Here is a 72,089-nt window from a genome sequence, read left to right as displayed (position 1 = left end):
CGATCCTCCTGCCTCTGCCTCCTGAGTGCTGGGGTTGAAGGTGTGCGCCACCACGCCTGGCTTTATTTTGCTTCTTAACGTTTCCTCACACTACCTCCAAGACTTCTTGAACAGGGAAATAAGTCAGGATTTTATTTTTTTCATAAAAGGAAATGATTTCTAGACTTCTCTAAAGAGAAGTCCTCTAAACTCCTCCAAATATTTTTGGCCCAACTTAGAGCTACATTACATTGTGGGAGCATTCCGAGAGTCCATCTTGACATTGTTTGGGGGCTCATTGTGCCTTTGGAGCTTATTTCTCTGGATGATTCACCTAGAATGAACTGAACTTGTTGGAAGTCTAGAGATATATCATACCTCACCTGAATCTTCTACTGAATCGAGTCTTCACTTATTTCCTGTAATCACATCCTCTCAGTCTTTTAGACAAAGTAATTTTGAATATTATTTTTAATAGAAGAATTTAAAAAACCAAGTATGATCAGTTGGGTGAATCAAAATGCCCTGTTTCTGAATTTATGATTGAATGTCAGTAAATTATTTTCGTTTTAAGGTTCCTTTTAAAGTAAGTCTCAGAGGATAATGTAAAGTGACCAAATTTGTCCAAAATTACCAAGTCACAAACAATAGTAATTTATAGAAATAAAAACACATTGCTTTTGCTCCAAAATAAACAGATGATACTTTCTTTCTGTATAGGTGTAGATGCAGGATGGGAAATGCTCTACTGTCTTTTAACAACAACTCTAAAAATCCAGAGCCCTGCCAATGAAGACACCAAAGAAAGGCCAAGTGGTACACAGCAATGATCATTATGACAAGACACTCAGCTTTATTTCTCCTTTATAAAACAAAAACAACAGAAAATCTAAGCAGTATAAATTATTTCATATTTGAGCATATGATACACATTTTTAAGAATAAAATTAATTCTGGGGCTGGGCAAATAGATCAACAATTGAGGACTTGCTTGCTTAGGATGTTCAGCACTTTGTACTTGATTTCAGCACCCCCTTACCAAAACATTAAGAATAATAAACTGAGACATCTGATATAAGGCCAGTCCTCTTAGCCTCTAGAATTTCTCAGGCACCAGTATACACTTGGTTTCCTGAGGTATCATCTCGAATTCTTATAATATCTCACCACTCTTATTGGTCACCTAACTAGTCCATTGAAGACTTTTCTTTCATTAGTTGGCCTCTTGGACTCACTAGGATTGGCCTTCAAGGTACAGCTGGTTCAGGGCTGTACCCTGGCCTTCTGTTATTGAGATTCATATGTGCAGCCTAAATGTCATTCCCTCTTCCTCCTCCAAGAGGGAGGCAGGCCTCTCCAAGAAGATTGGAGATAGAGGGGGTGACCTTGCCTACTCCCTCCTTTCTCTCTACTTCCCCCACTTCCTCCCCTCTTTGGTGCATTGCTTGTCACCATGCTAAACAGTACTGATGTTTTCAGTGAGTTTTTCTCAGTGTGTGAATGTGCTTTGCATCTGCAGGGATGAATGTTTGGGAGCTGTTTATCTTCCATTCTTGTCTCTTTTCACCTAGATCCACTCCACCTTTGTGGGAAAGGTCTCCCAGCAGGCACTGTGCCCATGCACAGGTCCTTGACTTAGGACTTCTAACTTCCCAAAGTAGAGGAAATGGAATTGTTTTGTGATCTAATGTTCTGTCGCCCATGATTGAACAGGCTAAGGCATCAATCATCTCACTTCTTCGTGTACCCTTGGCGCTAGCCATTCGTGCAGCTGCAGCTTCTGCCCTTCAGAAATCTCATGTAGACAGTCTCAGTTTGGTGAAAGCAAATCTCCCTAGATTTGTACCACTTTATGTCTTATCTTTAGCATCCTTCAAATTCTATTCTGTACCATTGAATTCTGAAAGAAGTCCATCCTATTTTTCACAGATCTCTGAATGCCCTCAAAAAAAAAAAAGCAGGCTTAAAAAAACTCTTTAAAAATAATAAAGCAAATGAAATTTTAGCTTCTCTTAAGATTTAAGAAAATTATAGTCATTAAGATAGATGCCACAAATTGACATCTGTGGAAGGATTGCGCTCACTCCAGTACTTAGATTTTTCTTCACTGCTGAATTTAGTGACTTACACAGGGGAAATCCCACAGCCCTATTTCCCTCTCTGCTTCTCATGATGAACTGGAAGATTTCAGTGAGAAATCAGTGGGCTGCTCTCCGCCAGGGTTTTAGTTAAGGAAAACACCAAGTCACCCCCCTCCCCTCCCCTCTCCCCCACCCCTGCACCAAACCTGCTCTCATGTCCTCTGAAGGCCTTGCAGGGATTAGAATACAGAGCTGTCTTGCATATGTGCCTCACAAGACTCATTGTCATTTCTAGTCTGCTGCTTTCAAGGACTCAGGTCTGCTGGCTTGCCATATTCAAGAATAGCATAGAACAGAGCACAGCAGCACTCAGGTGAGCATCCCTTCAGAGGTGGCTGCCTTAGAGCTCTTTTCAGACATCCCCGGTCTTGTAGAGGAATGCAGTCTGTGTCCCTACAGAGCCCTCTCCTCTATTTCCTCCTTGGTAGTTTGATTCTGAGAATGACTTGAAGTCCACAGTCTAGACAAAACCCCCTGAGATTCTTGAGGAGTCATACAATTGTTATGCTGCCAGGTGAGACATTTTTTTTTTCGAGTGATTTAATGAGCAACCAGAAAATGTGTTATTTTAAAATTGCAGAGTAGGATAGCAGCCTACGTACCTGTGGTATGTTTTGCTTTCCACCTCCAAGCTTGAATGACTTCATGATGGTTTAGTGACAGATATGAACTTGATTTTAAACTTCCTAACATTGCTAAATAAAGCTTAGAGGCAACTATTGCTTAAAATAAGCCTGTTTGTTGTGTTTCAACAAACCAGACCATCCCGGAATCACTCATGCTCAGTGCCTCACTCTAAAATATGAAACAAGTCAGTACACACACATACGCACACACACACACAGACACACATACACAGACACACACATACATAGACACACATATACACACGTACACACTGTGAAAGAAAATGAGCAATAATTCACAGTAATGAATCAGAAGAACCTTCTTTAATCTGGGCCTTATTTTTTCTGAGCAAAATGTTAAGCCATTCTCATCGGCTGTAAGTCAGTGATGACAGTGGTTTTCTCTGTGTTCTCTATGTCTCTTTCCTTGGTCACTTCTGTCTATAAGTCTGTGTCCTCTGCTTGGCCCATCAGAGCCATTTACAGAGTCTCATGAAGAATGAAAAGTGTTTGCAATTCTATAACTGTAAATAGACATGATTAGAGCCTTTGAATGACCGCTCACTTTCCCTACTTTATAGGGAAAATCAGCATAACCCAAACTGAATTCTACAATACCCTTTTGATCTCTGGACTTGCAGCTTTATGCTAACAATGTCCTCACTACTCTTGATGATCAGAATGTGTGTCTGTCTCAGTTTTATAGGTAACACATCCAGTATCTTCACTCATCTGACTTCAGTATTTCACCCCCAGAGACTGTTGTCAACAAGTAGACAGAGGAAACCTATCAAATGTTTGCTGTGTCTTGTGACTCCTCTCCTGAAACCTCCATTTCACAGCAACCAGAAGCCACTAATGGGACTCTAGATCCTCGGTGATCTCACAGCCCTCCTCACTGATATTGACTTTGTGTCCTATGATACCTCTAATTACTTGCTCTGATTCACCCACATCAGCACAGGAACTGACAACTTTCCACTGTGGTTAAGGGCAGTTTGCTTGTCTTCCCAGCTGAGAGAGCATTCCTCGGGCATGAACTGCTCAGTGCCTCCACTCTTGATTCCCCTGTGTTACTACTATCACCTGCCCAATTTTATCTCATTCACGTATGATTCTGTTTACTGTACATGTTGTTTTAGTTTCAGTCAACTTATTTTTCTTTTCTTCCAAAGAACTTAGCATGATATAATTAAGTTATAGAATTAACTCAATTAATCATCTGCCCCACATGGTTAAACAATGGGGTTTGCATGGGTATGGTAGGTATTAGAATTATTTGTTGCTATATCCCATGACCCTAAAACAGTGCCAGGAAGACAATAGGGCCTAAGGTTTGTCAGATTAAAAAGTTATTCAGTACAGTAGAAAAAAGAAAGGGCAAGTAAACCTTAGACCTTGCTGAACTGAACTGAAAATCTGAAAGGTTGAACTGATAAACATCCTCAGAGCATGGACCAAAAAGTACCAAGAAATGGGAATCATGTTCTAAGATAAGCATAAGTTAGGAGTTTAACATGCAGTTATGGCGGGACCTCAGATTCAAGGCTAACATGTACAAGTAGTAACATCACACACACACACACACACACACACATACACACACACACACACCATCATCACCATCATCATCATCCTCATCATCATCACCATCAAAGATAAAGTTAGTGGGTTTGGCCTAGTGGAGAACGGCTGTCTAGTATGTGCCCATCCTGGGTTCAAAAAAGGAAAAAATGGAGGGAGAGCAGCAACATGACACAGCATGAAAAGCAAACCTGAGCAGTGCTGTGCTGTGAGACCACATGGCTTCTCAATCACCTTCACATTTGGAAGGAATTTGACAACAGAAAGAGCCAAAGAATAAGTGAACACGAACATTTGACTGTAACAATCACAAGCCAATTATTCCTGCCTAGTTCCAGATGCTATGGCAACTCCAATGTTTCTTTCCAGATAGCTTTTTGAGAAGCATTTCTGTACTAATGGTATAGGATTGAAGACAGTGGACAATGAACTTAGGAACTGTGTTTCCTTTGAGTTAGATCTAACTTTATGTTCAATATCTGAGTAAAAATGCAACCTGATCCCCCAAACTTTATTAACTCTAGTTCATTGCAAAAGGGATAACAAATTTAAAAGATGAATATAGTGGAAATATTGCATGTGATGATGAGCCGATGTTTCTACGCAAGGAACATAGTGCCTGAACAGCCTTTCAGTCAATAAAGAATAGTTACATTTGTTAGAAACCATGATATGGAATATTAGAAACCTAAAATGTATGAAGAGATCATATACAGATCCTTCCATTCTTTCTGTGGAGATACTTTTAAAAATGGTTTCTACACAGTGTTATTAGGGAAAGGCAATAGGAAACTAAGGCTAAATAAACGTGAAAATGTTTTGAACTCTGAATATTGATTAAAGGTCATTACTAATGAGGTAATGATAAGATAAATAACTATCCTTGCCTAACTTGACTGTAAAGTTATCAGTGACAACTGAAAATGTTTGAGAATTCATGAAATTCATATGGTTGCTGCTTTAGTAAATTAGATTTTAAATTCATCTCAAACAACTTACTAATAATCTGTCATAAGATGAGTTGAGTAAAGGGAAATTGAGATAGGAATGGTCTTTGAGGGCAATAAATATACCTAGTCAAAGGACTTGACACTATACTAAATAGCTTCATAATTATTTAATGCCTCAAAGTGTTTTTTAATAAAACAAATGCTTTGATTGAACTTACTGAAATTATTTATTTTGTTCATAGCATAAGGACAAAAAGATAAGGAAACAGAGCAAAGCAACAATTTTAGGCTGGCATCAGCCTCACAGGAGTGAATGCTAAGCAGAACAGGAAGTGGGTACTGTGAAGGGATTTAGTTCCCTGCTTACTCTCACAGTCCTGGAACCAAGCCCTAGAGGAAGTGTAATGTAGACCATAGAGAAATGTTTATTCACAGAATTAATGCTGAAAGAACAAAGAGTAGGCAAATTCTAACCAAAGAACCAAAGAGCGTGTCAGTGAAAAGCCCCCTACTTAACGCCCTCCCTTGTTGCAACAGATAGTTGATTATCAGACCCTAAAATTCAATGGTGCTGCTGCACGGTCTGTGCTACCTGACTATTGCAAGTTTTGTCTCTTCTTCTGATGTCTCAGATCTAGGCTTTCAATTTGGAAAAGATGTACTTATTTTTTGTTTATGTGTATGTTTTTAATTGGATATGCAGTGCCTGTGGAGGCCAGAAGAGGGCATCAAATCTTCTGGAACTTGAGTTACAAATCCATGTGAACCACGCTGTGAAGGCTGGGAATTGAACCCCAGTCAGTGCTTCTAATGGCTAAGCCATTTCTCCAGTCTGGACATCAACTGCTGTTGCTCCTCCTCCTCCCTCCTTCTCCCCTTCCGTCTCCTCCTCTTCCCCTTCCTTCTCCTCCTCCCCTTCCTCCTCCTCCTCCTCCTCTCCTTCCTCCTCCTCCTCCTTTCTTTCCTCCTCCTCCTTCTCCTCCTCCTCCTCTCCTCCTTCTTCTAATATGATCCCACCCTCCCTCCCCTAGTTCTCAGAAAGGGGAGCCCTCCTAGCCTAACATCTAACCTCAGTCTATTAAGTCTCCTCTGGACTGCCTGTATCCTCTTCCTCTGTGGCCAGGCAAGGCTTCCCTACCAGGGGAAAGTGATTAATGTGTGGGGGCCAGAGTCCATGTCATAAGTTGTTCATAGTTTCCATATTACAGGACCCACAAGGAGACTGTGCTGCCTATCTATCCTCCTCATGCATGGTCCTTGGTTGGTCCATTAGTCTCTGCAGCAACCCCCACATCCACCCAGGCTTTTAGCTCCGTCGACTCCTTGTGCAGCTCCTGACATCTCCAGGTCCTTCTGTTCCCCAACTCTTACATAAGACTCCCTGCACTCCACCCCAAAATTTAGCCGTGTGTCTCAGCATCTGCTTGGATCCTCTGCTGGGTGGAGTCTTTCAGAGGACCTCTATGGTAGACTCCCTTCCTGTTCCTTCTCTTCAACTGCCTCTAGGGTCTATTTTATTTCTCCTTCCGAATGAGAATTAAGCATTCTCTCTAGGGTCCTCCTTGTTACTGAGTTTCTTTTTAAAATGGGGCAAAAACTAACTCAAAAGAGTGAATTATGTGGAGATTTCTGTTTTCTAGAAGGACAAACACGAAGACCCACACGAACAAGCATCTCATTTGCTTACAGCAATAGCTACAAAGGGTGAAATAAAATTCCCTCAAACAACCTTACTTGTAAAGCCCTACAGAGCTACTTGAACTTGCTAAGAAATGTTCCTCCTTCGTGTGCAGGCAGAGAAGGGGCTCTGGGTGAACATTTGACATTGTGTGACAATTATTCACATAAAATCGTACCCAGCAGTGCAAGGTGCTTCACGTAGGCATATGGGAAGATGAACAGCTCGGAGAAATAAGAAGTAGTTTTACAAATCATCAGGCAAGGCTGCTGAAATGTGAAGCAGTTGTCGCCTTCAACCAGATTGGTTTAATGTAGATTCCAAGCAGCTGTACTGACCAAGCTTCACTTATTTTGATTGGCCAAATGCCTTCTTTAATCATCTGCTGCTACCAGATGTCAGAAATTCCTGCTGCTATCTCAAGTATGGGTAGCCTTTCACTTGTGGTAAATATAGAGCATGTTGACGCAGTCAGCTTATGCCCTGAACAGCTGGATGAGTACCAGGGGGCTTAGGAAAAGACTGAACGCACGTGGAGGGCTCCTGGGAGAATTGGCCACAGTTGGAAGACGCAGTGGCTGAAAGAGACTGAACAAGTGTAAAACTCGATTCTACGGAAAATCCCCCTCTAAAATAAAATCCTCCCTGCTTTCAGGTAGAGTTTGTGCTTCCAGTGTGTTATTATAGAGTGCTAACACATATCCTTTATGTCTCTGAATTCTGAGCTAACTCTACAGAAGTATTCACCAACACTTTTTCCTCCTGACACAGTTTGCCTGGATCATCTGCAACCTCAGTGTTCTCGGAGCTTCTTCAGTCTGCGGCCTTATTTTCCCACACAGCCATCAGCAAGCAGAATTCAGGGCTTATCTCTAGCGGAGTGTGCATCTGGGGGAGCCTACATGTCAAACAATCTTCCTGGGTTTAAGCTTTATGGAAGAATTACACTCATAAATGAGAACGGAACCACTAGAAAATCAGAGTTGTTGTTTAGTTTATGGCCTCTGGCACCATCCATGCATAACAAGGTAGCTGGCTGGCAGTTTTGAAAAAATAAAGATGATTTTTAAAAATAATTGAAAATTAAAAAATTTAATACTCAAATGTCTCCTATTTTGTTTTGATGACATTTCTAAAGATCAATATAATGAATACTACAGTATAAAATACAGATAATCTTGTATTAAAAATGCATTTTCAATTTCTGCAAAGGATTCATGAGAATGGCTTCCCTTGTTTGCCAAGGGATTATTTCTGCCAGTGTTTTCCGATTTTTATCACAGGGCAATGGTCACTGGCATATCATAGCTAAAATGGTGTTGGGAACATAGCACTTCTGCTGTTTATATTCCCAGCTTCACCCAGAATATAAGAAATACTTAAAATGTAAACACTTAAAAGTGAGATGACCCACTCGATAAGTGGACAAAAAATTGTTCTTTTCTGAAAAAGAAATACAAGTGGCTGACATGTACATGCAAAATTCTCAATATTTTTAAGCTTCAAAAGATTCAATCTCACCCCAGTCAGAATAGCTGCCACCAAGAAAACAAAGCTCATCAATTTCTGGTGAAGACGAGCTTTCAGAATTATGCACACTTAGTAAGAATGCAAATTAGTTCAGCATGCAAGATCTTCAAAAAAACTGAAAATAGAACTATCATAAGATCCTGTTCTGCCAGTCCCCAAGGAATCGTAGTCAGCATGCTACAGAGATACCTGCCCACCCATGCCCATTACAGAACTGCTCACAATAGACAAGCTACAGAATCAGCCCAGTCGGTCATCAGTCCACAAATGGGTAAAACAAGTAAACTGTACAAGCAAACACAACAAATGTGAAGTGATGCCATGGGTGGGGAAATGTCAAAACTGCAGGCCATCCTGTCAAACTAAGGAGAGAAGCTTCAGAAAGGCTACTAGCATTGCATACCTTCTCTTATTTGTGGCCTGTAGACTTTTAAAATGATATGAAGGTAGACGGGGCCGGGCTGTTTAGCAGCAGGAGACATTACCAAGCTGGGAAGGGGTCAAGATGGATAAGAGAGATGAACATGATCAAAAAACATGAACATGTGAATAGGTCATGATAAAATCCATTATCATTTTTCTTTTTGTTTACAAATAATACACATAAATAAAAAGGTCAGAGAAATGGGTAAGAAAATAGAAATTTATTCTAAAATGAAGTTCTTGTCATATTTTTAACCAGCAAGCACCTCCTTCAAGAAAGAAACAAGGTTACCGAGAGGAGACTTGATACCCTATGAGCATATACAGGGGGAGGTAATCCCCCTCAGGTACAGTCATAGGGGAGGGGAATAAGGGGAAAAGGGGAGGGAGGGAAGAATGGGAGGACACAAGGGATGGGATAACCATTGAGATGTAACAAGAATAAATTAATAATAAAAAATTTTAAAAAAAAGAAAAGGAAAGGAAAAAAAAAGTCTATGTGAATCAACTGAACAGGTAAGTAGCCAAGAAAGAAAAAAAAAAAAAAAAAAAAAAAAAAAAAAAAAAAAAAAAAAAAGAAACAAATTTTCTTACCTAACTTGTGAGCTGCATACTTTATTTATAATTGTTTTATATTTCAGGCTTAAAACATTTAAAAGACCCAAGTGACCATTTTAAAAATCTCATTGAAAAATTTAGCTAAAAGTGGCTCATTGTTGTGCCCAGCACTATTTCCCATTTATATCAGGAGAATGTTGAGCAACTGTCCTGGTTGGAGAGTCCGGTTCTGTTCAATGTTTTCAAACATATTCATTCATTTAGTGCTTTCAACACCACACACAGATGGCATTGTTGCTTTAGATAAAAGAAAAGGTTAGCCAGAAATTGTGTAACTTGTCCACCATCATATTTCCCTTATATAGTCAATGACACGCAGGGGACTTTCACAATGAACAAGCAGATGCTGTTTGCAGCTTTATAAATGTAAGGGACCTTCAGTCTCTTCCATTTTAGACATGTTTTTCAGGGCACACATGCATGCTCCCGCCACTTTCTAAATGTCTGAATCTTCCTAAGGAAAGAGGTTGGTTTTGTGGGAAATCATGGCTCTACATAAACTATAAGGTGGTTGTTCTTATTTTCTGAAGTGCCACAGGCATGCTTAACAGCTTCAATCTGGTAACTTGTCTCTCCAAGGAGAGCGTACTGAGGGACACATTTCTCATTGCAATGGCTAACGAAACCTATAGCAGCTACTATACTTTTGGGGGATACTGTGTCTTTAGTTTTGGATGATTCTTGATAATCTCTGATATTGATAGTTTGGGGAGTATATTTAGTATCATTGCTAAAGGTTAGGTTAGCTTAAAGTTAGAATTACTGTTCTTCCACATCTATTCTTGTATTTTTTCTTATGTGTATATGAGTGTGTTTGTGTATGTATATGCTGCAAGTGTGTAGATGACTGCATAGGCCACAGGCGCTGGAGTTAAAGGAAGTTGTGAGCCATCAGACAAAGTTTCTGGAATTGAGTATGACAATTCTGGACTCACACCAAATGCTCTTAACCACTGAGCCATCTCTCTAGTCCCTAGAATTAGTTTTTCAATGCACATTTGAGGTTTGGCAATAAGGAAATTAAAAATATGTAATATAGATGGTTCTAATGGATATAGAGTAGTTTCTGGACTTATTATTCCAAACTTACTATTATATATAGCCTGAGTTGATGATCAAGCAAGAGAAACAGGTTCTTCTCTAGAGAGAAGATCAAGAAAAACTCCACAGAGAGAGTATGCATAGAATAAACTTAAGGAATAAATTAACACTGTTTGTTATGTAGGAGGAAAAGAGGAGTGGGAAAGGCCTCCCCATGAGAGTTAAGGCAGAGGCAACTTGTGGATGCTGGGCGGGAAATTACAGGAGTGGTGAAGTCTCACAAGCGAGGTTGGCCTGATTTATAGGCAAGGGACAAACTTTGTAATCAGCAGAGAAGCATGACCCCACAGCACATTCTTACAAATTCCCCTCTGTGGAAAGTGGACAGACACTCCAGTGCTAAGTTGGAAACTGTGAGTTTTTATGGGATTGCTGGATTATCTTAGTTAAGAGGCAATAGAAAAGTTTCAATCATAAAGATGAAAGAGGAAAGAAACTTGAGATTCTTAAAATTTTCAATGGTTTTTAAATTTTTCTTTTCCACAACTGGGAGAAAGCTTTTCTGAACTACTTATCTATAAAGTATAAAGAGGTGTATTTTATTAAGTGTAATGTATAAACTAAAGCCTACATTGACTTCTATTAGGTCCAGTTGCTAACATCAGTGTTGCATATTTACAAGAAAGAGATTGAATAATAACATCTGTAGTTACAGACTCATCTGGCTTTGCTGTTCTTTATCAGCATTAAAATAAAATTAATTTCATATATTTTAATTACATATGATGACTTTTCTTTTAATATGATATTTTATTATCTCTGAGAATTTTATGCATGGATATAATATAATCTATTTAATCATATGTTACCTGTGTTCTACTCTCCCTCCCCTAAGGTCTGTCTTCCTCCTTCCTCCAGGGCTCACTCCTAATTTCCTGGCTTCCACAGAGCCTCTAGGTTAAACTCACAGGTTTAAGTACTCATGATAAACTCCACATGTAAGCAATAACAGCAGGAGCATATGCATTTGTCTTTCTGGAGCTGAGTTGCCTCACTCAGAATTTTTGTTTCCCAGTTCCACCTATTTGCCCAACAAATTTAATTTTTCTTTACAGCTGAACAGTGTACAGTGCATTCTCATTATCCATCATTCATCAGTTGATGGAAATCTAGGATCTTTCAGAGTTTGAACCATATAAGCCCAAGCCCTTCTTACTTTTATCATCTGGATTGAAAAGTCAGCAATGATTGTGACGGACCTACCTTTGTATGTCACTTTACTCATCTCTATTGTAGCTTTCAATACATTTCCTTTGTTTTTTATATTTACTGTATTAATTATGTTATGACTGGGAATTTCTTTTCTGTACCTGTGTGCTTGGTGTTTTGTAGGTCTCTTGTATCTGGATAGGCTTCTGTTTTCTTAGATTTGGGAATTTCTCTTTTACAATTTTATTAAAATATTTTTTATGCCTTACATGAAAGTATTTCCTCATAGGCCTATATTTGATAGGTTGAGCCTTTACAATGTATCTCAAAATTCTAGAATTTTTTCTTAATACATTTAAAAAGTGTATCATTGACCTTGATTGAATGATTCATTTCTTCTATACATCTTCATACCCTGACATTTTATCTTCCATATAATGATGCCATGTTGGTGCTTTCCACTGAACTTTTTATTTGACTGATTGTGCTTTTCATTTCCATAATAGTTTCCATTTTGATTTCTTAAATATTTCTATGTCTTTATTGAATTCTTCTGTATAACAATAGAATGACATACTCTATTTAGTTGTCTGTGTTTTTCTGGAAAAGATGTGAATCTTTTCTGAATTGTTGTACCATACTTATAGTGATACTTTTGAATTCTGCTTTCACATTTTCATTAAAGTCATTTGAATTGAGGAACATTACTATGGGATTGATGTCTTGTGGAGGAGAAAAGTTGTCTTGGTTTATCGTATTACTTGGGGTTTAAACCCATCTGGGTTTAGTTCATTGGTTAAGACTTGCTGCTTTTGTTCTTTTAATACATTGTTGCCTGTCATTCTTTGTTGAGTGTGTTTCCTGTATCCAGGAGAGGTGAGGCTGCAATACAGTGTGACACAGTATATTGTCAACTCTTAGATTGGTGTTAGAGGCGTCAGTCTGCCTATGTGGGTTGAATGTTCTCTGCTGCCGAATTTGTATCCAGTGGGTAACCATTTTGATATCAGTTATCTACAAAGCCGAGAATCTCTAAGTTCTGATTGGTTTAGGGCATAAAAGGACCAGCATAATAGTGTATATGCTCATATGTTAATATGAGCAGGAAGGGAAAAAGGAAAACAAGCAATCATGGTAACACTGATAACAAGTATTAGGTTCTTAGCGTCTAAGTAAAGAAGAGGCACATGCAGAACAGTGCAGAAAATTAATGCAAAAACAAACAAACAAACAAACAAAAACAAAAAAACGGGGTAGATATGTGAAGGTTCAGGCCAATAGTAGACTAAGAGATGAAAGTAAAGATATGTACTGAATACGGTAAGCCATGTCACTCCCTGGGTGCTGGGAGGTATAACAGTAAGATAGATGGATACAGGAAAAGAGAGAAAGAAAAAGAAAAGAAAGAAGATAGGTAGATGATGATGATGATGATGACAATGAAGAAGATAGATAGATAGGGATAGATGAATAGATAGATAATAGAACAAATGAGCTTGTAGTTATTTGACACAGTGTTGTCTGCTATATTGACTTAGTGTATAGTATTAATATAAAGTTGCAGGGAGCAGGATGGTGGAGCTGGTGGTGGGGAGAGCCAGGTGGCGTTTTGGAAATAACAGGTAATTAAACCTCAAGCCTGAATGCTATTTTATATCTTCAGTCTCCTTGGAAGATCCACTGGTTTTTTTTTCTTCCCAGTCCTGGTCCCAGATGTGCTCTTTGTTGATTTGATTTTAATGCTCCTGTCTCATTATTTTCTGTGAACCCCCCAGCTCCTCTTCTGTGCGGAGTTTTCTTGCCTCTGGTCTGTGGGCTCTGGCTAGCTGTAGCAAACTCTCTGCTGTTGTGATTACTGCGTTCCTATGGCAGCTGCTGGATGTGCTGGGCTAGAAGCAGTATTTAAAGCCTGTGCTTAGCTCCTACAACTTTTATTTCTCTGCTCAGGTCCTCATAGTCATATTGGAAGCAGTTGCCAGATCCCTTTACAAAAACCGTACTAACACTTTTGTAGGTTTCAGGGTAAGACTCTTAGCTTGCCAGTGTGAAATCACAGTGACCATGCTGGCTGTGTTGATTGAGTCTCGCCCTATAGACAGAAAGTCTTAGGTGTGTGCTAGATTATTCAAATAGTACTTGTACAGGTGCAAATGGTGATTAAAGTTCAACATTTCAGGAATTTCTCAGGTACACTGACTTGGAGAATAGAAAAAGCACGATTAAAACTCGTCTTCTCTGGTTCAGAGCACTAGTACGGAGTGAGGTTTACATTCCTGTGCAGTGTAACTATTTGAGAGCTTGTGCCTCTAAATCCGTCCAGTGCCTACATTTGTGGGGGAGGTTTTTTCAGTAAGTCTGTGTGTGCTTATACACAATATTAACTCTTTCAGATCACAAAGCCGGAGGAGACCAAATTTCATAAACAGAACTTAGTAGTTGGAAAAATTAATGCCTCTTCCCAAGTGAACATCTTAGTCACTTCTCAAGAGAAGACAAGAACTATTATCTTGTCACAGTCGAACATAAAACAAGGACTCTTTTCTCTGTGAGTCTTGCAGAGATAATCACTGTCAAGGGAGACACTTTATTTTTGCCTGAAAAATAGAAGCGCACGGTGAGTCATGAGTCAATAAAACATAACCATAAGCCATTTAGTGATTCAACTGTTACTTATTTCTAAAATAAGCGTCAAACAAAACGGAGCTTCAACATCTAGTCTGTTCTGAGATGCTCCAGTAAGGTTCTAGGGCAAACTTAACCTTTTGTAGTGTTTAACAGAATCTCGAACATTCGGTGTTATAAATAAAGACTCTGGAGCCAGAGGCAGGGGTGAAAGCCTGCTAGCTCTGAGAGGCAGAGAAAGGTCCCAGCTGACCTTCCTCCTCAGCTAATATCTGAAAAGGAAAGGCAAGTTTTCCTCCTCCACACTGTTTCAAAAATCTTTAAACTTCCTGTCCCTCCCTTCTACTTGCTATGCATCTCTCTATCCATCTTCCTGACTTCCTTTTACTCTCTTGTTTTTGCCCTATGTTCACTCCCTGTCAACTGCTTGCTTGTTCCGCCTCTTGACTTATGGTTGACTTTATTTAATCCTGTTTACAATACTCAAGCAGAAAGCTCTTGTATTAAAGCCATGTACTAGAGCTTTGCCACACAACAACCAAAAACAGGCTTTTCTTTACAGTAAATAACACAGTATCAGGGTTTACAGTGTTATCAAATAGTCTGCAACAACCTTTGGCTGCTAGACTAAAGTCCACAGTGACACTGTGATTCTGTTTGTTAAAATGAGGTAGCAATATCTGCCCTATGGTTCCATTTGTGAAACTTTCTAGACCTTTTTTCCCCTCCATAACTTAAAAAACTAAGCTTTAATTTAATGCTTTACTGTGTTCAGTGCCCAGTATCCATTACCCCACACATAGATCCAGAACCATCCATACATGTAGCTCCAGTTCCAGAGACTCAGACACAATCTTCTAAACTCTGCAGGTACCAGGTATGCACATAGTGCACTTGTATATATGCAGGAAAAACATTTATACACATATAACACAAAAATAAATCCAAACATATTTTTAAATTTACTCTAATTTATTCAGATTACATTCTGATTGTTATCGCCTTGATTTTATCTTCTCATTCCCACCCTCTCTCCCTCTTCTAGACTTTTCCCTTCCCCTAGACCTCTGACAACAGGAGACCTCTTCTCCCACCATATGATCATGGCCTATCTGGATAGCCTGCTTCCCCTTCCTCTGTGTGCTTCCGGGCCCCCTCCCCACCAAGGAGAAATGATCAAATCAGAGGCACCAGAGTTCATCTCAGAGGCATGCCCCACTCACCTTACAACCATAGAGAATGAGCTGTCCATTGGCTAGATCTGAACATGGGGTAGAGATTTACTGCACACATTGTCCTTAGTTGGTGCAACAGTTTGTGCAGGTCCCCCCTTGGGGTGGGGCTCCTGAACCCTCTGGGCTCTTCTATCTACCCATTCTTCGATACCACTCTAACATGGACTCCAGCAGAGATTCCCAGTATTTGTCCCATCCCCCTCTGGGTGGAGTCTTTCAGAGAATATCTATGTTGGGCTAAGTCAGTATAAATCATGTGTTTCTTTATGGGTCTGGGTTACCTCACTCAGGATGATCATTTCTAGTTCCATTTGCCTGCAAGTTTCAAGATTTCCTTGTTTTTAATAGCTGAGTGGTATTCCATTGTGTAAATGTACCACAGTTTCTTGACCCATTCTTTGGTTGAGGGACACCCAGGCTGTTTCCATATTTTTTGGCTGTTACAAACAAGGCTTCTATGAACATATTTGAGCAAATGTCCTTGTATGGTGGAGAGTCTTTCGGGTATATTCCCAAGAGTGGTATAGCTGGGTCTTGCGGTAGCACTATTCCTAATTTCTATGAAAACTCCAGATTGATTTCCAAAGTGGTTGTACAAGTTTGCACTCCCACCAACAATGGAGTAATGTTCCCTTTTCTCCACATCCTCTCCAGCAGGTGTTGGTCACTTGAGTTTTTGATCTTAGCCTTTCTGGTAGGTGTAAGATGAATCTCAGCGTCATTTTGATTTGCATTTCTCTGACAGGTAAGAATGTTGAGCATTTCTTTAGATGTTTCTCAGCCATTCAATGGTCCGTTGTTGAGAATTCTCTGTTTAGCTCATTACTCCATTTTTAATTGGCTTATTTGGTTCAGTGGTGTTTAACTTCCTGAATTCTTTATTTATATATTTTAGATATTAGCCCTTTGTCAGATGTAGGGTTGGTAAAGATATTTTCCTAGTCTGTCGGCTGTCGTTTTGTTCTGTTGTCAATGTCCTTTGCCTTACAGAAGCTTTCAGTTTCATGAAGTTCAGTTTACTAATTGTTGATCTTAGAGTCTGAACTGTTGGTGTTCTGTTCAAGTAGTTGTCTCCTGTGCCAATGAATTCAAAGCTCTTCCCTACTTTTTCTTCTAACAGATTGAGTGTGTCTTGTTTTATGTAGCGTTCTCTGTTCCCATTGGACTTGAGTTTTGTGCAGGGTGATAAATGTGGATCTATTCACATTTTTCTGCATGTAGACATCCAGTTAGACTAGCACCATTTGTTGAAGATGTTATCTTTTTCCAACTGTATCAGTTTGGCGTCTTTGTCAAAATTCAAGTGTCCATAGGTGTGTGGATTTATTTCTGCACCTTCAGTTGGGTCCCATTGATCACCCCGACTATTTCTATGCAGTACCATGACATTTTTATTACTCTTGCTCTATAGTACAGCTTGAGATCTGGGATGGAGATTCCTTGGTAATATCTTTTATTATACATGATTGTTTCAGATATTCTGTTTTGTTTTTGTTTTTCTTTTTGTTTTTTTTTGAACATTAAATTGAGAATAAAAAATAGTTCTGTATTTTTAAATTTTGTCTCAGGTAGGTTCTCAGGACAAGAGCATAAAGCAGACAAATTTCTTTTTTTCCTTTCTTTTCTTTTCCATTTATTTTCATTTCCTTCCTTCCTTCCTTCCTTCCCTCTTTCTTCTTCCTTTCTTTCCATCTGCCTGTTGGACCACCCTCCCTCTCTCTTTCCCTCGTCTCTCTCTCTCTTTCTCTCTCTCTCTCTTTCGTTCTTTCTCTTTTGCAAAAATATTACAGAAACAGTGTCTAGACAGATTGTTCTTAAATTCCTTCCCTTCCTCTTCACGCTCTTGAGCTAGGCCTCCACAGTGCACTTGCTCTCAGCACTGCTGTCTCGGTTACGACTAGAATGGCACCCCATACTTTGCTTCAGCACTCATCTACTTTTCTAGTCCAGAGTTTCAAAGTTTTCCACATTTTCCTCCAAGCTAACATTGTCAGTTTCTTTATAGCAGCAGGCTGCTCTACTACTTTCTTTTAGTGGTTACTTTTGTCTTTTTATAGTGAAATACCATGACCAAAGGGACTTATAGATGGAAGCATTCATTTTGGCTTATGGTTCCAGAAGGCAAGAGCCTACCAGGGCAGTGAGGGAAATAAAGCAACAGGCAGATATGGTGACAGAAGGAGGAAGACACTGAGTGATCATATTTTCAGTTGCAAACATGAAGCAGAGAGAGCAAACAAAGTAGGGTGAGGTTATAAACTAGGCCCTCTGCAAGAGTGACGAGTTTCTTACTTGCTAAGCCATCTCTCCAGCCCTTGGGCTAATATGTCTAGTAGAGTATATTTTAATACTGCATAATATTGAGCCTGGGCATGTTTATTATTGATAATGCTTGGGCAGCTCTATAATGAAAATGAGTACGCAGGTCAGAAAGAAACATGCAATGTATAGTTTGAAGAGTAAAAGGGAGCTAGGAAAAGTGATGTTTTAGCCAAAGCACATAGTCATATACTGGAGGAGAGGTTGCACTTGTTCAGCTGATTAGGACTATTAAGGAGAGGCTTGCTGTGCTGTGGAACAAAGGGAAGAGTGCTCGAGAAGACAGGGCAGGACCCCACCCAGCTAAGCTTCCAAAGGGTAAAAGGGAAAAAGCATAAGGAGTTTTCTGATCTTACAAAGCAACTGCAAACTAAGTGATGCTAATGTGCTTCAAGGGGTAAAGGCTCATCCCTAGATGACTGCTGAATTTGGCAAGAGGGAAATATGATGCTGGCTTTAGAAACATGAAATATGCAAGACTGAAAGAGTCGTGAGTCTTCATCTACAGTTTCAGAGACTTGTTGAGACCAGGTGGTGTGTGCCAGAGGAGTCCTTGAGCAAATGTCCCTGACCCCAAAGGAGCTTGCAGTCTAGACAAATGGGCTACCCTCTGTTACATGCTATCACTGACCCCTGCTTTGTTCTTTGTATCTTCACATGTTAAACTTATTTATCTATTCATGCACATGTGGCTTTTAAGGTGTCTTAGTTAGGTTTCTGATGCTGCAACAAAACTAACATGGCTGAAAAGCAAGGTGGAGAGGAAAGCATTTATTTGGCTTTTACTTTCAGATCATAGTCCATCACTGGAAGATGTCAGGACAGGAACTCAAGCAGGGCTGGAAGCTGGAGGCAGGAGCTAATGCAGAGGAATTGGAGGGGTGCTGCTTACTGGCCAGCTTCACATGGCTTTCTCAGCCTGTTTCTTATAGAACACAGGATTATCAGCTCAGGGATGGTAAGACCACAATGGGCTGGGCCCTCCCTCATTGAACACTATTTGAGAAAATGCTCTAAAACTGGATGTCTTGGGAGCATTTCCTCATCTGAGGCTACTTTGCCTCTGATGATTCTAGCTGTGGTAAGCTGACACACAAAACCAGCCAGACCATAAGGTTCTTAAGAACAGTCTAGAAACTTCGCTATCCATTGCACTGAGTATTTGACATCTGTAGCACATATGCCTTATACGTATTTACTACATCAACAAATATATTAACACATTTACTCCTGTGCCTTTTGAAAATACAGTAGTACCTCCACATCTATATTAAATTCAAATATTAAATTCTTAAATTCAGTAACAGAGTGAAATTCTAAGGGAAAATGTATAACAGTGCTGAAAATATATAGATTTTTTTTCTGCACAATTTTTGCCTAACATGCAGTATGGCAGCTATTTATGCTATATTATGTCTAATATGTCATGGAGTCATTGTTAAGTATGAGGATATAAGTGGGTTATAGGCAAATTATACACAAGTTTATATGGAACTCAGCATCAGGGTCTTTGGTATCCATAGGAGTTCTGGAAAAATTCCTCACAGATACTCATGACCTACTACTCTTTCTTTCTACATGTTCTTCCCCAAATCATTTTTTGTCTTGCTTGGTTTTTAAAACAATTTGAAGATATTATTGAAGTTAGAGCCAACAGAGCAAAAAACGATGATTTAAAATAAGCAAAACAGAGCTGGAGAGATGGTTCAGAAGTTTAGAGCACTCACTGCTCTTCCAGAAGACAGAAGTTGTTTCCAGCACTCACATAGTGGCTCACAACTGTCTGTCTGTAACTCCAGCTCCTGGGGACCTGATGCCCTTTTCTAGAATCTAGGATCATCAGGCATGCCTGTGGTACACAGACATAATATAGGCATGAGCAGAAGAGATTTTTCAGATCATTTGAGTAAGTATTGATAGTGCAGAAAAATTTGAAAAAATATTGTTTAATGTAGCAGGACTTAAAAGGTAGCAGACATAGCACCCATTCAGTGAGGGGAATCTTAGTACTTCTATCATCTACTACAAGGTGGGTTTTCTATGTTGCTTTTCTAATGCTGTAGTAAAACACCATGACCAATACAACTTGTAAAAGAAGGTGCTTACTGTGGTAGTCATTGTTCAAGAGAGTTAAGGTCCAAGGTCATCATGGCAAGGAACATGGTAGCAGGCAGGCACGCATAGTCCTGGAGCAGTAGCTGAGAGTTACATCTTGATCCACAAGTGCGAGGCAGAGAGAGCTGACTGGCAATAGCTTGTGCTTATGAAACCTAGGCCTGTCCTTTGTTGCACACTTTTTCCAATAGGGCCATACTTCCTAATCCTTCCCAAACACTTCTTTCATCTGGATACCAAATGTTCAACATATGAGCTTATGGGAGCCATTCTCTTTCAAACTACCATATGGTGCAAGGTCCAGGAAAAGATATTACTAAGTTTAAAGAAAGCTTTCCTCTGTGTATGGTATAGTCTTTTAGGAAGCAAATGAGATTTTTTTCAATTAAAAAAATTATTGATTGTGAATTTCACCTCATGTACCTCAATCTTCCCCATCTCCCTTTTCCATCATATATGACTCCTTCCCATGCAACCTCCCCCTTATAAGAAAAAATCTTGCCATGGAAACTGGTGTGTCACACAGTGTACCATTTTGTCGCAAATATTCATTGGAATGAATTGTTGGTCTGGTTCAAGGCCTCTGGCTTCTGCCATTCTATCAACACTGTATTCTGCCCCGGACTCTTCTTAGACATCCCCCTGTTGCTCTCTGCCACAAAGATTCTACAATTTTGGTTCTGCAGGACCAGTCCTCATACATACTCCAGCAGTTCATAGATGGGGTGGATGGATGTTGGGATGGGCCAATTCAGAGGTCAGAGCATGGGGTGGGCCTGGGTGGAAACTGGGTTGATCAGTCCACCAGCTGGAATGCCCACCACCAGGACCAAACAGCCATCCTGACTTACCTAGGAAAGGGGTGGGCCATCTCTCTTGAGTGCTGTATCAATGAGGAGTAGGGCCAGATTTCTCCCTCTCATGTCATTGGGTCTAACTCACCAGCCTGCCACAGGTGGCCTTTGTAGGGCATCTCTCCTATGCCCACAACATCAACAGAAGATAAGGGACATGGATAGCTCTCCTGTGCTCATGCCCTTGGGACTGGCTCACCTGTGCTTCTACCACCAGGGCCAGCTCTATTGTGCTATCATGTGAGACCATGTACATGTCTGAGGGACATACTGATTTGGTTGGCCTGCATGGATACCTGATGACATGGTGACATCTGGGCCCATGCATCCATGGGGATCCATGTCTGAGTCTGTTGTCCTATTGCAACTCAGGTCTGTGTTGATGTCCTAGGCTTATGCCTCCACCAAAGGCTGTGGGGATGTTCCTGGTCTGGGCTGCTGTCTAAGGTCATGTTGACATCCAAGATTTGTGCTGAGCTGGCTCTACCCCTTCGTGGCCACTACAATTAGGAGAGCTGTTCCCACTCCTCTGCTACTTAGCATGGGAGAGCTGGCTCTAGTGATGTGGGTGTTGGAGAGCTGGTCCCACCCCTACTGGCTTTGGACTCTAGAGAGCTATCCCTGTCCCTCACCAGCTACAGCAAATGAGCTTTGATGTCCAAATGAGAAAAATATAGACAAGGGTGCTGAAAATCCTGTATCATATCTCAGTTCCAGCAGAAAGGTAACCAGCAGAAATATGGAGGGTTGGGGCTGAACAGATAGCTCAGTCAGTAAAATGATTGCTTTATAAATATAAGAACCTTGAGTCTATGCCTAGAACCCCCCAAAAATACTGAATGTGGAGGCTTATCAAACCAGCACTAAGGGATGCAGAGAGGGAGGATCCCTGAGGCTTATTGGCAGGATGATCTTCAGGTTCATTGACATCCTTTATCAAATGAGGTGGATGGTGTTTCTGTGGATAACACTAGAAGTTCTCACCTGGTTGCCAAAGCATATGCATATATTTGTCTGGGTGCTCATGTACAGGTGTCCACAAACATGACCACACATGAAAACCCCTATAGAAAAAGAGTATAGAGTTTAACTCAGATCCTCTGAAAGAACATTCAGTGTTCTGGACCATTGATCCATCTCTTCAGCCTCTGTGTAGATTCTTAATTCAAATAGGAAGTGGAAGGAACCTGTTGTTGCTCTATAGTTATGACCTCAAAAGCTGAAATTTATTATATTGTAGATGCTGTTTTAAGATTCTTCTCTTTGGTTAATTTCAATCCTGAAGTAAGGAAATAGTATTTTTCTGTGACTTCTTAAGTTTGAGCATTAAAAAGCATTAAACTTTTAAGTACAAAATAAATATTTTATAAAACAGTACTTTAATTTGTATGGATATTAATTGCTTTTCTTGCCTTGGTTCTTTCTGATAGTCAAGTTTTTATATCCTTGTCTGAACAACATATGGAACCATAAGCAAGTTTAATGAAACTTTCTATTTTTATAAAGGATGTTCTTCTAAGTGCTCCATCTGTGTCTGATGACTAATCATGCAAATCGCAAGCCAATTTCCATAGTGGTAATTAATGACAACATTGTCATTCCTCTCACATTCCTCCCTATGTCATAGTTAATATTCTCAACATATGGCAGCTTAATGAATCACTTGTATACATCTGTCCAAACCAGAGGTTGTCCAGTGGGAGAATGTGTCTTTGTCATTTGGAGCATTTATAGACAAAACAGGAGTAAGTCTTTCATTCCCCATCACAGATTCTACCTACTTTATAACCAGACCAATCTCTAATAAAGCAATGAAGTAGATGGTGGCAGTTGCACTTGTTGTCTTATGCCTCCTATCCATGACCTCTCTGGTTTCTAAGATTATCAACATTGGATTGATTATAATTTTATAGCGTATTTCATATTTTAAAAATATAAATTAGGGTCAGAGAAATGGCTCAGTATGCTTGTACGAAGTCTGAGGACCCAAGGTTGATCCTTAGGATCCACATGGTAGAAAGGGAGAAGCAACTCTCTAAAGTTGTCTTCTAACCTTCATGTGCGCACAGTGATATGCAAGTGCCCACATACATACACGTATTTGCGCACACACAATAAACAAATAAATATAAAAGTTAAAGATATAAATATAAATCACATCACTAATTTGCTCACAAGAGTTATTACATTATGAATAAGAGTGCTGGCTTTTACATAAATAGCAAAAGGTAGATTAAATTTGGGACTGCCTCTGTGTGACTTTTTGGTGTAAAGTGGGGAGAGTAGGATAGTCTGAGGACTAAACAAGATGATAGGCTTTGAATTTTTAATAATCTACTTAATTTAGGGTTCATAAATACTTCTATCTCCCTTTCAACCCACCAAGCCAAGGTAGGGGAGAAACATGGTTAGTAGGGAAGGGTGTCATGAACCTCTTTACATGTAGTTCCTTGGGGATGAGTCCAGTATTTGTTGTCAGGATACCAGCAATCCAGTCAAATGGCAAACAGCAAACAGCAACATGAATCAGTAGCAGCAGCAGCAGCAGCAGCATCCAGCAGAAACAGCAAGACTCTGCTGAATCAACACTGGTCAGCAGGAGCTGTAAAACTCAGCCTGCGTGCCACAAGAAGTTCTCTGGAGCATTTTTCTCTGTGAAGTGATGTGTAGAAAAGCAAAGACCAGTGAGGCAATGTGAACCCTTGCAAAGTGCAGCAATGCAAAAGCATGGTCTCATTATCTGGGGGCTTCTATTTATCCCTTCTCAGTGTACACACAAAGATGTTTACCACGCCCCTTGTACAAGACAGCTTGCAGTAAAACACCACCAGCTCTGCTAACAAATATCACATGCCTCTTCTGAGTCTGTTTTTGTTTTCTTTTGTTGTTGGTTGGGTTTTTTGTTGTTGCTGTTGTTTATTTGAGACATGGTTTCTCTGTGTGATAGACCTGGCTGTCCTGGACTCATTGTGTAGACTAGGCTGGCCTTGAAGCTCACAAAGATCTGCCTGCCACTGCTTCCAGAGTGCTAGAATCAAAGGCATGTGCCACCATGTCTGGTGATGAGTCTGTTTACAGCTGACCAAGATTGTTTGCCCTCACAAGTTTGTTTTCAACTGAGGATAAACTGAAACCATTTCCACATCCCCCATTTGGGATTAAAACAAAAAGCACATAAGAAAAAAAAAACCTTTAAGTACACAAGATGATGATTCACATAAAACAACTGGCAAATGCACAGCCCAGATTGTGATGAAGAGCAATCATTCAATAATGTATTAAGTATGACTGTATTTATTTATTATTCTTATATCATTTTAGGAAAGAGTGGTTTTTTTTATTGTCAAATCATCTTTCATCATCTTATTTTTGGCATATCTGTCCAACTCTGTACTTCCCTAAAGGGAAACACTCACTATCCTGGTCACCTTAGCTAGAGTTAACACTCATGAAGCTCCGACAATGTGTTTCATTGGTTCTTTGCATAAATACTCATGAGATCCTCATAAGTGAAGAGAATTTTTGAAGATTCCTTCTCTTGAATTGAATATTTTATTTTAAAGTCTTTTACCCTTTTGGGCTGGTATTCTCCAATCATGAGTTATTCTGTAGGTCTGAAAAAGCACAAGAATAGATCTCAGCTGTGTTCAGTCCCATCATGGGAGATGTCACTGACAACTTCTGCATTTAAAATGAATAATTTTTTTTGAAACCTCACCCAGTTCTCATGCTTCACTAAGTATAAGAGGTTTATGACACAAACAGGGTGCCTAGTCAAACTTGAGTATCAGATAACTATGACTCATTTCTTAGCATAACTATGCCACACATAGTGCAGGTGACACTGTTCTATTCTTCATTACTTACTGTTTGTCTGAACACTAATTTTAAGTAGCTGTCCTTGTGTTTTTATTTGCAAAGTCTACCTTTTCTGCCGAGAAGGCAAGCATAAGGAGAATTTAAATCTAAAGTGGTGATACATTGAGTCTGACTGCCCAGCTTAGAGCCTACCTTGCTATGGCTTATCTCCTTTTTTCCTAAACTTGATCAACCAGGCATTTGCTCTCAGGGAAGAAAAGGCTGCCTGTGCTCATTCACACTGTGGTTAATGTCAACCTCTGAATGTGGGAAAGGAATGCTGTTGGCTGTCACCCTAGTCAGGATCAACTGATAGCGTGTCAAAGGCCCAATTCATGCCTGTCCTGGTCCCCTAAACCCAGTGTTACTTCTCCACCTCCTAAATCCTGTCTGTGTTCAATTCCTCCATTGATTTCTCAGGCGCCACTTGAAGTTCCACCTGGAGAGAGCTGGCAGGATCAGATTAACACATCAAACACTGAAATAACTCCACATTTGCAGCCCCAGTAAAGGGTAGGAGATGGTACTTAGCAGGGACTTTTGACTATAATTTAGCTGTCAATTTCATTTCTCAGCTCAGACTTAATGACCATGTAACACAAATCTCAGTTTTGGGAATAATTAATTTGGCTCAATGCCTGTTTCTATAAAGAGGAAACAACTCCTGTCCGCTCTCCAACAGCACACACCAGATAGCCATGTCCTGCTTGACTTCTAACCTTAAAGAGCTGAGGAAGGTCATGGAAAGTGTGAACCGAGGTGGCAACAGAGTGTAAATAGGTTATGCAAGACTACTGACAGAACTCTCACGTAGGGACCTGCGAGCACCTTAGGGAAACAGTGGGCCAGGCACTGCTCTTCAATTAATTAGCTGCATGGAATCTTTCTCTGAAAATCTACCTAGAGAAGAGACAACATATTTCCAATTAAAGAACCCTTTTGTAAATGTCTACACTGTGTGTTTCACAGGAAACCAGATTAATAATACTGGCCTATCTTTTGGGAATGATTACCAAAGGTGTAAACAATAAATGTGAAGAATTACGTGATGGAGCTGCTTCTACAGAAGCAACGCTACTAGCTGAAGCCTCAGAATTATAATGTAATGGGGGAAGTTGATTTGCTTAAATAACACAGATAAAATACAGACACAAGATTTGTTATTTTGGCTGAGAGCATGTAATTGTAGAAGCTATGGTAAACTGAGTCATGGGTTGTTCAAAGTTAAGTCCTATCAAAAGAAAAGCTGACATGCATGTGAATCAGGTCTTAGAGAAAGTGAAGGGTGGAAATTACCATATAGTCTAGATGTACATGACATTTGGAAATATTTACACATAGAAGGCCAACATAACAGAGGCACCTAAGCTTGTGGAAGACACACTGTAGCCCATACAGGCATGCAACAATTTGCCTAAGTGATGCATGTGATCCAAAGAACATTTTGCTATAAAGCAGGGGATGGCAAACCACAGAATGAAGGACTGTTTTATAAATAAAACTATAATGAAAAGCAACTCCTTCATTTTAGCATTGTTGATGGCTCCATTTTCAAAACACAATGGACATGGTGGCCTCAACAGAGACCATGTCTTAAAAATCAAAAAGCACTCACAAGTATTTATATGACTAGTTATAAAAAAGTTTAAAGTAATAGTTATGCTAAAAATCATAATTACAGTATCTAAACACATTGTTTATTTTTGTTTCTCATTGTTGGTAACAAGAAGGTGAACACATGTCAGCTACTGCGTAAAAGCCCATAACATTGATAAATAGAAGCCAAATTTTCTTTTCTTTATAAGCTTTTTTCTTGGCTTATTTCTTCACTTAATTTTTATTGTTTCTTTTCTGGCTTCTGTCATGTATTTCTGGCTCACATTTATCATTTTTCTATTTTCAGATATGCTACGATAATAGTAGTTTTGAACTTTTTCCAGAGATGAACCATCCATCTTAATCTAGGTGAGTACCATTGAAAGCATTTTGCCTATCTCTAAGGAGTTCGATAAGAAGGTTGTTGGATAGAATCCTGCCATTTATTTGATGTCGTGTACTATTATTCATGTAGGAGAAATTTCCTGTGATTCAACACACTTGTAACAGGATTGGCTCTCACCAGTTAGTTTTTCAGATACTAGGGACTCAAAGGCAATTAAGATAAACTTTATATCCTTACTTCTCTTTACTCCTCTCTCTGTCTCTCTCTCTCCCGTTCCCTCCCTCCCTCCCTCCCTCTCTCCCTCCCTCCCTCCCTCTCTCCATCTCTCTGAATCTTTGTAAGGAGCTAGGCTTAAATTCATGATTCTTCTGCCTCAGATTCCTCAGTGCCAGGATCTGTCTGTTCTCTTCCTTCCTCCCCACCTCATCTCACTTACTTTTGTGTCATGTGTATACTTGGTATCTGTGGAACTGAAGTCACAGATGCATATGAGCCACACTATGGGTGCTGGGAACTAAGCCTATGTCCTCTGGAAGCACGTGCTCTTCACTGTGGAACCTTCTCTCCAGCCTCTAAATATCACTTCTTCAACCATGAAATGAACACTGATATGGCTGGAGAGATGGCTTATACATCCTTGCTCTTATGGCCATGGGCCTGGGCTCAGTTCCCAGCGACTCACTAGCTTTAGTAACAGGGAACAACGTGTTTCTGATTAAAATATATATATATATATATATATATATATATATATATATATATATATATATATATATATATGCCTTCCCTGTTTAGTATTTACAGGCCAGGTGGATTGTTTCCAGGATCCTTTGTCTCCACGCCAACTACGCTCACATACTAATCTTGGTCAGAAGGTTTAAGCTACAGTGCACTTGTATAACATGAATGTTTAGCAGCTTCAAGCACGAGTTTTGGATAAATCATGATTGTTACTTCTAGTATATAATTAGTAATTAGGAGAGACCTGGAGAAAATATGTGCCTCTTTCTGTTATTTATACCTGAAAATTACTAATACTGTGGTTCTTTGTTTTCTCTGGAACAAAATATTTTTAGAAGGTTAAGTTGTAAGATCTATAGAAATGTGCATTACCACATGTCTTTTATGAGGAGACAAGTAGTGATGATTACACAATAAAGATATAGCATATCAAGAATTTGTTCAAGTCAATACCTGTCAGGTCAAACTAGAAAGCTGGAAGTGGTTCCATTAGGCATCTAGTGTTACCTCTCACTGGTAAGTTGGCACAACTGATGCCCCTGGTTACCAGTGGGCACAGTGATGTGCTGAAGTCAATCTGTACTCACTTCAGCTTCAGTACATTCTATATTTGCTCCATTTCTTTGAAAACTGGTAATCTGTGTACAATTTTGATGGCATGATTTAAATATCTGTTGCCCTGTCTTTCAGGATAGATGGGTACTGGCTGTATCTTTTTTCCTTCATGCCATGTTGTGGTGACATCATACAATAATTTCAAAGATAATTTTACTTATCACACAAGAATTGGCCAATGCTTGGAAAGGTTACGTCTGTAAAATAAACAACACACTACAGAGGCAACCAGAGTACAGATGCTCTGTTTACACTTCACATTGATTTTTCAAAACCTCATTTCCTGGTTTTGTTACAGTTGGCAATGGAAATAAAACAACAGAATGTGGGTGAGGAAGCCCAGACAGTCATGTTTCAAATGTGCCTCCTCTCTACTCCTCCCTTCACTGAGGGAGATGCTTGGCTTGTTTTGCTTCTGGGGGTGGCAGTGAGGACCATTCATGACATGATATGGGATGCTTTTTCAAAACAGAAGCAGATAAAAAGACAAGCTGAATGGACCTGTCATGTGTGCCATCTCAAACTGTAGAAAAGAGCTTTTCTCCTCCTCCTCCTGTTCCTCCTCCTCCTTCTTTTTCTTTACATGGTTTGTGTTTGTTAGTGACTATAGACTAATTTAGGTTGTAATTTTGATGAGCTCTCTAGGAAAAATAGGACAAAAATTAAGATTTAATTTGATTCAAAGAAGCATTTCTGACACGCCCGTGAGAACCATATTGCTTTGACTTAGCACTTTGTTACATTTGAATAATGATTAAGAGAAAAGAAAGATGATTGGTCACATGACCTATTGCTTACCCTGGTATACTGTTACTTTTCAAAAAGCAATATTTTCATTAAGTTTTTGGGAATTTCATACAATGTACTTTGATCATATTCATGTCCCTCCCTCAGCTCTTTCCAGATCCGTCCCTGCTTTCTATACACACCCAACTTTGTCTCTGTGTCCTCATTTTAAAAACTATGCGTTGAGTCCAATTTGTGCTGTATACATACACTTGGATGTGTGGCCATCCATGTGAGGAAGTGGTTGTCACACCAGAGGCTATATCCTTATTAAACTGACTCTCCTCTCCCCCTTTTTTAGCAGCTACCAATTACCAATAGCTCTTCAGCTAGGAGTTGGACTCCCTGACCAGCTCCTCTCTTCATGTTGGGATTTTGTCTGGATTGAGCTTGTACAATTTTTATGGATGCTTACAAACTATAATTAGTTCACTATACCCAACTGCCATGTTGGGTACAGAAAGCACTGTTTTCTTGAAGCCATGTACTGTCTTCAGCATATATAATCTTTCTGCCTTCCATCTTCTTCAGCAGTGGTCCCTAAGCCTTGGGAGCACGGATGTGATACCTATGTTCCATTTAGAGCTGAGCATTCTTGCAGTCTCTAATTCTCTGTAGTCTGATCTGTTGTGGAGCTCTGGGTTAATTGGTATCTACTACAAATAGAAGCTTCTCTAAAGAGAGGTGAATGATGCATGAATTGATGGGCATATTGATAAGTCACTATGATCAGTTTAATATTATATCCATTTAGCAGAGTGATAGAATTGCATTGAGATTTTGATGGGTTTTGTGCTGAATGTGTCCATTTTTATTAGTCCTAGTAACCCATGGGCATGGGAAGACTCCCATCTTCTGAATCTTCTTTGAGTTCTTTATTCAATGTCTTTAAGGTTTTTTTTTTTTTTTAATACAAATCTTTTCCTTTCTTGGTGAAACATTTCCACTGCTTTAGATTTATCCAAAATTAATTTTGAGGCTATTGTGAATATGATTTTTTGCTGGTTTCTTTCTCTCTCTGTCAATTGTATATAGAAGGCCTACTGACTTTTATATGTTAATTTATATCTTGATACATTGCTGGATTTATTATTTACAGGAGTTTTCAGGTGAAGTCATTAGGGATTTTATATCTAGAATAAAATTATTTTCAAATAAGGTTGCTTTCTTTATAGACCATTTATGTCTTTACTTTTCTCATTATTCTGGCTAATATTTGAGCCACTTATTTGAACAGGAGTAGAAGGAGTGGACATCCTGTCTTGTTTGGATTTTAGTAGACGTGCTTTGAGTTATTTTTTGTTTGCATGGTGTTGGCTGTCAGTGTGTATATTACTTTCTTTTGCTGATATGTCTTTTGTACCCTTCATCTCTCCAGGATTTTTTTTTATCAGGAATAGACTTAAAATCTGTGAAAGGTCTTTCTTGCATCTAATGAGATGATCATATGTTTCTCTCCTTGAGTCTATTTATGTAATATACTGTTTACTTGGGTGAAGTGGACTTGATCATAGTAAATAATCATTTTACTTGCTTGCTTTACATTTTATGTATTTCTACAATTGTTTTTCTAAAGTGAGGACATTTTGTCATTAAATCCAAATCATGAAATATGTATTCCTGTTCAGTTGATTTATGTATTGATATTAATAATATATTTATTAGAGCATTTAAGAATTCAGATATTTACTTTCATAATACAGTAGTGACACTCACTCACATTATTCATATAAGCATTTATATATAATTATTTTAGTTCCTGTGCCTACCAATTAACATGAAATTATTATCTACAGTATATAAATGAATCCTGTAATTCCATAGCCACAAGATGATACACATGTCTGTCACAGTTATCAGAGCCGAGAACCTGTGAGTTAGTAGGGCAATTATAGGTCATAGACCCTGGAATAGAACTACTACCATTGTGCTAAATCAACATAATATTAAATAGATTATCAATGACATCATTATAACCATAGATTTCTGATTCTTTCAAACCCATCAAGGAAGCTTCTTCTTGTAATAGAAAAGGATAACACAGAGACACATAACTGGTCAAGATGCAGAGAATAAGAGACTGTGGAGTTCTCTGCCCTAAATGGGGCCCTCTCATCCTAAGGCTCATAGAATGTTCTGAAAGAGGGGATGGGAAGATATAAGATCCAGAGGCAAAGCATGAAACAAGAGACAGCCTCTTCTGGGTCCAGCAGGGCAGCTGCACATTTTTAGTTCACTTATTTCATCTGTAATTTTAACTCTTTCTTCCTGTCTTCTGTTTCAGGACTTTGTTCTTCTTTTTACCAAGGATTCAGGGACATTGTCAAGTTGTTAATATGAGATCCCTCTAGATATTTTTTATTTAAAAAATTTTAAATGTTAATATATCACTTGGATTATACATTTTCCTTATATATTCCTTTATATTCCTGTTAGTTTTCAGCATTGCCTTCATTGTGTCTCATATTTTGTGTTTTGATTTTCATTCCATTCCAGAAATAAAAATTTTTCCTCTTGATTTCCCCCTCATGCAGTTTTTAATACATTGCTGCCTTGTTTTGATTTCATGAGTCTGCGTACACTCTGTTATTTCTGTTATTGTTGACGTCAAGATTTAATCTATGATGGCCAAACAGAAAGCAGTACGTAATTTCACTTTTTCTAAATTTGTGGAGAACTACTTTTTGTCCTAATATGTGGTTGTTATGGGGAAATTTCTACAGGGTGCTTGAGAAGAAATTATATTCTTTAGTGTTTGGGTGGACTTTTTTTTTGTAAATATCTGTGACATCCATTTGGTTTATGACATCGAACTTAAGATAAACTGCTGCATTTACAATATCTGTGTAGAGGGTAGGACACACAAATTACTTGACTTTCAGAAAGTTCCTGTGAAGTTTCATTTTAGTTTATGAGGTGGTATTTAATTAAATATGGTACAAACTCAAGAATCCAACTTTCAATACCAATTGAGAATATTCAATTCCCATTGAGAAAAAAAGGTCTTCATTTGGACTTATGTATAAAAGAGTATCTATAGAAAAGTAACGATGCATCTTCTCAGCATCCTTGAGGGACATACCAAAATTTAAGATCCTGGACACTAGCATAGGCCTGAAGTTCCAGCTACTTTAGGACTGAGACAGGAGGAGCATAACGTCAAGGCCAAACTAGACAATTTAATGAGTCTTTGTTTCAAGTGTCTTTATTTATTTTAAAGATTTGTTTTTTTTTTTTTAATTTAATTTGTGGTTGTTTCTTGTCTGGATGCATGTGTGTGTCACTGGCTTCCCGACTCTCTGCGTCCTCTCTTCATGAGGTTCTTTCCCAGGTAGTTTTGTGGTCTAGACTCCTGTTTCTCTGAACTGCTTGCCTGAATGTCTCAAGCTTTAAATTTTGCGGGATGCTGCTTGTCACATTGCAGTGCTCCTCCGAGTTTCAACATTCCCTCCAAACTGGAACATCTGCTCCAGGAAGGAAAGGGATACTCAAGAACCTCAAGAAACAAACTCAAACTGGGAAGAGTTCACATGTGTGGAGGAGAACAACAGCAAAAAAACTTGAAGGAAGCCAGCTGTCCTTTCTCTGAGTGGCTACCAAGAAGAGACTTAATAACTTATGAGCATATACAGGGGGAGGAGGTCCCCCTCAGTCATAGTCATAGGGGAGGGGAGTAAGGGGAAAATGAGAGGGAGGGAGGAATGGGAGGATACAAGGGATGGGATAACAATTTGGATGTAATATGAATAAATTAATAAAATATATTTTTAAAAACTTGAAGGACTCTTAAGTGCCTCTCTCAACAGTATAACAGGGACTAAATAGTCGCTGTGGGTGGCAGCTCTCATCAGCCAACTGCAGAAAGAGAGAAGTGGATTCTGTAGCACTGCCTGCAACCTGTGTGGAACTCTTCGGGTGTGGCGTAGTGCACACCTTCTGGTAGTGCAGGTGCTTTAGAGTTATTCCTGTTCCTTGTAAGTATCCCCTCATCCATACTTCTGTTAGTAACCTCTATAAAAAAATTCCATTGGTTTATCAAATTGGATGCAGTCTTTTCTGTGATTGGCTCCCTATCTCAGATGTGTACATATGGGTGTTGTATCTCCCCATGGAAAATCTGTTGCAGCAGGGTGTGGTGGGGCATGCCTTTAATCCCAGCACTCGGGAGGCAGAGGCAGGTGGATGGCTGTGAGTTCGAGGCCAGCCTGGTCTAGAAAAAGAGTCTAGGACAGCCAAGGCTACACAGAGAAACCCTGTCTCAAAAAAAAAAAAAAAAAAAAAAGAAGGTTTGCTGTGCAGCTTTGTGCAACTGTGCTCCTCCATGCCACTGCTCTTCCTCCTCTGGCCACTACCATGCATGATTCACAGGAAAAAGAAGTAGAATTTTATTGCTGTTCAATTATATACCTTGAAGGTTTATCATAATACAGATGTCCAATACATATATATACACATACATATATATATATATACATATTTTTTGTGAGTCTGTGGTTATTTTATGACAGTGTGAGGGAACTGCTTGTGGACTACATCCTTCTGGTGAAATGGACCACCTGACAGAAGAGGCACAAATATTGCCTCCTGCTGGATGTATGCCTAAAGCAAGAGCTAAATAAAACTTAATTTCTGTAGACAGAGGATATACAGTAGTTCTTTTGTCTATTGAAATTGGTTGCCTAATGCTGACTCCCAAATGGCACACAGTATCTGCAGAGCTCTGGGCTGTGGCTGATAGAGTAGGTCAAGGACAACCACATAAGGAAAGAAACAAATCTGTGTTATCCATGAGTTTCCGTAGCAGGTATGCATCTTTTTTTTTTTTTTTTTTTTTTCCATTCTGAGGAGTAAGTGGGAGGTAGGTATCTTGGAACAGAGATGAAGGAGTTTGTGGGAGAAAGTTGGGAGATGGTCACTACTACTGCCCCAATAAATTACTTTTTGCACATTTACAAACATACAGACACACACACACATACATACACCAGACAAACAAGCAGGAACAAGAAATAACTCTCATCTCTTAATGTCATTTATAGACGTCCTCTTTTGAAATGTCATTATTATTATTATTATTATTATTATTATTATTATTATTATTATTATTTTGTTGTTAAAAGTACTAGATACTATACCCTTTAATTATTTTGTTGTCAGCAAACCATATACCTCAAAAGTCAATCAATGCTGAGACTGAGGCACATGCCTGTGATTTGAACTGCTTGGGAGACTCGATTCACGCAGTCAAAGCTTTCCTGGATTACATAGTGAGTTCAAGGTCAGCCTAAGCAATTTAGTAAAACCTTTTATTGAGATATTGAGGCAGGGCGCTGGGATTAGGATAGTGCTCAGTCATAGAGTTCATGCCTAGTATGTACAAAGCACTGGGTTCGATCTTCAGCCATGAAAAGCAAAGAAAAAGAAAGAAAAGAGCACACCTGGCTGGAATGAAGTAATTGCTCAGTATAAAACTATCACAATAAGTATTGTGATAGAAGAAGTTTCAGAAGCTTTAAAAAGAGGAGACCCTGCTAACTCATCAACTGCAATAAAAGGCATGGATCTTAAAGTCACAGACCTTCCCTGGGTTTCCTTTAAGCTACAGAAAGCACATCAGAAAGAAAGATAGAAAAAAAAAAAGAAAGAAAGAAAGAAAGATAGGCAACAGATGCACTCTGTGGTTAGTCTGGGCTTTCTGCATGACTACACTGGAATCAACTAAAACCCAAGGGGTTGAGCATTCCTGAAAGAGAGAGATTTTGATCAGACTACTTGAATCAGAAAGACCCACCCTAAACCTGGGATTTTTTTCTTCTGGCTTTCTGTACACAGTTCTGATGAAAGGACACAGAAGGAAATGTAGCTTTTGTATGTTTGCTCTTACTCTGGCTCTTACTCTCAAGGTCATGTATTCCCATGCTGTGGCATGTTTTTTTTTTTTAAAGAATACATGTCATAACCAAGTCCATCAGGTTTCCAACAGAGATTGAAGACCAGCAGCTCTTCCGGAGTCCTCCAGTACTCTAGTGCCATGCTCGGACTGCAGAGAGAGAGAGAGAGAGAGAGAGAGAGAGAGAGAGAGAGAGAGAGAGAGAGAGAGAGATGGAGGAGAGATTGTAAATAGAAAGGCTGAAGAAGGAGTGCCATCTGAATCTTTTGTCGTTGGACACAGAGCTAGAGGATTTGGTGTTTGCTCTGTTGGGTTCTGGTTTTCTTTTGGTCCAGTATTTCATCACTATGTTCCAATTCCTCACTTTTTTAGTGGTAAAGCATATATATGTGTGTGTGTGTGTGTGTGTGTGTTTACATGTATATGTGTGTGTGTATACAATTACAATTACATACATTGGAGTACGTAATTTGCTTTTTGATGTATAGGGAGTTACAATTAAGAGATTGTTTTGAATCTCAGAATATATATTTGACTTTGTACTGTTGAGCACTATTTTGATGTGACAGATTATGGGGACTTTTGAAGCTGGACTACATTTATTTTGTTTTATGATATAACCATGAACCTACTGTGTCCAGGAAGGCCACAATGAATGTAATAATTTGAATGAAAAATTCCTGTAAATGCTGTTGCAGGGTATTTGATCACACTGTGAACCCAGAAATTGTGTTGTTTATGGAAAAAACTTGTTTCTAGTTGTGATGTGCCTCAGCCCTAGAACACCCCTTTAGTCCAAGAGCTTGCTGCTTGAATTAAATAAAATGAACCATAAGTCAAAGGGCAAAGCAACCAACCAACTGACAGGGAGTAAACATAGGGGAAAACATAGACAATACGAGAAAGTCAAGAGAATGGATAGAGAGACAAACAGGAAGCCGACTCAAGGGACATTCAGTTTCGTTTTTGTTTTTTTGTTTTGCATGCAGAAAGTGGTTTCCTTTTCCTTCTAAGATGTTGATTGAGGAGGAAGTCCAATCGGGTGTTTTCTCTACATCTCTGAGCTAGCAGGCTTTCATCCCAGCATCTGGCTTCTGAATCTTTATTGATGAAATCGAATGACTGAGATTTTGTTTAAAACAATAGGTGCAATATTTGAACATATGGTCTTCATTTGGGAGCATTTATTGGAGAGGTCTAGGCGGTGCAGCCTTGCTAGAGGAAGCATGTCTCTGGGGGGAGGGCTTATGTCTCTGGGGGGAGGGCTTTCAGATGAAAAGCCTTGTACTGCTTCCAATTTACACTCTCTGCTTCATACTTACGTTTGAAGATGCATGCTTTCAGCTCCCTGTTCCTGCCACTATACCTGCTGCTTGTAGCTATGGCTCAGGGCCATGACAGAGCATTAAGCAAAAATAAAATGTCCCATCTATAAGTTGCCATGGTCAGAGTGTTTTATTATCACAGCTCCATAAAAGAAAATAAGTTGTACACTTGGACGTTTATTAAAGAACAAACACTGCTACATAACAGTGTGCCAAGCAGAGTTCTGGTCCTTAAAGAACCCTTGGGAAATAACTCTAAGCGAAGGTAGAGTGAAAATGAAACATCAGCAACACTAGAAAATATGTGCTTTGAGACTGAAAATGGGGAAGTCTGTGGATGGTTTGTGTGCTCTATTGTGTGTCGAAGATTGACAGATGTCTCTTACATCACACCTTAGTATCGAAGGTACTGTTAGCACACAGTCTTATCCCTGTAAAACAAAGTTTGAAACTGGAGAGAGAAAACAGCAAATAATTAACGTATAGCAAAATGTGCACTGTGTCTTAGCCTACATAAAGAAAGAAAAACTAATCACCTTTCCAAGAAGAACAGGGTAGTTTAAACAACACAGTAGCCAGCTGGGGAAAACAGAAAACAGACAGGAAGATAGCTCTGAGATCTGCAATCAGAACTAGAGTAAACGATAAAGGAGTGAAGACAGGCAAAGAGGGACTGGGGTGTAAGTGGATCAAGTGCACAGCTTACACACACACTCAACTAAAGCCAAGGGAGGGGACAATACAAAGAATTAGGGAAGGATAACAGGTAAGACTTTTCTTGAGTAACGTGTTAGAAGTGCCTCAGGTTTAAAAATCATAACAGTTCCTATCTGTAAAACTAAAGGCAAATAACAGAGTCATGAGTGATGCCGAGAGATAGTAAGGAAAAGCTAAAATTGCACAACCAAATGGAGCTGAAAATAGTTTATTAAAAAGAACTGGAGTAAGAACAGCATCTCACAACCATGAGGTACTTGGGAAGTGTTAGAGACTTACCTTCAGAGGAATGCAAGAGGCCCTGTGCTGAGTGTGAAAAGAAGCCACTTCCAAGAAGCCACTGTGCATCCCTGATGGTGACGTGTCCGTTGCTCATGGTTTCTTGGAGTGCTCTAATGGAAAATAATCCACAGAAAATTCAATGGAGACTGAAGAAACAGGGGCCTAGGGAGAGGTGGTCACAGATGGATGGATGGAGTAGGGAGGTGGTCACAGATGGATGGATAGAGCAGGGGTAGGGAAGCTTGTACCAGTGTCCTGTTCTCCATAAGAAGCATGGGTTCTCCTGAAAATATGACTGATCTGTGCTTTAGTAGAACGTGCTGCCACAGAGTAGAGAAAAACATGCCAAGGAGGCCCCCGTGGAGGTTGTGGGTGTCATTTAGATAAAAAGTGATTATGGCCTGGATAGCGGTGACATGGGAGTTAAAACAGTCAGACTCTACAATTGTTAGGAAGTAGGGATTTCACAAATGGTTGTACGTGGGGAAAGAGAGAGCATGCAGTGTGTTCCACGGCAGCAGCCTCGGTGAAGTCCAAGCACGGTAAGAAGAAACTGGAGAAGGGCGGAGACTTGTGAGTCCTCTGGAGAGACTTAAGAATAGCATCCAGTGGGAGAAGAGATTGTAGAAAACCTCAGGGCAAGGTCTCACCGGTGAAGCAAATGCTGACATGGGAAAGACAGACAAGGAGGCAAAAGTCAGTGGTAAAAAGAAAAGATGGAGAAGTCAGACATGAAAAACATGCCAGTGATGGAAGGCAGAAGACTTAAGAGCGAGGAGGTAGAGAGCAGTAACTTGCCTTCCTGGGAGCAAAGGCTGCAATTGGCATATAGCAAGGTTAAATAGGTCATGAGAGAATGAAGGAATCAGTTCTTGCTTCAAAGGCTGGAAGAGCCTCTCATACACCACTCTGTGCTCAAGTTGGTGATGGCAGACCTCTAGTGGCAGAAATGAAAATCCTGCAATCTAGTGGCTGAGGACACATTTGAATTCAGAGGGTGAAAACAAATTTAGATGCTAAAGAGAAACCTCTCACAAATTTAGTTGTTAGAAGGGCCTATCGGACTCAATCATTGTTTGGCTCTCAGTTTCTTATCAGAAAGGTTTAATGGCATATGCATTCTGAATTTGTTTTTATAACTTATTACTATGGGTGGCCTGTAAAAATAAAGCCAGTGATATTTTAATGATGTTTAGAACTTGAGGAAGTCCATGCAGGAGGGGAGTGTAGACTTATTTTGGAATTTAGTGGTACAAGCTACATAAGATAAAAATACCCATTCATTTTCAAATTCAGAAAAGGGGAAGGAGATAATTATAATTAGAAGAAGCTTCTGGAAGCCTCAAATATGATGTCAATGGTATATTTGAAAATGATAGCAAGGGTTTAAATGTTAAATAAAGTCACAAAGAGATGAAAAAAGGGCTAATAGATTGTTTTAAACCGAAAAGTTGATAAATCACTTCTCAGCTCCTGGAAGCTTGAGTTGTTTATGCAAACTCTATTTCTTTCATGGAAGCCAAGTTAAATTAATTCCAAAGCTATCACCACCAAGCATAATGCCTGGCACCCAGTCCATACTAATTAAGTCACATGGGGTCTCCATTTTGTGAGCCAGTGAGATTTAAGTGTAGAGACTTAAAAAAAACAATTACTTCAATTCTTGTGCAATATTTGTAAGATGTCAATAATATATAGTTTATTTGTTACTTTATTTTTTTAAAATTTTATTAATTTAATCAGATTACAACTCAATTGTTATCCCATCACTTGTATCCTCTCACTCCTCCCTCCCTCCCACTTTCACCCTATTCCCCTCCCCTAGGTCTATGACTGAGGGGCATCTCCTCCCCCACTATACAGTCATAGGCTATCAAGTCTCATCTTGGTAGCCTGCTTATTCTTTCTTTGAGTGCCACCAGGCCTCCTGACCAAGGAGAGGTGGTCAAATATGGAGCACCAGAGTTCATGTCAGAGTCAGTCCCTGCTCTCCACATAACTGTGGAGAATGGCCTGTCCATTAGGTAAATCAGAGTAGGGGTTCAATGTTTACTATTGTATTGTCCTTGGTTAGTGCAATAGTTTGAGCAGACCCTCCCTGGGCCCCAATCCACCCATCATGATGTTCTTCTTGTAGGTTTTTAAGACCCTCTGGATCCTTCTAGTTCCCTATCTCCTATATTTCTCTTACCTAGAGAAATGTGGATATTAGACATAGACAAAATGTCTAATATCCAAAATATATAAAGAACTCAAGAAATTAAGCACCACCAAACCAAATAACCCAATTGAGAAATGGGGCTCAGAACTAAACAGAGAATTTTCAACAGAAGAATATCGAATGGCTGAGAAACACTTAAAGAAATGCTCAACGTCTTTAGTCATCAGAGAAATGTAAATCAAAATGACTCTGAGATTCCATCTTACACCCATTAGGATGGCTAAGATAAAAAATTCAAGTGACATCACATGCTGGCAAGGATGTGGAGAAAGAAGAACATTCCTTCATTGCTGGTGGGAATGCAAACTTGTAAAACCACTTTGGAAATCTATCTGGCGCTTTCTCAGAAAACTGGGAATAGGGCTTCCTCAAGACTCATCTATTCCACTCCTTGGAATGCTCCACCACACAACAAGGACATATGTTTAACCATGTTCATAGCAGCCTTATTCATAATAGCCAGAACCTGGAAACAGCCTAAATGTCCCTCAGTTGAAGAATGGATAAAGAAACTGTGGTACATATACACTATGGAATACTACTCAGCTATTAAAAACAAGGAAATCCCAAAATTTGTGGGCAAATGGATGGGACTAGAAATGATCATAATGAGTGTGTTAACCCAGAAGCAGAAAGACTTCATACGGTATACACTCACTTATAATTGGGCACTAGCCCAAAAGGCAAGTTCCCTGAAAGTCTTCACTTACCAGGAGATTTGAATAGATGTGAGGACATCCTACTGAGTTTATTTGTTACTTTAAAGGGAAGGCATTTATCAATAAACTTGTGGTCGGGAGTGTTAGTTCTAAGGTAGTCCATCTAGCCTGAAATAAGCTCAAGCTAGACAGTAGAAGGATTTTTGGTGGCTAAATGAAGGCCAGCCTCCCTCAGGAACAGGTGAACGGGATTTGATCCCAAAAGGAATCATTTTCCTTGCATCTGGAAAAAGGGACATGGAGGCTTTCCATTGATATGCACATATGACTGCATACCAAAGTCCATCTTGGCCTCTAGGCTCCCTCAGTTTCTATTCACAAGTACCTGTTACATGAGACGCACCATGCTATCCTCCTGGCTCCTCTCACCTCAGATCTTTATACCCATTTTCCCTGACTACTTGTGCTATTTTTATCTTTTCCTTTCTTGCTATTCCCTCTTGCCAGCTTTACTATTCTTTCCCATTATCTAATGTCTCTTTCAGACAGCCCTGGCCATGTCTACTCTCTTTTTTCTTCACTGCAGACTTTTATAGATGCCTCTGGATATCTTTGCCTTTCCTATTCACAATAAAAACCTTCCCCATAAAGAAACAGTCATTTTAGTGGTTTCTTTACTGCATCCCTCACATACAGGGAGATACACATCATGCAAGGGTGAAAGTCTCGGTTGGAATCCCCAGAACTTACATAAAGTACCACATGTTCCTACAATCCCAGTGCTGAAGAGAGAGAGACAGATGCATCCTGGGAGCTTGCAGGCCAACTTAGCCAAAATGCTAAGCTTGGGTTCAGCAAGAGACCTTGTCTCAGAGGAATAAGGTGGAAAGCAGTAAAGACACCTCAGGACCTCCTTTGTTCTCCGTATGTGCACATACCATTCCCCTCTATTACATTGTTGTTAAAATTCCTTCCCAATGGGAGTCTTCCTCAATGGCTACTCATCCTTTTTGCACTGTCCCAATGACAAACAGAGTCTATTCTTCCAGAGCTTACTATGAGGAACCAAGGAGTTTATTGGGCTTTCTTCTAGAGTGGGGGTAAAAGGTTCCTTGTAGGCATATGGTTGCTCCTCCCCAAACAGGCAGCACCTGAATACCCTTACACAGTGGGTCTGAAGGCTTCCCCCTAGCTACAGAGGTAGGGCTCCATTCCTCTATTCTCAGCCTATTTACTCTAACCTCTCCTTAGGGCTACATGCAATTAAGGCAGAGTTGCATCCATAACCTGGTAGGGGAAAAGCTAGATACTCACCCCCTCCGTGAGCGTGAGTAAGCAGTCAAAAACCTCAGTTTGTATGATATTTTGCAAGATGCTAAGCTTCTCAGGATTCTGGTCACTTGGTTTCCAGTACAGTGATTTACACATACAACACACATCCACTTACATGTATAGATTCATACTAATAAACAGAGACACATGTATATACACATCTTTTTCTGCTTAGGTTTTTTTCAACTAGACTGAAACAAGAGTTATCTGGGAAACCTCAATTGAGGAACTGTCTCTATCAGACTAGTCTCTGAAGCATTTTCTTGACTTACAATTGATGTGTGAGGGCCCTGCCCACTGTGGGTGATACCACCCCTGGATAGGCTATCCTGGGCTTCATAAGAAAGGAGGATGGAAGTGAGTCTGTAAATTAATCAGGTTGTAGCATCTTTCCATGGTCTCCACATCAGCCTCTGCCACCAGGTTCCTATCTAGAACTGCCACCTTGACTTTCCTCAGAAAGCTTAAGCTAAACTAAACCCTCCACCCGCCCCCAAGTTAGATTTGTTCAATGTTTTATCACAGCAACTGGAAAGTAGCTAAAACACATACAAACACACACACACACACACACACACACACACACACACACACACACACAGAGTAATAGGCACATATACGCACAAAAATAAGAGAGTGAATATAATATGACTGATTTGTACAAATCGCTACCAATAAAAGAGCTTTCAAGTGAGCAGAATTATACTTTTTATTTTTTAAGTCTCAAAATAATTTCACATCAATGATTATTATTGAATTCAGTAATTGCTTTTAAACATCAAATAGTCTTACTTTTTTATATTGTTTATATTTATATTTGTGTGGATGTGAATTCCTGGAAAGATGCTGTGTCTGCAGAGACTGACTGACAGAACTGCAGCACTGTGGAGAGATTGGAATGTTGTAGGTTCAGAGGCTAATTGTCTTATGTGGGCTAGCTTTAGCAGTTTGAATAACCAAACATTCCTTCCCCACCTCTGTGTCAGAACTTACATTCTGTGATTATTAGATTAAAAAATAAAATCTTTTGGAATCTATCAATTTAGCAAACCTTCGCTTCCATCAATGCAACTGCAAAGCTTCCCTTATCCTGTTGAAACTACCTCTCTTATGTACCCACCAATGTATTTGTTTGTTTTCCAATCTCCATTGCCTTTACCCTGCTCTGAAGCCAGAGACAGTCTTTGAGCACCACTCCTGTTATCTTCCTTCCAGAAAGGACTTCAAATTTCCAACAAGATCAGTGCATCCTTACTCAGTGGTTAGGACACATCAGTGTTCCCCAGCACCTGAAGCTCCTGGTATTTCTCTGTGTGGGTGTATCCATGTGGAGGTCAGAGGCCAACTTGTTTAAGTTGGTTCTGGATTTTGAAAATCATACTCATCTCATCAGACTTGGCATCATGAACCTTTACGTGCTGAGCCAGCTCACTGGCTCTATTTCTTCATTTTCTTAAGTTTTAGGGTACAGTGTTCAAACAGGGCATTTCAGAATATATTGTCTCCCTAAGAGTGAGATTTCAACATCAAAATTTGCTTGGAGTCATTCCTTCTAAAGCTATGAGGAAACCATTCTCCCCTCTCCTCAGCATCTGTCTCTTGGTGGCTGGTGACTCTTGGTGTCCTTCGTTTGTTGGAGCATCACCCCTGTGATGCTGTGTCCTGCAGACTTGGCAGAGTTAGTCTTCCCATGTCCCAACCTCTCCTTGTCTAAAGACCTGTTATGGCAGCTTAGGATCATTTCAACTCTAATCTGATATCAGGGTTAAAAACTCTATTTCCTTGTAGATTTCTAGGACCCTCTGTATCCTTTTATTTTGCTATTCTCCCATGCGTCTCTCATTTAGAGTCCCAATAGGATGCCCTCCCCTCTGTCCCAGTTTCCTGGTAAGTGAAGGCTTTCGTGGGACATGTCCCTTGGGCTAGTATGCAGATATAAGTGAGTATATACCATTTGATTCTTTCTGCTTCTGGGTTAACTCACTCATTATGATCATTTCTAGTTCAATCCATTTAGCCACAAATTTCGGGAATTCCTTGTTTTTAATAGCTGAGTAGTATTCCATAGTGTATATGTACCCCCTGGAGGGGGAGACCTGGTGGCACTCAGAGGAAGGACAGCTGGTAGCCAAGAAGAGACTTGATACCCTATGAGAATATACAGGGGGAGGTAATCCCCCTCAGGAACAGTCATAGGGGAGGGGAATAATGGGAAAATGGGGGAGGGGAGGAATGGGAGGATACAAGGGATGGGATAAACATTGAGATGTAACAAGAATAAATTAATAAAAAAAAAAGAAAATCTGAAAAAAAAAAAAAAAAAAAAAAAAAAAACTCTATTTCCTAAAGCAAGCCACTTTGGGAGGCCCCGAGATCAGAAATAAACATAGGCATTTGGGCATGAGAGGGTATTACAATTATTTTCTCCCTATTCTCCACGACCTTGTTTGAAAGGATAAGAATACTCAGACAGCCAGATGTGGTGGCACACACCTATCATCTGGAGGTGGAGGAGGATCAGGAGTTCAAGGTCAGCTTCAGCTTCATAGAGAGTTTGGGGTAAGGTAAGGCTACCCAAGACCCTGACTCAGATGTGGAAGGAGGAGGGACCAGGAGAAGAAGTTGGGACAGAAGCAGACACACTATAGAAGAGGAAAGCAGAGGAGTTCCTGCTCCTTCAACCTTTGGGCACAAACTGTTCTGTGTTCTTAGGAGGACTAGTCACTAGTCGAGGGTGGTCCTTGGGCCGGCAGGGTCAAATGTCAACATCATCTAACATCCTCCCAAGGCCTTCACCAGGAAGTAGCTGGTGGGACTTGGCAGTGAGGTGTGCTGGTCATCTTGTGCAGCAGGTCTGGGCACTCGAGCAGCTCTGTAGCCAGCATGTATGGGTCTGGGGTGGAGTCTACCTGCTGAAAGCTGAATGAGGTCATGGCCAAACTATACACCAGGCCAGCTCACCACTGTAGGGCTGACTCATCTGTGACACCATCACCAGCTTTACCACCATTTTCACCAGATTTCCCCACCACCCTCTGCACCTCATTTCTGCTACAGGTAGACCCTTTGATGGCCTAGTGTACTCCTTAGTGGCCTGGTATAGTTCATCTAAGATCTGTCTGCTAGTGTCATCCACAAACACAGCCACCAAGGTCTTGGGGGCCATTTTGCTGAGGACTTTCTTTTGAGCCTGCGGGACCAGGACCTTTGTGCTGAAGGTGTCCATGAACCCTGCTCCCTGGACTCCATGCAACAGGTCAGTGTAGGCATTTCTGCAAGACTGATGTCTCTGGGAAAGCAGAGTACCATTGTGAGACTTCTGTGGGCTGGGAGGTTACACATCCCACCCACGTATTTTAAACTTGCCTTGATTTCTGACTTTCTGTAAACCTATAAAACTCCACAAAACTACTTCTAGAACATGGAATTTAGGGAAACCTAAATCTTTACTCCATGGGGATTAAAGATGACTCCAGAATAAACTCTCTGTTATTGTCTTAAGTAGAGAGTTGAGGTTTTGCATTGATGTTGGCATGTGGTGACATCCTTACATGAAGAACGAGAGAAGGAGTAGGAGGAGGAGAGGAAATAGTAAGCAAGAAAACGATTAAGACTTACTGAGCAAGGTGTAATGCCCTGAACTCCCACCCCACCCCACCCCCGCCATGAATTATCCTGTTCATTTTGGGGGCTAATTCTGGGTCATTTGAATCTACAGAACACAATCTTCAAATGGAAATTTGCTGAAAGCCATTGTAACAAAGCAGGTAGCTACTGAGTGGATAACTCGAAGAAACAGAAACAGCTGTGTGAGCAGGGACCCCTGTAGTGGAAGTTTGGGTTTCTTTAAAAACACAGTTATGTTATGCAAATATGTTATTGTTTTAAACCCAAGCGTGAGATATGTGACTGCATTAGTTTATCCACAGAAACTAATTGTCTTATGTGAGACGTGGTCTATGCCAGCAGATAGCAGCTTCACGCAGCTCAGAGAGGGGTGTTGTCTTTACCAGATGCAGATAGTCTAATTCTGAGGACTCTGAGAGAGTATAAATAGCTGGGTGGTGGTGGCACTCACCTTTAATCCCAGCAGTTGGGAGGCAGAAGCAGGCTGATCTCTGTGAGTGCGAGGCCAGCCTGATATACAAAGTGAGTTCAAGATGGCCAGGGATACACAGAGAATCCCTGTCTCAAAAAAAACAAGACAAAAAATAAATTAAAAGAGTATAAATATCAGAGCTCAGAGAGAAGAAGAGGCTTCAAGGAGATGGATGGAGGAGGAAGAAGGCTACTAGTTCACCCTGCTGTGTTTGAGGTTTGCTGTCGTTGGACTGCTACATATCCTGATGACTGAGATTGGTATTTTCCCAAAGAACTGATGACCCTAACCAGCCATAACTAAGTCTTAAAAGGTCCATGTCTCCTGTCCCCTCTAACTTTCTTTTTCTCCTACCTAGAGTTGGGAGCTTGGAAGAGATATAGAGGCATTAAGGAACCCCAAATAAAATCAAGTTTAAAAACACTCAATACACACCCCCTTACAGATAGATTTAAATGTATAGCATTTGTTTTACTTTTGAAAAATGAGATGTGGCTATTTGGTTGTTCAAGCAGTTAAGTTAGTTGAATTGTATTCCAGCTCCACAGATAGATAACACATACCTCATGTCCACCATTAACTTTGTCATGATTGTATACATTTTAAATTTCATCTTTTAAAGTATTAATTTTCAGTTTTAGTTATGTACAGGTACGTGTCTTGTGTAGGTATGTGCATGTGAATGCCTAGTGTTTCATAGAGAGCAGAGCTATAAGACTTTCTAGAGCTTGAGAACAGGTGTTCATAAGATGCCTAAGAAGGATGATAGAAACTGAACCCAAGTCTTCTGTGAGATCAAGCACTCTAAACCATTGAACCATCTCTGCATCACTTAAGGTTCATTTTTAAATATGGAATTGTTATATATCCAGAAGAACTCTCTATCTTTGTGTGTCTTTCTCTCCTCTCTGCCTCTCTGTCTTTCTGTCTGTTTCTCTCTGTCTCGGTCTCTGTCTCTATCTCTCTGCCTCTTTGTCTCTCTGTCTCTCTCTCTCTCTCCTTCCCAGCTCAGCAAATCAAATGCAGGATTGTATCTATTTTTCAAGCCTCAGCACAGCAGGCATATAATAGAGACTTCATGTGCAGTTAGATTTACAACGTGGAGCTATAGAGATAAGGCAAATATTTAACTAGTCTATTTACTGAGTCAAAACAGTCTGGGTTTTGTCTTACATGCTAGTAACCATGTGGAACGATTGACTAGATGAGGTAGTTACTGCTTTTTGTTTATTTGTTGGTTGGTTGGTTTACTATTACCTATCTGTCCCAGATGTTCTGAAAGCCTTTTCATGCTTTTTAAGAATGACAGACTAAGGTCAAGTTCAAGTGACTGAAACTAGCTTATATAAGATTGAAAGCAGCAGGCTGGACATAGACATATTTCAGAAGGAGCTGACAGTGAAGAGCACTAGAGATAAAATTATCAGGGACCAAGGTATTATTTTGTCACTTTCATTTGTAGGAGCAGTCTGCACATATTTCAGATAAAGCTGGCAGTGAGGACACTAGAGAGGAAATCATTGGAGACATGAGGTATCATTTCATCACTTTCATTTGTAGGAAAAAATGAATAAAAACACTTATAAGTATTTATTTTGTCACAGAAATGGCCTTTTAGAGCCTACTTTGTGGAATCATTATTCTGTAAGAGAAACCTCTTTTTGTATATCTCATGAATGAATACATTCACAAGAAAACTCATGCCATTTGAAACACAAGCTCCATTTCCTCTCCATTTTCAGGGATTTATCTTTACAACAGCAGAATATTCTCTTGAGAGGAACTTAGGACAAGTTTACCATCTGCTTCCCTAATGCAAAGTCTCAGTTGACATCAGAAATATCTTTACCAGATGTAGGTAAATTTTACTGAATTCTAAGTATAAAATTTAAAATTCACATAGACATGAAAAACGAGCTAATGCTAAACCAAGTGAAAACATGAGCATATCAGTATAAACAAAGAGAAAACTGTAGGCCAAGGCCTGCAAATGACTCCCATATTTCCTCCAGCAGTTCCTCACCTCTTAACCCTCTCTAAACAGTGCTTCCTCCTGGAGACCAAGTGCTCAAATGCCTGAGACTATGGGGACATTTATCAATAAACCACTACATTTTACCCCTTAGACCCCATAGGCTTATGGCCATATCAATGAAAAATGTATCAATCCAGTATCAAACTTTTTCATAGTCATTTGTAATCTCAGTGCTATTTAAAAGTCCAAAGTTCAAAATCTATTCTTAGAGTCAAAATAATCTCCTAATTGTAACTACTTGTCAAATAAAAAAAGCCAATTATATACCTCCAACATACAGTGGTACAGAATATACAGTATTATTGGGAAAGGGAGGGCAAGAAACATAGCGAATAGCTACTAAACCAAACCAAACCTGGAGCCCAGCAGAACACACACCAAATCTTCCCTCTCGAGGTCTGATGTCAAAAGGAAGATGGCTCTACCCTTCTAGCTTTGCTGCCTAAAACAGAACTCTCTGTTAGCAGTTCTTCCATTTACTCCACAGCTCTGGCATCTCCACCATCTTGGCATGCCTATTATAACAATCAGCCTCTGAAGTTCTTTGTGCAGGGACTCCCCTGCCACACCCTGCCTGGGGTCAGTTGCTTTCTGAAATCACAAAAGAAAGAAACCCATGATGCTTTTATTCTTGCATTCTTCATGCCTCTAAAGCCAAAGGAATGAAATGCCACTGCCGAGTTTGGGTTAGAATGGACCATGGCTGCCCCCAAGGGAGGGCATGAGAGCAGGAGAGCTGGTTGTGCTCCATCACTGGTTGTAGCACTCAGGAGAGCAGGCCCTGGGTGACAACACAGTGGAGATCTCCCTGATGGTGAGAGCATGAGAGAGACAGCCTGAGGGCATAAGAGCAGGAGAATTGACCCTGCCTCCTGCTGATGGTAGCACTGGGTGACCTAGCCAGAGCAGTGCTCATCCTGGGTGTGTGAATAAGGGAGAGCCTGTGTACTGCTCTGCTGCCATTCAGGCCCAAATCCAGGGCTCTGAGTTGGCCTACTCCAAACACACAAATTCATCTGTGAATGGTTGGGACATGTGAAGAGTCCAGTCCTTCTTATCCAAAGCTGCAGGATCTTCATGACACAGGACAACAACAGAATGACCTGGAGAAGTTCTCTTGAGGATCCAGTATTGAAAGTATTGAAGCCTGAGTTCCTGAGCCAGATCAGTGACTTATTGCAATGAATATTTGCAAATGAAGATGTATATATAGAGAGTATATACAGAAAATGTATATATACTAAGGGGCACACTATGACATACTCCAGCCTCCCTGATAATAATTTCTTATGCCTTGTTTGTATTTGTATATTTTATTTGGGTGAGGGGGAGGAGTTGCAAGAGTGAAGGGCAGATATGAGGAGCAGGAAGATGAGTGGACTGGGGTGCATGATATGAAACTCATAAGGAATCAATAGAAAGGACTTTGTGTTTTGTTTTGAAGGAGGATTTTTTGGGGGTGGGTCCTATGACTCCTTAGTTTGATGAGACCACCATGGCAGCAAGGCAGGTATGACATCAGGGGCATGAAGCTAAGAGTTTTCAAGCTGCAGTCAGAAAGCAGGGAGTGAAATGTAAACAAGGAAAGCTTGGCTAACCTTTCTTAAGCTCTCCATGCACATCCCAGTGATATCCTTCCTTCAGGAAGGTGACAGTTTCAAAATATCCCAACCAGCCCTGTCAACTGGAAATCCAATGTTCAAACACCTGAAACAATGGGGACACTCCTCTTTCACATCGCTATAACAAGAGCCAGTACGTTCTCTTTCTGTTTTCCTCTGTGCAGTTTTGAAGAATAGAAACAAAATTTATCGTTTACTACAAAGTGGAAAAGCCAAGAGAAGACTGTACGGTAGGATTGGGCAGAGGCTGCAGCCGTGTCATTAATGGACTATTTTGGAATTTCCAACAATATGCTGAGTTTAAGATGACTATTAGATTGAAGGTTTTTTTGTAGGTGCATTGGTGTTCCCCTCCCTCTACTAGGAATCTTGTCTAGTTAGAGGGTATCCCCTTCAGTCTCTATGGTTCCTGCTACTAGGTGTCTCTGCTAGAGTTCCCCTCATATTTTCCCAAGAGCCTACCCTGACTTTGATATCTAGCCTGTCAGAGATGCCTTTGCCCAAAAAAAAAAATCCACCCCAAAATTTATTCTGCCTACATGATGTGAAGGGGAAAAGAGCAGATAGAGCAGAGATTGAGATAATGTCCAACCAATGCCTGGCCAAACCTAAGACTCATCCCATTAGAGATAGCCAACTCCTGACACTATTAAGAATTGTCTGCTATTCTGGTGCAGATAGGAGCCTAGCCTGAGCAGAGTTGTTGAAGGAGAGATAAACTTGTATTTTATGATCCCAAGTGTGGGATCGGAACAGTCTCATGAGAGAACAGGTGATGTTAATTCACTAGAAGACCGACTACCTTGTGTGGGAGCTTGATTGTTGCCAGCTGAAAAGGTCCCGTGAATAGACTCTGGGAGGAGATATATAAATAAGCCCAGAACTGGAGGTGGGGCCATCAGAGACTTGCGGTAGTTTTGGCTGTCATAGATGCACTTCAAGATGCTCCTAGACAGAACCACTCAAGGGAAGACTTCAGGGTGCCGGCTCCTGCTGAGGTTCTGGATTCTGCTTACTCCAGGTTCCAGCAGAAAAAATCCTGTTGACTATGCCAGGAGAATTGTTCCTTGGAACTGATACCTTTACAGTTTTGTTATTGTTTTCTTTAATCCTTTGTTCCTAATGTTTTGGTTAGTTGGGTTATAAGTGATGTATGCTCGGTTAATAAGTTGTTAATAAAATATATTGGTTAAGAAAATTGAGCCTACAAGTGGCGCCCAAGTTGCTTTGGGCATCATGGGGAACTTAACTTCTAATGTGGAGGAGGAAGATAATGGTTTTCCAGAGATCTGTTTTTTCAGGGTGGCGGCAAAATTGCAGCTGCTGTTACAAAATCCTTTCCTGCCTTAAACCCAGATGGAAGATTTTGTTTTTTTCTTGGTCTTTTTACTGTATAACATATTTAAAAGATTTGGATGGAAGACTGACAAGATGCAAAAACTGGAAGGGTCAGTAAATTCTATCGTTCTGGAAAGGATTGCAAAGTTGGCATTACAACTAGAAAATTTAAAGGTAGAGGTTGAAGCAATTGGAAAACAAAAGGTGCCGTCGATAAAGGAGAAAAACCTGGTAATTGAGAGTGAGTGTTTCCCACAATTGCCACCCATCCTGCTCCATAGGCCAAATGGTCAGAGCACCAGCATCTGGAAGGGGGCAGAGAGAAATGGGAAGCCAGAGAGGCTGTTAAAAAAAACCTACAGGAATAGGAAAGCAGGAATACAAAGGAGTCTTTGGAGGAAAATGTTCCCATAGAGGAACCCCAGAGTCTTATCATCACCATCAGCTTTTCCAGTTAGTGTAAGATGTGTGCTGGCTCAGAATGGAGCTGAGAGTTATAATGAAATGGTATGAGTCCAATAGATATGTTAGACTTAAAACATTTTAAGGAATCTGTCATCAGGTATGGACTACTTTCCTCTTTCGTCAAATAAATGTTGAGCAACTGGACCACACAGCATAGACTTGTTCCCCAAGACTGGAAAAACTTGGGTTCAGTGGTATTAGAAGCAGCGCAACAGCTGCAATGGTTATCATGGTGGCGAAGGGAGACAGAGAGATTAGAACAAAAAAATAGGAGAAGGGAGATAAATATCAGTAAAGAGCAATTACTTGGTGTCAAATACGATGACACAGTGATCAAACAATGTCGTGCTGCAGCCTTAAGAGCTTGGGACATGGTGGAGGAACCCGGTAAGATAAACATTCCTTTTACTAAGATATATCTAGGGCCTGGGGAAGCCCTCACAGAATTTTTGCAGAGATTGGGATCAGCGTTAGATAGAACAATAGCAGATGCTGACACCAAACAGGCATTGAAACTCATTATGGCATATGAGAATGCTAACACAGAATGTAAGAGGGCAATTAGACCCTTAAAGGAAAGAGGAGCTCCATTACATGAATGGGTAAGAGAAACAGTTAATATTAGCTTTCCAGAACATCAAAACAATATAGTAGGTCAAGCTACGACCAGAGATCCCAGATATTATAACATCCAATGCTTTAAGGGCGACAGACTTGGTCATGTACAAAAAACCTGTAAGGGTAAAAGTTCCAGACCTCAAAATAACAGGTGCACTCAATCTGGAGTAAATGGTACTTGTAGGGCAGAACAAAGAGCGTCTGGCCATGATGATTACGAGGTGCCAAGACTTCCAGGGTACTGTAGCCGATGTGGGAAAGGAAAACATTGGGCTCTAGACTGTCAGTAAAAGAGACATGTTCAGGGTAATACCTCACTGGCGGGAAACGTCAGAAGGGGCCCGTCAGCTCGGGGCCCCACCAACAACAATATAAGTCAAATTTCCTTGCCAGTCCAGAAGTAACGGACTCACAAGAAAATGGGAGTTAGGTATTAGTGATCTAATACATGCTACTGAAGGCAGCGCAGCCTTGAATCTGGCCTCAGATATATCTATTACATTATCTCCACAGGTTGATTGTTACAAACTGAGTACTGGTGTTTATGGCCCTTTGCCTTTAAGCACAGTAGGAATGGTTCTGGGAAGAAGTGGGCTGAATTCTCAAGGTCTTATTGTGCATCCCAGTATTATAGATGGGGACTGTAAGGAGGAAATAAAAATCATGGCAAAGTGTTTAAAGAAGTACAAAGCATTCTGCCATGCTGGGAATTAAAAATTGCTGTAGAAAAAGTACAAAGAGGAGATTCAATTACCTATTTAGGCTACAAGATAACTGAACAAAAAATTAAACCCAAAAGGCACAGATCTGTAGAGATCAATTGCAAACGCTAAATGATTTTCAAAAATTAATGGGAGACATTAACTGGTTAAGGCCTACAATTGGCCTAGCTACCTACGAGTTAAGTAACTTATTTCAAACGTTACAAGGGGATTCAGATTTAAACAGTCCGAGGTTTCTAACAGCTGAAGTGGAAAAGGAATTAATTTTGGTAGAGGAAAAACTGCAAAAGGTATATGTGGATAGAATTGATCCTAAACTTGGTTGCATTCTGGTTATTTTGCCTTCAAAACGTTTGCCTCCTGGGCTCCTTATGCAAAGGGAAGACAGGATTATGAAATGGGTTTTTCTAGCAAATAAACAAAGTAAGAAGTTGAAGACATATACCGAAAAAAATTTCTGAGTTGATTACAAAGAGAAGAATAAGATTGCATCAACTATCAGGGATGGACCCAGTGGAAATTGTGGGGCCTCTTACTAATTCTGAAATCATGTCATTATGGGTAATTAATGAAGATTGGCAACAGACTTGTAGTAACTATTTGGGAGAAATTAATAACAAATACCCAAAAAGCAAACGTATACAATCTATAAAGAAAACTAATTGGATCCTTCGAAGTATTGTAAAGAGGACACCAATATCAGGGTCACCCACCTTCTATATGGATGCTAATAAGATGGGTATGGCTGGTTATAAGTCTGATAAAATGACTGAGTTGATCAAAAGCTCATTTACTTCCATCAAAAATCAGAATTATATGCAATCTTTATGGTACTGTTAGATTTTCTTGAATCTCTTAATATAATCACTGACTCTCAGTATGCAGAAAGAGTCATTCTGCATATAGAAACTGCTGAATTTACTCCTGATAACTCTGAATTGACTACATTGTTTATAGAACTGCAACAGGGCATCCGAAGTAGAAACTATCCCTTGTATATTACTCATATTTGATCCCATGCCAGTTTACCAGGTCCACTGGAGCAAGGAAATGAAGATATGGACCAATTATTAATAAGGAATGTGCTCAAAGCCTCAAAATTTCATGAGAAACATCATTTTAACAGTAAGAGTCTAAAGAAAAGGTTCTCTATCACTTGGCAACAAGCCAGAGAAATAATTAATAGGTGTCCTAGGTGTTCATTGTATAATCAAAACCCTTTACCTGCTGGAGTTAACCATAGGGGTAGAAAAAGAAATGAAATCTGGCAGATGGATGTGTTTCATTTTGCAGAATTTGGAAAACTGAAATATGTACATCATACTGTTCATACTTATTTGGGATTTAGATGGGCAACTGCCCTAAGTCCTGAAAAGGCTGATTGTGTAATTACTCATTTATTGGAAATAATGGCAATTATGGGCGTACCTGCAAAAATAAAAACTGATAATGCTCCTGCATATGTGTCCCTTAAGATGAAGAAATTCTTTACATGTTATAATATTAAACATATTACTGGTATACCACACAATCCAACAAGGCAGGCAGTTATTGAAAGAGCAAATCCTACTTTATTTTTTTCAGTTTTTATTTTTTATTTTTATTGATTCATTCATTTTACATCTCAATAGTTATCCCATCCCTTGTATTCTCCCATTCTTCCCTCCCTCCTATTTTCCCCTTACTCCCCTCCCCTATGACTGTGACTGAGGGGAGCCTTCTCCCCTGTGTATGCTCATACGGTATCAAGTCTCTTCTTGGTAGCCTGCTATCCTTCCTCTGAGTGCTACCGGGCTTCTCCATCCAGGGGACATAGTCAAATATGGGGCACCAGAGTTTGTGTGAAAGTCAGTCGCCACTCTCCACTCAACTTTGGAGAATGTCCTGTCTATTGGCGAGATCTGGATCCGAGTTTGATGTTTACTGCATGCATTGTCCTTGGCTGGTGCCATAGTTTGAGCAAAACCTCTGGGCCCAGATCTTCCCATCATAATGTTCTTCTTGTAGGTTTCTAGGACCCTCTGGATCCTTCTATTTCCCCATTCTCCCATGCTTCTCTCACCTAGAGTTCCAATAGGATGTCCTCCCCTCTGTCCCACTTTCCTGATAAGTGAAGACTTTCATGGGACATGCCCCTTGGGCTAGTGTCCAGAAATAGTGAATATATACTATTTGACTCTTTCGGCTTCTGAGTTAACTCACTCATTATGATCATTTCTAGTTCAATCCAGCAAATTGTACTTTAAAAGAGATCCTTACTAAACAAAAAGGAAGGGAAAAGAACCCCCGGGACAGATTAAATATAATGCTTTGTTGACTTTAAATTTTCTGAATGTTGGTGATGAAGGGACAACAGCAGCTGAAAGACATTGGGTTATAGAAAAAACTGAGGAATTAGGAAAAGCAAGTTAGTATAAAGACTTAACGAGCATGGACTGGAAACCTGCAAAAGTTTTGAGGTGGGGCCAAGGCTATGTCTATATTTCTACAGGGAGTGAAAAAATATGATTGCCAACACAACTTATAAAGATTAGATCTGACCAGGAAAGACCTCTTAGTACATAATACATGAATGTGTTCATATAGTAAGGGAATAATAAAGAATATCTGGTTCTTATAACATGACATTTTTCCTTACAGCTTGGATATTACAGTTCAAATAGATGTATAACACCTGCTCAAAAATAGAACAGACGTTTATCTTCAAATAATTTTTACACCTTGAATATTCCATATATGTGTGTGTGTGTGTACTTATGCTAATACTTATGCCTATAATAAGTAAGTTTGCTTATTTTCAGAGCAAAAACAGATAACTATGAAGACAAAGCAGGTAGCCTGGGCGATTCAGCATCGAAGACTTCTTCAACTACTGCTTCCTCAAAAAATTGTAAGCATAAACTTTAAAAAGGACTAGCCCCAAGGATCAATCAAAGAAAGATTGGACAAAACAGATACAGCTAGCTTTTGCAGTGCTTGGCCAATATCTTATTTTTCTAAGGGTACCCAAAAGATCTTTACTCCCCAAACAGCAAAAAGTAATTTTGAGAGAATGATGCCCCCCATTCCCAATAGGTAGGGGGGTGGGTTTTGGTGGGTTATCAATGTTTGTTTTTGCCTAGGGGGATAGTTATAAGTTAATAAAAGTTTCATTTAGGGATTTCTTTCTTCTATCCTTCTTTCTCTCTTATTTTTCTATCTTATCTAACATTAGGGAAAAAGAGGGAAGAAAGGAAAGAGATAGGGAGGATATAGAAATATAGAATAAAAAGTAGATTATTGAATCTACTAGCCTCAAATAATTTACACTGGCATTCAAATATTTCACATTGGTATTGTAAACTGATGGAAATTTAATATTGTTTTCTTTTTTCAACTTTTGCTTCATAAATTGTATATGGTATGTTAATGGAAACTGAAATTGTATATTGTATGTTGGTAGAAACATAAGATCATTTTGTTTGACATTTATTTAATGTATTATACATGTACAGCTTATTTGAAAAGGTGAGAAATAACTGTTAGAACTTGTTCAGGATGATTGGAAATAGAAATTGGTAGTCACTTATAAATCTTACTAGATACTAACTTACTTAATTATAGAATAAGCTTTATTTAGATTTTTTCTGTTTTCAAAGGAATAGATAGATAATAGATAGGATAGATGGTGTTCAAACACTTCATAGATCTACAGAAAATGGCATTTAATAATAGAGGGCTTTTATGACAGAGAGACACATGCGTTCCTGGCAGCACTTCCAGTCTAATTATGCAGGCATCAAGAAACAACATTTGACCATGTCCCCTGGAGGGGGAGACCTGGTGGCACTCAGAGGAAGGACAGCAGGTAGCCAAGAAGAGACTTGATACCCTATGAGAATATATAGGGGGACGTAATCCCCCTCAGGAACAGTCATAGGGGAGGGGAATAATGGGAAAATGGGGGGGGGGGGAGGAATGGGAGGATACAAGGGATGGGATAAACATTGAGATGTAACAAGAATAAATTAATAAAAAAATTCGTGACGTTTGAAAAAAAAAAAAAGAAACAATAGTGGCAGATAGCCACTGGACTGAGAAATGTTGCTTATCTCTACAGCTGATGACAGAATGACCGTGCACTATGATCAAGCCTGATATTGAGAAATTGGCTGCCCAGCCTTACAGAGATTAGGTGGGCCAGTCCTTCAGGATTCATGCTTCAGAGCAGTCTGTAATATGCTTTAAGCTGGCTGGCTGAAGGTGGGATGCGCCTTCAATGGAGAGAAACTTGTGACAGCCCAGAAACAGTCTGTCAGATGCCTTGGGCCGGCTGGCTGAAGACTGGATGCCCCAACAATGGAAAGGAACTTGTGACTGTCCAGACAGTCAGCTCTCTGTCCTGTCAATAATTTTGGAAATTGCTTGCCTGCACTTCCTTCATATTAGATAGTTTTTCCTTCTGGAGTCTCTGGTGGGGATGAAGACTGGATAGCCACAGTATTAAAATAAGTTTAATTAAAAGGATCTGTAGCATATTATAGTGGAATAATTTCTTAAAAATAGTTAACTACAAATGGACTGGTCCTTGCAAATGTTGACATAATGGATCATTCTTATTTTGTTGTATATAGCTTATTTTATTAAATAGAAAGGGGGAGATGAAGGAGAGAGAAACTTGTTTTTTATTATCCCAAGTGTGGAATCAGAATGGTCTCATGAGAGAACAGGTGATGTTAATTCACTAGAAGACCAAACACCTTGTGTGGGAGCTTGATTGTTGCCATCTGAAAAGATCTCATGAACAGACTCTGGGAGGAGATATATAAATGAGCACAGAACTGGAGGTGGGGCCATCGGAGACTTGGGGTAGTTTTGGCTCTTTATCGCTGCGCTTCGAGAGGCTCCTAGAGAGAACTGCTCGAGGGAAGACTTCGGGGCGCCGGCTCCTGCTGAGATTCTGGGTTCTGGTTACTCCAGGTTCCAGCAGAAGAAATCCTGCTGACTACACCAGGAGAATCGTTTCTTGGAACTGATGTCCTTACAGTTTTGTTATTGTGTTCTTTAATCTTCTGTTCCCAATGTTTTGCTTAGTCGGATTATAAGTGATGTATGCTCGGTTAATAAGTTAATAAAATATATTGGTTAATAAAATGGAGCCTACAAGTTGTGCTTTAAGAGGCTTCATCCAGCAGTGGTTCAACACAGATGCTGAGACTCACAGCCACACTTTGAGCAATGTATAAAGAGTCTTGTAGAAAAGTGGGAAGAAAGAGAAAAGGACCTGGAAGAGACAGGGCTCCGCAAGAAGACCAGCAGAGTCAACTCACCAAGGCCCAGATGGGCTTGCTGAGACTGAAGCATCAACCAAGAACCACACATGGACTGGACCTAAGCCGCCTACGCAGTTATAGCCAATGGGCAGCTCAGGCTTCATCGGGGCCCTCTAGTTATGAGACAGGGCCTGTCTCTGATATGAACTCTGATGCCAGCTTTTTGATCACTTCCCCCTGGTATGATTGCCTTGCCAGGCCACAGAGAAAGAGGATAGGCTCGGTTCTGATATGACTTGATGAGCTATTAAAAAGAAGGTAATTCCAAAATTTGTGGACAAATGGATGAATTGGAAATGATCATACTGAGTGAGTTAACTCAGACTCAGAAAGACTCATATGGTACATACTCACTTATAATTGTACACTAGCCCAAGAGGCATGTCCCATGAAAATCTTCACTTACTAGGATATTGGGATAGATGTGAGAACATCCTACTGGGACTCTAGGTGAGAGAAGTATGGGAGAATTGGGAAATAGAAGGATCCAGAAGGTCCTAGACACCTACAAGAAAAACATCAGGATGGGTGGATCTGGACCAAGGGTTCTGCTCAAACTACTGCACCAATGAAGGACAATACATGCAGTAAACATCGAACCCCTACTCAGATCTTGCCAAGGGACAGGACATTCTCCAAAGTTGAGTGGAGAGTGGGGACTGACTCTAACACGAACTCTGGTGCCCCATATTTGACCACTTCCCCTTGGTGGGAGGCCTGGTGGCACTCAGAGAAAGGATAAGCAGGCTACCAAGATGAGACTTGATAGCCTATGATCATATAGTAGGGGAAGAGGTCCCCCTTGGTCACAGACATAGGTGAGGGGAATAGGGTGAAAGTGGGAAGGAGGGAGGAATTGGAGGATACAAGGGATGGGATAACAATTGAGATGTAATCTGAATATATTAATTAAATAAAATTTAAAAAAATAAATAAAAAGATTAAGTCAACCACATTTTATCAACTTTTCATGAAAGGCTGAACAATGCTTTCAGACATTTAGGTAAAGAAAGATGGCTAACATAATTCTGAAAACCTAGTTCCTGGGACCCTTTCTGTATGCCAGGTTGAGCTTATACTCATCATATCTTCAATGCAGGACTGTGAGGTCTGTTACTACTCTGGGGTGATGAGCTTTAGAGCATGAAAAAAGATTATACCTTTACTGAACATGCTTGGTTTCTTACAGTTCCTGTGTGCTGTTATTTATTGGCAATAAGAAGTGGAGAAATGGAGAAAGGGGAATAAAAGAAGTCTAGAGAATTAGAGAAAATAGAAAAAGAACATGTTAAGAAATATAAAAAGCATCCCTGACAATGGCCCAAAATTTAGAAGGAGTGAAAGACATTGAGAGTGAGATGTAAGTTTTGTTTTACTGCTTCCAATAAATGTTTTAGAGTCTTTTGCTTGCTCCAGCCATGATCTCACAAATAGATATATATCATCTAGGGAAGGAGGAGGAGGAGGAGTAGGAGGAGGAGGAAATCTGTTAAGAGACCCAAACAGTGGAAGAAGTGCATGTATCATTTCTATGCTGCCATTTGACATCTTAGAATAATGTGTATTGAGGGTCACCAAAGAAAAAGAGCCATTCTGGTAGCATATATACACAAGAGGAGCTCTATAATATAGGGATTGCTTATGTGCTGATAACATTAGCAGTATGCCATTTGCAAACTGGAGGCCCAGGAGAATACAACAATGAGTAGAGTTCAGAGTATCAGCGCTAGGGATTGGAGGAGCACTATGGTGGGCCTCAGACTGGAGGCGGAAGGCCTGAGACAGTGTGGGGAGTAGCCAAGGCACTGGTTTGAGACCTAGAGTCTGTTTTTTGGAGATTTCCAGACTCTCAGGACAGGATGCATAAATGCTAACCTGTAAGCAGTTGTCAAAAACAACAACAACAACAACAACAACAACAACAACAACAACAACACAAAACAAAAGGAATTGATTAAAAAGCTCACAAAATTAAATCAATGCATAGAACTTGTGTTCCTTTATAGTCTACATTCAGGAAATGCTACATTATTTTGATTAACACATAACAATTGTATTAGAATATCAATCTTAATTCAAAAATTTAACTAGGTCAATGTTTGACATTTTTCATAGCTCAGATTATTTTAGCAAAACAACACAAATAAAATAGACTTTAAAGAAAAAAGAGTCTTTAAACAAGTTTTTTTCAGGTTTAAAGTAGAAATATACAGCTAAAATTTCTCTCTTTTATTTATGAAATCATATGAGGGCAACAAAAATAATAAAATTTAATGTATGTTTCTTCTTGGAGGAAACTAGCAGATGTAAGGGCAGTAGAGAGCAAAGAGCAACACTGGGACCAGTGAATGCTGCAGGGCACAGGTGATTGTTTAATCTCCGGTAGGAGAAATATAGTCTAAGTCCGATTCAAAATATAATCGAAAATTGAAACCCTGTACCTCATAAGCAGTGATAGTAGTGATCAATAATGGTGATAGGGAAAAATACCTGGAAGAGAAGTTATCCGTGTAAAGAAGGTACATTCCATTCAAAGGATCACTAAGCCGGCTGGGTGGGGGAAGCAAAGATGGATTCAAATGAACTGGGGACAGGTTACAAACATGAGTCTCATGAGCAGACCGAACAGGCAGCTCTGATATCAATAACTGCATATATAATCATGCATTTCAACAAATCATTACATTGAAATACCACTGGAATTAATTGGCAGAAATGTTAGGATCTGCCTGTACAGCACTCAGTCTAGTATTTTGTGTACGTGTTTTTGCATGTGGGTGCCCAAGCACTTCTTTCTTAGTGGGCATCTACCATGTTTTTGAGGCAGGCTTCCATTTAGAACAGTGGCTTCCTGATTAGTCAGAATCAACTGAGCAAGGAGGGCAAAGGATCCACTTGACTCTGCCTCTGCAAGCAGTAATTACCCACATCACCATGCTGCTCCATTTGCCTGTGAATGTCTTCTGTGCTCACTCTTGAATGGCAAGCACTTTAGTGACTAATTAATATTTATTCATGCTCTCTCTCTCTCTCTCTCTCTCTCTCTCTCTCTCTCTCTCTCTCTCTCTTTCTCTCTCTCTCTTATTGTCTCTCACTCGCTCCTTCTTCCTCTTCCTCACCTCCTACATCTCCCTTTGTCTCCACCAGGCCCACATTTCTATATTTACAATGTGTAGAAAATTATCACTATTTATCATACCCTTTGTAAGATGAAGATTTCTTATGTTGATGGAAAGTATCAAGTTGTAAATTTGAAACAAATATAAAACGAAGTAAAATCTGAAATCTGCCAGCTTAACTACCATGCTCAAGAAGACATCATGCACTTTTTCCTGTGTACAGTAGATGTCACTAAAAATTTGCAGATGCTGGATAGCAGCCACTCTTATTAAAAAGGTGTTTATACTCTGTATATTATTTCAGTCTAACTGAGTAAAAAAAAAAAAAAAACTGACTGGAAAGTGTGCTCTGGGAAGTGGGCAGTGTCTCATGATTCCTCTTTCTTTTAAGTACCTATATTGATGGCCCTAAAAAGACTATGAATTTTTATTCATTTTAAGTATCCTATTATTTTCTCTCCCACCCTGCAGTTCCAGTCTTTAAAACAGAAAACAAAACAACAGAACAAAACAAAAGAACACATTACCACCACAAACATAAAATTGTGGTGGGCAAGTACTCAGAAAACCCTATGTCCTTCTTTATAGATTAATCATCTAACTTCTGTAAGCCTGCGATTCCCAGACAAAATCTACTATTAAAAAATGCCTAATTTCACTTTGTTCCAAATAATCATGTTTTTCTATTAGACCGGGGCAAAGAACTCTTTATACACAATCAATAATTTCAGCACCATTGTCCTTGAATATTACTGTTTAATTGTCAAGTATGGGCTTCTGGGAGCTGCCTCCCAGCAGGCATCAGGGAAAATGAATTCAAGGCATCACAGTCTGCTCCTGATTGCTAAAGGCCGGTTCATTCCAAGGTCACACTAATGATGTAGTCACTCCTAAGACAAGATCTGAGCAATACACAACCTTTAGGCAAAGAGAAGTAAATGCCTGGGTGAAGCAATCCTAGCCCACCCACCTTGGCAACCACATGCTCTAAAGAATCAAGCGAGATTGTCACAGTCCTAAGGCCTTACAGTGGAAATTCATCTATCTTCAAATCAGAAAGCTCACCTGAACCTCCATGATGGAACTAGCCACAGTTCTTTTTAGATCCCAGTGTTTAGCCCACTGAAGAGCCTGCGGGATCAATGCAAGTATTACAAATTCATAGTATGGTCCGGATTAGGTACCTTACAGGTAAGAAACTCCACACGTCTATTAGCATTCTGTGCACCCAGGCATAACATATGAAGAAGATTTAGTTCCCAGATCCTCAGGTTTGGACCCAGCTCTAATTGACTCAGCCTTATTAAAGCAACCAAAACATCTTTGCAGATCGCTCAGCTTTCATCCAGTGGCGCTCACGGAGCTATCTTCACACACAGTCATGGGGGTTGAACACAGTGGTAGAGGATTGTAGTTTGAGTTTCTTCCTTCTAAGAATGTACAGGTGATTTCAAGTCAGACCGAGTTCTGCACTAAGACCTGTTCAAGTCTCACCTTTCTTCCTTCTTTCCATCCTTCTTTCTTTTCTTCCTTCCTTCCCTTCCTCCCTCCCTCCCTTCCTTCCTTTCTTCCCTCCCTCCTTGATTCCTTCCTTCCTTCATATGAAAACTGTTACTTGGGTAAAAGCTCTTGCTGAACTTCAGTTGTCTAAGTTGAGTCTTGACCAAATATTTTACCAATATTCTTTAGAGCACATTTTTAATAATAAAAGGGTAGTGTAACAATGCAAGTTTGGCTCAAAGACTGTATCCCATCTTAAAATTATTAAATTCTAGTAGAAATCTGAACGACCTACTCATGTACTTCCTCCTTTACAACATTTATGCCAGTTGGACTGTAACAAGGAGGATAATGAATTAGATCACATAAACAATGTTTCTACCTAAGGTTATTTTCCTTTCATGTATTCTCTGCAGTGCTATGGCTTTCAGAAAGTTGATTTCATTTAATGCATTTTACAAATTGCTATAAAATTCTCATCAATAACTTTAATTACTGTCCACTAATATAGTATCAGTTTATAGACCTTACTAATAATTTCTTCTTGCTAAGTAGCTGTCATACAATGAATACAATGAATACAAACACTCATTTCTTTAAGTAATCCCTAGGAAAATGTTCTTAAGTGCGATTACTCTGTTAGATGTAAGAACAGTTACATGATTTTTAGAATACATTTTAAAAATTATTTCTTAAGTTATTTTCAATTTTCACATTACCACCATAGTTATTATTATTAATTTTTTTTGCTTTCTATACTTTAAACATCTCTTTATATTTTGATTACCAAGTAAATTACCAACCAGGTTTTAAATTTTGATTTGTATCTCTCTGATTTTCCTTTTGAGTGCTATAATCTTATATTTTGAATATCATTTGTTTTCTTTAATACATTTTATTAGCGTTCTTCCTTGATTAGGTATATTTATATTTTTAAGGAAGAATTGCCTTTAAAAATCTGAATGTATTTTGTTTTGTGGCATCATTTTTCTGCTTCTTATCAAGATTATAAATGAACCCAAGTTCCTGTAAGGTCTTCTGTTAATTAGTTTGTATAATTCTTCTTGACAGCCAAGCTGTAGGGAACTTCCCTATTTAGTTATTAATCACCAGCTTTGATGGGAAGGCATACGATGAAAGGATCTTTAATAAATCTTATTAACTTTGAAACAGTTGCTACAATTATACAATTATTTACTGTACTGTCTTTATTGATTTCATTAGGAGCAACTAAAAATGAAAAAAATCTCTTAACAGGAAATACATTAAAATTTTAGAGTGCTCCTCAGCTCTGTGAATTTCATAGTTTTTTCCCCTTTTGCCACTTATTACTATTTAACCTTAAAAATTAAGGACAGCGTTTAAAGTCCACCCTTCCCCCAAGTAACAATGTGGCACATAGCTCTGTGGAGCTTGCCCTTCTCTTAATCAAGGAGAAACCTTTTAATGGTGGTGTTTTGTTTGTCTTGTGGGACAGAGATTGAAATTCAGAGCTTTGCATATGGGAGCCAATTACTTTAACACTATATACATCTGCAGTCCCTTAACATTAGCATCTAGTTGGTGCTTAAAGCGCTAATATTTATTTTCATATTAATTTGGATTTTTTCTTTCATTTTTTTAAATTTTAAATGATTTATTCAGATTACAACCTGATTGTTATCCTTTCACTTGCATCTTCCTGTGCCCCCTTCAACCTTTTTACCTCCCCTAGACCTGTGAAAGAAGGGGACCTTCTCCCTCACCATATGATCACAGACTATCAGGTCTCATCCTGACAGCCTGCTTCCCTTTCCTTTGGGTGCTAATATCCAAAATATATAGAGTACCCAAGAAATTAAACACCACAAAATCAAATAACCCTATTAAAAATGGGGTAGAAGGCTAAATAGAATTCTCAACAAGGGAATATGAAATATCTGAGAAACACTGAAAGAAATGTTCAATGTCCACAGTCATCAGAGAAATGCAAATGAAAATGACTCTGAGATTCCATCTTACACCCATCAGAATGGCTAAGATAAAAAATCCAAGTGACAGCACATGCTGGCGAGGATGTGGAGAAAGGGAACACTCCTTCATTGCTGGTGGGAGTGCAAACTTGTACAACCACTTTGGAAATAAAATAACTGGGAATAGAGCTACCTCAAGACCCAGCGATTCCACTTCTAGGAATATACCCAAAAGATGCTCCACCACACAAGTACATATGCTCAACCATGCTCGTAACAGCCTTATTTGTAATAGCTAGAATCCGGAAACAACCTAGATGTCCCTCAATTGAAGAATAGATAAAGAAACTGTGGTACATTTACACAATGGAATACTATGCAGCTATCAAAAACAAGGAAATCCTGAAAAATTCAGGCAAATGAATGGAAATAGAAATGATCATCCTGAGTGAGGTAATGATCATCCTGAGTGATCACATCTGAGTGAGACCCAGAAAAGACAAGCATGGTATATCCTCACTTATAAGTGTATATTAGTCCAACATAGATGTCCTCCAAGAGATTCTACCCAGAAGGGTATTGGGACAGATGCTGGAACTTGCTGATGGACTTTGGGTGGAGTGCTGAGAGTGGTGAGAAAGAATGGGTGGATGCAAAGAACCAGAGGATTCAGAGCCCCACAAGGAGACCAACAAGCCCAGCAGACCTGGATCCATTGGGGGAGAGGCCTTCACAAACTGTTGTATCAACCAAGGACAGTGCATGCAGTAAACCTAGAACCTTTTTTCAGATCTATCCAATGGGCAGCTCTTTCTCAAGGTTGTGGGAAGAGTGGGGATTGCCTCTGACATGAACTCTGCTGTTTCGATTTTATCACTTACCCGTGGTAGGGAGTCTTGGTGGGCACACAGAAGAAGGGGAGGCAGACTATCCAGATGAGACCTGATGGGCTCTGGTCATATGTTGGAGGAATAAGTCTCCTTCTTTCAGCTGTCTAGGGGAGGGAAATAGGGCCAAAGAGGGAGGAAGTATGGGAAATGGAACATATGAGTGAGGGAATAACAATTGGGATGTAATCTGAATTAATCATAATATATTTATAAAAATAAAAAAAATAGATCTTAGACTTCATGGGCTGGACTTACTGTCTTGGTGATTGATCATTCCTGGAGAACAAATGAATCCCTTAGGCTTTAGTTTCAAAAGATTCCCCAAGGGAAAGCTGATTTGCAGGGGGAAAGCCACACTATTTAAATTTGGCTTAATGAATTTAATTAAGGAAAACAATTAAAGAGAACTAAGACCTACAGTGTTCTTCTATTTATAGATAGTCAAATCTCAGGGCCACAATGTTACTTGAGGGGCTTCTTCTGTAATCACACAATATTCAGGAGATGTCTGTCAGGGGGAGAAAGCAAAATAGAGAAAAGTTTTCTATCACATAAAACTAGGTGGAGGAGTTGGGTGGAACCTAAAAATACGAAAGGATGATGAAAAAACAAATGAGAATTGTTTGTAGTTTGAGATCAATTTTAATATGGGTCACACACGATACCTTAGTAAATGTTATAAATGGATTGAGCTAGAAATGATCATAATGAGTGAATTAACCCAGAAGCAGAAAGAATCAAATGGTATATACTCACTTATATCTGCATATTAGCCCAAGGGGCATGTCCCACGAAAGCCTTCACTTACCAGGAAACTGGGACAGAGGGGAGGGCATCCTATTGGGACTCTAAATGAGAGACGCATGGGAGAATAGCAAAATAAAAGGATACAGAGGGTCCTAGAAACCTACAAGTAGAACATTATGATAGGCAGATTTGGGCCCAGGGGTCCTGCTCAAACTAAGGCACCAGCCAAGGACAATACAGGAGGTAAACTTTAAACCCCTTCCCAGATCTAGCCAATGGTCAGAATAATCTCCACAGTTGAGTGGAGAGTGTGATATGACCTTCTCATGTACTCTGGTGCCTCACATTTGACCATGTCCCCTGGAGGGGGAGACCTGGTGGCACTCAGAGGAAGGACAGCAGGTTGCAAAGAAGAGACTTGATACCCTATGAGCATATACAGGGGGAGGTAATCCCCCTCAGGAACAGTCATAGGGGAGGAGAATAATGGGAAAATGAGGGGGTGGGAGGGAGGAATGGGAGGATACAAGGGATGGGATAAACATTGAGATGTAATAAGAATAAATTAATTTAAAAAATAAGTAAATAAATAAATAAAATGTCCAAAAAAAAAAAAAAAAGAAGCTAAAAGAATGATTTCTTCAGATTTATAAGTGAAATCATGAGTGAAGTGAACATGTTGAAAACACAAGTTTCCACAGCTGCATGAGGATCTCTGTGTCCTCATGTCAAAGAGAACAACAGCATAAGTGATCCACTGCTGGATAGAGATTCTGATTTCTATTACAGTGCTCAAAAACACAGGTGGTCCACTGCTGCATAGAGACCCTGACACCTCCTATTGCAGGGATCAAAAACACAGGTGGTCCACTGCTGCATAGAGACCCTGACACCTCCTATTGTAGGGATCAAAAACACAGGTGATCCACTGCTGCATAGAGACCCTGACACCTCCTATTGCAGGGATCAAAAACACAAGTGGTCCAGAGCTGGACAGGGACCCTGACTCCTCCTATTGCAGTGAACAAAAGTACAGGAGATTCACAGCTGGATAGATACCCTGATTCCTCCTATTTCAGTGACCAAAAACACAGATGACTTACAGCTGGATAGAGACTCTTGCTCCTCCTATTGCAGTAATCAAAAATACACGTGGTCCACAGCTGGATAGAGACTCTCCTATTGCAATGAACAAAAACACAGGTGATTCACAGCTGAATAAATCCCCAACTCCCTGTCTCACAGGGATCAAAAGCAAAGAGTCAAGGGTAGGTGACAAATGTTTTGTTCTAGTGCATTCCTTTGGTCCTAAAATTGTGTCCCTTTGTTCTGTGAGTGTGGCTTTCATTTATCATGCTTTAGAATCTGGAAAGATAGTCTACCTCTAATATTCTCTTTCCAAAACCAAAACCACGTTAAATTTTTTCTCTTCAGTCTTAAGGAAATGTTTTAAAATATGGAAATATAAGCAAACAATAAATAAGTGTTTAAAATCCTTTTTGAAATGGTCAGTGAGGTTGCTTTGTGGCTAAGGTCCCTTGTGCCAAGCTTGATGCCTGAGCTGGTTAACTCTTCAGAACTCATATGGTGGAAGGGCAGAACTGACTCCTGGAAGATGTCCTTTCTCCTCCTCAAAAGGGCACTGGCACAGGCATGGTTGTGTGTGTGTGTATTTATGTAGTGTAAATACATGCAAACAAATCATGTGAAAATTATATAAAACAATAATCTATGATATATGTATATATTTGAGTTATTCTCAGTTGAAATTTTCTGTAATCAAAAGAATAACAATCATTTTCTTCTTTGTTTTACAAGGAAATTAAAGATGAAGTTGGAATGCATTTTCTCACCTGCCATTACCTGTTTAGTATTACATAGCTATAAATAATTAATGTAGCTTTAGTGTCTTTTCCACAGAAAGTTATTTAGGAATATAATTAGAGTACATAGTCTCTTTTGGGCTCTTCTTCCCATTATAATATTCTGCGATTAGCAGTAATCTTTGCTTATTACCCAGCCTTATATTCCTTCAAGCAACTGGACAACCTAAAATATACATTTTCCAAATTTTAAAAAGAGACTTGTCTTGCTTTGCTAACTACTTAAGTATGAAAATATATTCTTTTTCTTTCGTTGTTTCATAGTTGCAGTAGGTTTCTATGTTATGATCTATTCCCTAATTATAACAGGAATAAGTTTCTCTATGGTTGATTACAGTTTGAATCTCTTCTGGCTTCCTTTCCATAGATGATTGCATTGAAACCTTATTCACATTCAAAGGGGAACAGCACATCTTCTTTGTTGAGTTGTGATGGTTAATTTTAGATGCTGACTTTACTAGATAGCAAGATGTGAAGACAGCTAGTATAAGTGCAATGCACAGCTTTGCTCCTGGTATAGACCCTGGATCCCCTAGCCCTTTCATCCCGCCTCCCCAGACTTACTCTTTATCCTTCTGCATGACCTCATCCCATCTTACCTCCATTCCCTTGGAACTCTGCCTTTTGTTACCAATTAGTTCTTTCCTACTTAACCTCTCAGCCCACCTCCATTCCTGTGTGTCAGCAGAAACACTTTCTGCTGAGAACTTCCAGTGGCCACACTGGGCTGGGATTCAGGTAGGTGATTTTTACTATCCTTCCTGACCCCTATCCCAATCTCTCCATACTTATTCTTAGTCCTTCAACAAACTACCTACAGGAACATCTCCTCCCACCTTTAATTTGCACCCTAGAGACTCCTTCTCTTGCTGCAGACCCAGACACCCCTTTCCCTACCTCTTTCCCACCACTCTGAGCCTTGCCTCTTAGCTCTTCTCTATTCCTTTGGGTCACCTAACTACCCACAGTAGCACTTTGTACTAATGTCACAAAAGCAGCATTTGCCTAGGATCCAGAGTAGGAATTCGCAACCAAAGAATGAAATACTCACTCAGTGAAGACAAACAAGGTATTTAACCAAGAAACATTTGAAATACTATAACTCCAGATACTTAAATCATGGAGCAAACAGACAATCATGAACATCTAAGACAATATGTCTCTCCACAAGCCTGTTATCCTATTGTAATTGGCCCTGAAAAATAAAATTAAGCTGAAGCACAAAAACAAGATTTCAAAATAGTAATTATAAATGCATTCAATAACCTTAAAGAGGATATAATAAATGCCTTAAGGAAGACCATAAAAGGGCAAATAGTTTAATGAAATAGTGAAATCGGTTCAAGACATGAACAGACTCTCTCTCTCTCTCTCTCTCTCTCTCTCTCTCTCTCTCTCTCACACACACACACACACACACACACGCTGAAACTAACAACCAAACAACAGAAAATGAAAAAACTTAGGATTTTTCCTGAGAAGTAACGGTTGCCAACAGATTACAAGACACTGAAGAGAGAATATTAGGTCTTAAAGGCAATGTATCTTAGTCACTATTCTATTGAGAAGAGACTCCATGGTTAACTCTTATAAAGAAAGAATTTAATTGGGGTCTTGCTTACAGTTTCAGAAGTTTAGTCCATTACATAATGGTTGTAGGTATTGGCTGCAGGTGGTTGACTAACAAGGTCATAGAGAAGTAGCTAAGAGATTTATTCTGAGAGGGAGAGACTCTGGGCTTATCATGGGCTTTTGAAACCTTAATGGCCAACCCTAGTGACTCATTTCCTCCAACAAGGCAACATCTTCTAATCCTTTAAAATTGAGTCACTTCCTAGTGACTAAGCATCACATATATATCCAATTCTTATTCAACCTTCACAGGAAAGATAACTCAGTCAATGAAAATTTTAAATCTAAAAATTTTGAGGCACAAAAGATTGAAGAGGTCTGGGCCATAATGAAAAGAATAAACCTACAAATAATAGTGACAAAGAAAGGAGAATACACACACACACACACACACACACACACACACACACACACACACACACACATATTTTCCCAATCTGAAGAGAGTACAAAGAGCACACAGAGCACCAAATAGACAGGACCAGAAAAATGGTCTCTAGGACTTGCAATGATCAAAACATGAAATGTACAGGGAATAACAAGTAAGGATAGTAAAACATGCAAAGAAAAAAACCAAGAAACATATAGATGCAGTATCATTACAAAAACAACAGACTTTTCATTGGAGACTATAAAAGCCAGAAGGGCCTGCATGCCTGCTCTACTAACTATAATAGACCACAAATGCCAGCCCAGATTGATATATCCACAGAGAGAGAGAGAGAGAGAGAGAGAGAGAGAGAGAGAGAGAGAGAGAGAGAGAGAGAGAGAAAGGGAGGTCCATACCATTAAAGCAAATAACAGTAAAATAAATCCTTCTCAACTGATAACTCACAACATTATTGCTTTCAATTCTCCAACAAAGAGACATGGTATATACTGGATTAGAACACAGGATCCATCTTTCAGCTGCATCCAAGAAACACACCTCACCACTGAAAATAGGTGTTATTTCAGGGTACAAGGGTAGAAACATGTATTTCAGGCAAATGGATCCAGGTGGCAAGCATGTGTAGCTTTTCATGTGAAACAGACTTCAAAATAAACTAATAAGAAGATGTAGATGTAGATAAGAATACTACATACATATTAAAAGAAAAGTCAACAAAGGGGAAATTGTTCTTTAAATATTTATGGATGCAAGTTCATAAAAGAAACACTACTACACTAAAAGCGTATATTCATATCAACACTCACACAGTGATAATGGGTGATTTCAATACCCCATTGTCACCAAAAACCAACAAAAAGAGACAAAAACCAAACAGAAAATTGCTGAAAGTAAATAAAAAAATGGCATAAATTGGACCTAGCAGATACCTACAGAACATTCCACCCAAACACACACAGACACACAGACACACACAGACACACACACACACACACACACACACACACACACACACACACCACTTCTTAGCAGCTTATGGTAATTTCTTCAAAATTGACCCCAAGGAAATCTTAACAGATATAATAATACTGAAATAACACCTTGCTTCCTATCTGACCACCATGGATTAAACCTGGTTATCAGAAAGCAGACAGACTCATGGAAAATGAGCAACTTACTACTGAATAAAAAGTGAGTCACAACAGAAATCAAGAGGCTAGCCCTGGAGAGATATAGGCCTGCATTCACAGGATGCAGCAAGTGCTTGAGCTGGCCCAGTCCCTTGCCAGGGCGGGGCTGGAGAGCTGGCCCTGATAGCCTGATAGCCTGGTTGCAGTAGAGTTGGCAGGCTGACCAACTCAGCGCTTCCCAGGTGGGGATCAGGGCTTTGAGCTGGCCCACACTAAGCATCTATGCCATCTGTGAACTGCTGCAGTACACGAAGGGACCAGTCTTGTTGAACCAGGATATCCATGACACAGGGTAATAACAGGATAAGCTAGAGAAGTCCCAGTGATGATTCAGTATTTACAGCAGAACAGAAGCCAAAGGCCTAGAAACAGGCAAGTGACTCATTGCAATGAATATTTGCAAGTAAAAAAGCTGTTTGGACAGAGGGGGTATACTGTGGGACATGCTGCAGCTTCCACAGCAAGATTCTAAAAACATTTTTTATTCTTTTTTTGTTTTGTTTTGTTTTGTTTTGTTTTCGAGGGGTAAGTTGCAAGGGCAGAGGGACTGGAGATAAGTGGGATTGAGGTACATGATGTGAAATTCACAAAGAATCAATAAAAATAAAAGTAAAGAAGAAAATTTAAAATTTTTAGGATTGAATTAAAACGAAACCACAACACACAATGAGGACAGTTTTAAGAGGCAAATTCAACGCCTTTAAGTGCCTACATCAATGAACTAGAGAGATCTCTTATTAGTAACTTAACACATTTGAACACTTTCGAAAAACAAGAAGAAATAATGTTCAAAAGATTTATTCTTTTTTAAAAAGATTCATTTATTTATTATTACAGATACAGTGCTCTGCCTACATGTACACATGCAGGGCATCAGATCACCTTATAGATGGTTGTGAGCCACCATGTGGTTGCTGGGAGTTGAACTCAGGATCTCTGGAAGAGCAGACAGCACTCTTAACCTCTGAGCTATCTCTCCAGCCCCAATTTATTCTTAAGAGAATAAAAGATCCAAATGTGTGCTATTGTATCCAGAGAACAAGGATTCTAGTTGTTCCTCATGACAGACATGTTACACTCTGAACATGGTTACATTTAAACAATCACAGAACTAAAGGAAATAATAAATGCTTGTATTCCCAAATGGTCTACTGAAGACAAGAGGGTAAGTGGACAAGCAGTGCTACAGGCTTCATTAAGCTCGTGCTCAGCTTTGGGCTGGGTGGAAATGGATACACTGCTAATAAAACATTCCAAATACTTCACCTGGTAGTCAGAAAGG

General features: G+C 39.7%; 1 pseudogene; it reads right to left on the bottom strand.

Annotated features, from left to right (window-relative positions):
• Positions 1–44,084: 44,084 nt before the first annotated feature.
• Positions 44,085–44,518, bottom strand: LOC127194163 (tumor necrosis factor alpha-induced protein 8-like protein 1; annotated as a pseudogene).
• Positions 44,519–72,089: the final 27,571 nt, after the last annotated feature.

This window comes from Acomys russatus, chromosome 10, assembly GCF_903995435.1.
Source record: "Acomys russatus chromosome 10, mAcoRus1.1, whole genome shotgun sequence".
Taxonomy (NCBI): domain Eukaryota; kingdom Metazoa; phylum Chordata; class Mammalia; order Rodentia; family Muridae; genus Acomys; species Acomys russatus.
This window is presented reverse-complemented; position numbering and strand designations above follow the sequence as displayed.